A 72,089-nucleotide genomic window follows, 5' to 3' on the forward strand; every position below is an offset into this window, starting at 1 on the left:
GTTTTGGGGAAGGTGGTATGGGCTGCTGGACGTAATCATTGGTCCGGCCATAATAGGTAAGAAAAAGGATAGCCTTTTATCTTAATGTTGCTCTGATACCATAATAAATTTGAATGAGTGAATCATTAGGAATCAAAATTCTCATTGAAAATTATAATGCTAACATACAATATTTATATTATGCTAGGTGTGGTCATCAAGTAAACTTGGTGATTAAGAAATAAAGGACACAACATGTGTCAACATAATAGCCTTGTGATGGATTTGATTAAATGGATGGTGATGATTTGCTGAAGCCTTGATCAAGTGGAGGTGGTCCATCATAAGGAGGTGCAACCCTTCTAGAATGTGCTAACCATGGGAAATTACCATGCCGCCCATGTTATTGTTGTAAGGACCAAATTGCCCTTAAGCAATTTGGCTTTTATTCCGGAAGATAAGCTTTGGAAATCCAAAAGCTCTTAACCCTCCTGACACAAGATTCTTCAAACTCCTTTGGTAAACCAAAGGTCTTCTTCTTCTCCCCTTTACTTATGAATCTGAAAAGCCTCCATTTTCTCTCCATTGTTCTTGAAGCTTTTCTTGTACTGGAACTTTTCTTGGATGAGTTTGATAGTAGAAGTGCCATTTGGAGATGACATAGATTCAAAAACATACGAGGGAGAAGAAAGTAGGTCATGGCTCATTAGATAAGTTAGTTTTTTTTAATCTTTGCATTGCATCATTCATACACAAGATTCCTTGTATAAATTGCCATGTTGAAAACGTGCCTTAGGCTGCAGAATCTTTTTTTATATTTTTGTTTTTATTTGAATTTGATTTTTACGTTATTTTGCCTAGATTTTAGGATGTGGTTAGTATCCCTAAAATTAAGAACAGTACTTAGTGTTTTAGTTACATTGTATCTCTATTTAAAGAGTCATGAAAATGAATGAAAGGTATGTGTTCTCTGCACCATATAGTTTCTGTTTCTTTCATTTACTCTATATGCATAAAAAAAAACCAACAAAATTGTACCAGAGCCATCTTCTTGATGGATCTGTAAACACTTGTTATTCTTCTTTTTATAAACACCAAATCCAGAACTCATTCAAAATGAATTCAGAATCCTTATTCTCTATAATTGCACCACCAACATTTGATGGAACAAACTATCAAATGCGGACCGTTCGAATGGAAGCATATCTTGATGGAAATGATCTATGGGAGGCTGTTGAACAAGAATATGAAGTTCAACCTCTACCAAACAATCCAATTATTGCACAAATCAAGAGTCATAAGGAGAGACGACAAAGAAAATCAAAAGCAAAGGCAAGTCTGTTTGCAACTGTGTCACCTACCATTTTTACCAAAATAATGACCTTAAAGTTAGGCAATGAGATTTGGGATTTTCTAAAGAAAGAATATGAAGGAAGCGAAATGATCAAAGGTATGCAAGTACTGAACTTGATATAAGAGTTCGAAAGGCAAAGGATGAAAGAATCAAAAGCCATCAAAGATTACTTTGATAGACTTATAGAGATTGCTAATAAAGTAAGACTTCTTGTACTAATTTTCATGATTCTAGAATTGTTCAAAAGGTTTCAGTCACAGTCCATGAAAGGTTTGAGCCTCGCTTTCTTCTTTAGAAAATTCTAAAGATTTGTTAAGTATCACCTTGGCAGAATTGTTGAATGCTTTATAGACGCAAGAACAAAGAAGACTTATGAGGGAAGAAGGCTTTATGGAAGGGACTCTACAAGAGAAATGTCTTGGATGGAAATCATTTAACTTGTCTTCACTATAAGAAGACAAATCATCCACAATACAAGTGTTGGTGGAGACCAGATGTCAAATGCAATCAATATGGTTAATTTGGGAACACACTTCCGATGGAACGTTTTCTACGAAGACGGCTTACTCGATTGTGGCTCAAACGAATGGGAGCACTGGAAATTGGGAATGGTTATTCATCTGGAAAATCAATGTCCCTTATAGAATCAAATGTTTTTTATGGCTCTTGGTCCAGGACCGTCTTCTAACACAAGTGGAAAGGTGCCGGAGACATCTCAGCGACTCTGCAACATGTAGTCAGTGCAAACAATTCGATGAATCCTCTTGCCATTTATTTAGAGACTGCCCAATGACAAATACCTTCTGGCGATCTCTCTTCAGCTCCAATAGAACCCAGATCTCTTTCAGTCAGAACTGGACATAATGGCTACAATCAAATTTGCGCAACTCAGATTCAACTGTATAGGGTGCGAATTGGAACACTATCTTCGCTGTTAGCTTATGGAACATCTGGAAATGGAGAAACACAATAATCTTTGGCAAGGAAAGCGATATCCCGAGGAATAAAGTTCAGTTTGTCAGAAATTATATGTCAACTCTTCTTCAGGTGGAGATGGAGAATTACTTTTTGCAGAAGCCACAGAATAAAGAAATTTGGATTACTTGGAAGAAACCCCAACAACACTGGATTAAGATGAACACAGACGGATCCTGCAACCAGGATTCAAATACTATTGGAGCAGGGGGATTAATAAGAGATATCAATGGCTACTGGCTGCTGGGATTTGAACACAACATAGGAAAAGGAGATAGCTTCATGGCAGAGCTCTGGGGAATATACAGTGGCCTCAACATTGCAATTGATCAGGGCTACACGTTCATAAATGTGGAATCCGACTGCAAGGAGGTTGTACAACTAATCAATGGGCGTTTTGAAAGCCAACAGCTCCACCCACATCGAGTCCTCATCCAAGGGATCGTTTCCCTCAAGAACAAGTGTACTATGACTTTCTCCCACATCTATCGGGAAGCTAACAAGTGTGCAGACTGGCTAGCCAAATCAGCCATCACTGCAAGTAGAGGGCTCACAATCTTGATAGACCCTCTGAATGGTCTGCATCAGCTCCTTCGAGAGGATTATAGAGGTGCCGGGGAATCTAGATTCATCCCGGAGACTTCTGTATAATTTCTTTTTTTCGTGTTTTCTTGTAACTTTCATTTTGAACCAAAAAAAAAAAAAAGAAAGAGTCTGCAAAAATCGACAAATTGAAGTCAAAGCTGCCATGAATAACCAATAAGAAGAGGAGAAGTTATTTTAATTCCACTCAATGTTATCCATATGCCCCATAACGACCATGACTACAAAATTATGCACATAACCATGCCTACAAATTTTGCCCCATAACCATATCTATACATATGCCAATGTCAATAAAATGCCTGACCATGAACCACATCAAATAATATAGTTTGTTTTAAATAAAATTTCAGCAGCTATTAAGGCAAGGAGTGTTGAAAACGTGCCTTAGGGTACAAAATCTCTTTTGATATTTCTATTTTTATTTGAATTTGATTTTTACGTTATTCTATCTAGCTTTTAAGATGTGGTTAGTATCCCTAAAATTAAAAAGAGTAATTAGTGTTTTAGTTACATTGTATCTCTATTTAAAGAGTCATAAAAGTGAATAAAAGGTGTGTGTTCTCTAGACCATATAATTTCTATTTCTTTCATTTACTTTATATGCATAAAAAAAACCAACACGACATCTTATGAATATTATACTTCAACATTACGTTTTAAACTTGTGTATCAAAAAGTCCCTCCAACAACAACAAAAAAAAAACATAATATAAGTGATTTTGAAGGAAAATCTACTAAGATCGCAAATACTCAACTGGATATCATGAACAAACTCATTGATTCCATTGACAATTTGGTTGAAGCTATCAAATTATTTAATAGCAGTGAACATAACTATTAGGGCTTGTTTGATTCCTACAATGGGAGATGAATATAATATTTTGTGGAATAATTATTCTTTATTTTAACCGGGATTAAATATTCTTAAGACTAATTTTTTCATTTACAAAATACCATCCATTTTTTTTGTTTTTTTATAATTTTTTAAAATAATATATATTAAATAATTGAATAATTGATGGTAATAATTAAAATTTTAAAAGAAAAAAAATTGCATTTGAGAGTAATGTTATCCTTTGAATAAAAAAAACTATTTATTTCATCTTTTCTTATTCCGTCAACCAAACATAAGAATAATTATGCCTAAAGAATTGTTAGCAATACAAATATGCCAATTTCAACCTTGTCACATGTGGTTTTGAATGCGGGCATGCCAAAGAAATTAATTCTCAATTAATATGGACGGTTAAGTTTATGGATTTACGCACCTATACTTGAAATCTAATCGGAGCGGTTGGCGAAAGACGTAAGGATTGAAGAAAAAAGCCCATTTTGGGTATGCGGATAAGTAAAAGACATGCAAGTAAAGGTAGATAAAAGTGGGAAATTGATACAAGATTAGGCAAAAATGGGTATTTATTGATGCGAATAAAGGTCTGGATATAGGTGCATAAGATACATAATTACAAGGGAAAATTATAAAAATGGGTCAAATGGGAGGCCCATTTACATATTTAACTCATTTACTCAACCTACTACATATCTAGACTGTTTTTGTGTGACTTTCCCATAATACCTCTAACCTTTCCACTTCCCCCTTACGCGAACGGTCTCTCCCTCTTCTCCTTGGTTACGCGAAATGGTTGGCTCCTCCATTAATGATTCCCAGACTTTTGATATTCCTATCTTCTTTTAAATTGTACGAAATCTGCACCATTTCTCCAAATCACAATGTATTTCTCTTCTTCCTCTCATCATCTCTTGATTCTTCATCTTCCTAATGCTAGAAAACGAAGCAATGGTTCTTCATCTTCCTGTTCCTGCTCATTACTTGGTTTCTTTATTCTTGTTACCATCAAAGCAATGGTTATTCTACGTTGTTTTCATTGTTTTTCCCAGTTTATCATATTGTTATTGTCACTTTTAAGGGTGAAAGGCGCGAAAAATGTAAGTATCTACTGTTTTCTCTGCGTTTTCCATGAATTCACTTCGCGTAGTCGATGATTTCGTGAAGATCTGCGATGAGAAAGAGCCTGAAACGTGACGATCTGTTTAGCAAATCGATTATTTCGCGAATTTTGCGAGTAGAAAAGTTCATAATTTCACTCGCAGACCTTGCAAAAGCATCAATTCGCTAAGTAGATCGTCACGTTTCAGACCTTACATACTCCACGAAAGCATCGATTCGCTAAGTAAAATCATCCTCTTCCTTACACATTTACATTTGCATGCTTCGCTAAGCCTCATTTCGCGAAGTCAACTCGTCTTTTTTCCTGCCTAACACGATTAATTTTTTTTAAGGTGATTGAATACACAACATCCCTTTCTGGAAGGCGGCGTATTGGGCTGCAGAGAAGATGACTTTCCTTCCTGTATAAGGAGAAATTTCCCTCAAGATTGTCACATTCACTTTGAAATGATTGGTTAGGAGAGATTGTGTCAATCATGGTGTGCACCATGGGACACGTCCATCCCAAAAGGTCTGGACTTCCATTTCTCATCCCAAAAAGTCTGGACTTCCTCTAGAGGGAGAAATTTCCATCCAGATTAGTTAGGTTCACTTTGAAGTGATTTGTTAGGAGTTTATTGTGGCAATCTTGTTGTAAATTTTGATAATGTTATGATTTTGATGTTATTGTGGCAATCTTGTTGTAAATTTTGATAATGTTATGATTTTAATGTTAGAATCTGTTGTTGTTTGGCATTTTTTGTTATATACCACTTAGCGAATTTTGTTAAAAACACAGCCAGACTTCGCATATGCTAATTAAAATCATCAACTAAACTAAACATTAGCTTCGCAGGCTTCGCATATGCTAGAATATGCGAAGTCAGACGGGAGGGAGATAGCAGCTCCGTAAATATTGAGGATATTATGGGAAAGTCATACAAAAACAGTCTAGACATGTAGTAGGTTGAGTAAATGGGTTAAATATATAAATGGGCCTTCCATTTGACATTTTTTATAATTTTTCCTAATTACAATTGAAATCTCTATATCAACATATAGCTGAACAATTGCAAAATAACAATTCAATAACATGTGCATGAGTAGAATTATAATAATTATAATAAAGGAAATAGAATGAAATATTCAAACGATAAACTCGAGGCCACGATTGGCAATCTCGGTTAGACGTTGAATTGGCGTCGGCTTTGGATCCACGAGCACTTCGAGCGATCGACATAGAGCCGGACTGACTTTGTTTTCAGGTATCTGATTCTCGCAATACTGAATGGCTTGCAGATGGGACTAGTGTTTAACTTTGAGTAGATTTTGGTCGGACTTTGGATGGCTCGTATGCGAACTTTTGGAAACAAAATTGAGTAAAATAAAAGGCTAAATTGAAATTCGGAATGCCATGAACGAATGTTTATAAGAAGTCGATGGCAAAATCAGACTTTAAAAAGTCTAAAACGGAGTTGGAAAAACGTTGGACAGAAACTATAAACTCGACAGAAAATGACTTAAATGAGGTTTGATGTATGGAATTGATAACTTTTGGACTCGGGATTTGACAATTGAACGTAAAGGAATTAAAAATGGGTTGCTGGAGGATTAAATTGAAGTTAAAATGACCTTGAAAAGCTAAATTAAAGTTGTGAATTATGGAGAAAAAAACTTAAAATTCTAGGAAGAATTTGATATAATGTAGGTGTGTTTTTGGATTAATTGGTTGGGGTTTGGAATGAAGGCTTTAAGTTCTATTTATAGTTTTTTGGAATGGTTTGGTGGTTGAATAAGTTGCTCACTTCCCTTAAATTTATCTCATCTTCTTCCCATAATTGAAATTCATCCCTCACTTCCTATTTTTGCTCCACTTTTTTATCATTTCATCCCACTCTTCCTTGATTCATAGCTTAATATGCAATGGATAATGGATAGCCTTTTAGCACATGTGTAAATGAGGTGTCAGACTTCATGGACGAGCCATTGGTTTGGCTGTTAGCTCATTGAGTCGTCCCGGTTGTCCCAACTCAACAAACCACGGATAGCTAGGCTGCTGAAAATTCAATTCACACAGCATGTGGAGTAAGCCACACGACGTGTGGCTTTTTTACATGCTCGCTTTTTGGTTGTTTTGTGTTTCACATGTCGTGTGACTTGGGCCACACGTCGTGTGAATTAACTTTTTTTAGGCAGAAACTTTTCAATCTTTCTCACACGACGTGTGCGCTAATTCTACACGTCTGGTGGAAAGAATTGCCTAGTATATGCAAGACCCATATGGCTCACATAGCGTGTTGATATGTCACACGACGTGTGAATTGAATTTGTTTGAACTTTATTCTAAATTATATTACATGCTTTTTGTTTACGTAAAACTAAAATTTAATATATATATATATATATATATATATATATATATTGAGGCCAAACAAGATTATATATTTTATTCTAACACATGTCAACGTGTGATATCATTTTTCAGGGACTTGATAGCCCATCCAGTCCACCCGGGCCCATAGACAATGGGATGGGCTTGGTTGGGCTTAATCAATGTAAGTTTACAGTTAACCCAACCGGATCCAAGCCCGAAAATATCCATTGATTTATAGACTAGGCTTAGAATCTATTATTAAAGCTCATATCAGTCATATCAGTCAGATCCGACCCAACCCACAACTTATTTATATATACTATTTTGTAATTTAAAATTTAACTATTTCAAAGTTCATGATAATTTTGTTAATTTGAATTTATCATTAGTGAAAATAAAGTTTCAGATTTATGAAAAACAAAATATGCACAGGCCTGAGCTAGAGACATATTTATTACGGGTTAAGATTTTCTAATTCAGCCCAGCTCAGCCCAGAGACATATTTATTACATAGTGGATTGGACTTGGACATGCGTTTTAATTGAAAAGCCGGTATAACCCGGCCCAACCCGACCCAACAAGCAGATGAACAGGTGTAGTTACTAGTAATAGATAGAGGTGGTCCTGGTCACCAGTTTCGATGATAATTCAAGTCCAGCTCATTCAATAATTGAGAATTAAGAGTCAAGTCAAAGTGTTCTAGACGTCTAGTGCTTTTGTTACAAATTAAATTCTTCTACCTAACCAACCCAACACCTGCACAGCCAAAATAAATAATAGTAATAATAATAAAACCTTGACTTGTGCCTAAAAATTGAAGGACTGTTGCTTGTGTATCCTGACATGAGACCCTTTTCACAAAACCAAACCATAATCCATATGTAACAAATATACACACCAAGAAACCCATACCCTTTTTAGGTTTCTTTTATATTCAACTTCAACTCTAAATAAATAAATCCAAGTATTAGTTGAACAAATCAAGACAAAATGCATCTTAAATCTTTCTTTCACATACCAACAATATTTTATACAAACTCATCAATAATAAAAAATTTCCACAAATTAAATGATGAGTATAACAGTCTGAAATCACACGCATGCACAGAAAAATCTTTGTCCTGCACAACCCTTCTCAACATCTATTACTAACATTTCATGCTTTTCTTAATCTGAAGCATCAAAATGAGAATGTAGGTTAAATGATAAAACCTGTTCTTGCCTTCCTCTACCGCTGCCAAACTTCTATTCCTACACTTCTCTAACTTCTCCTCTACTTTGAGGAAGCAACATAAGGATCAATTAACTTTATTTTTAGTTCTATCTCTCCAGACTCCACGTCACAAAGGCGCAACCAAACACTCTGCACCACCTCACCATCTATACAACTAATTGAGCTGTCCCTAGCTAGACAGTTGTCCGTATCCGGGACTACCTTTCTCAAAATGGTCTGCCCTGAAGAAACCTGCAGAATCTGCTTCAATCTAGCAGCAGAAGCTATTGGTTGAAGGCTGAGTTGCGCATGCCCCATTTCGTCATCTGCCTTGAAACGGTCTTTATCGAAAACTTCCTGTTGATACAACTCCAATTATGCGCATAGAAATCCACAACTCGAGAGAACATTAAATCTCCATACCAAAATTACATAATCAACAACCAAAAGTAAAGAATATCCCAGTTACAGTGAGGACCCTACTTCGTTTACTAACTGCCAATGGCATTAACCAATTAAGCTTGGCTTGAACAAAAAGTGTTTCTAGTTACTTAAGCCTCAAGTTTGACCTACAGTAGACCTTAACTGGAACACCTAGAGGGTGCACGACCAACTTTAAATCAATTTACCTAACAAGACTGCCAGTGGCATCACCCAGTAATTTGACTCAATAGGTAAGGATGTCACCGTCTCACTGATTACAATTGGTCTTATTCAAGGATAAGATTTCACAAGGTTGCTAGAAAATATGAAAACTCAATTATTTAATATGACAGACATCCATTACTCTGGACAGTTGAGATAGCAACGTATCAACAGGTTAAACTGTGTGCTTAGCGAAGTTTCCTTGATGATAAACAACCAAAATTCTAAATAAATCCAATTTCGGTATCAAATCACTATATTATGACAGTTAAATGTGTGATTATTATTATGATTCAAAAGTATTAGCAGTATAAAAATCTAAGGAAAATCTAACTTACCAAGCTTAGAGTTGCATTGGGTTCTGTAATGGAGAAACTTAGCTCTTCATTCCAGACAGGATTGAGGCAACTGTTGATAACTTTGGTCTTTAATGTCTGGTACAACAGATACAAGATAAATAACTCAATCAAGTAGGCTATGTTAAAGCATAAGATATAAATTATCTCCAGCAAGAACTCAAACTCACCCTAAGCGTGCCATTTCAAAGATCTATGAAAGAACTACAATTGATTTTAATAAAACTATAGACTCGCTAGTAGTATATTAAATTCAATGGACCAAAAAATGCATAAAAGAACAAATAAATGCATTCTTAATCACTCTTCAAAAAGAAAAACATCACAATTTCCTTTACAAGCAAAAAATCAGAAAGGCCAAAATTACCTGATTCCCCAGCTTGAGCACTACATAAGGATCACTGCTCTTGAAATCCCGAATGACTAATTTTTTCCCTTGCACAACAATCACCTTTAGCAATCCTAAATGCTCTCCCATAGATCACTAGTAAAAGAAAAATGAAAGAATTTCAGAGAAGAGGACAATCACATTAAAGCATGAGCAAAAGGAATACAAAGAAGATAAGACAGATGATCAAAATCGAAAGATGAACAAATTTCATACATAATATAAATTCTATCCAAGTAACCAAACACAGCCACGAAAGCTAAAATTTAATCAGGCACAACAGAACCCTACTCGAGAAATGCATCAAATGAAAACCAAATTACCCGAAGGATGATCAGGAAAACGAGAAATAAGAACATTTACAAAGATATGCAAATTCAATTTGGAAAAAAAGAATATCAACAGAATCACAAGGAAATAGATCAATCAGCAAAAAGAAGATAGACGGAGCGAGAGAGTACCTTGTAGAGAAGGAGAAGAAGTGCAGAGATAGATAGGATGGAAAGATATAGAAGGCCGCGTAGTTTTCAGCACCGGACCAAGCTAATCGGCGGACATTAAAATGAAAAAGGTTTCAAATTTTGAGGTAAAAAGATTTCCCAAAATATGGAAGAACACAAAGTGGACTAGAAAGCATAAAGAAAAGAGTAAGACTATGAGCAGGTCTGGTCAGGTCTTCTTCATCTGGTGGTGGGTTGATCTGCTTTTCATGTTTTTGTCTCCTTCACTACAAAAGTTTGTGGAGAAATTATACTATACGCCCTATCCAGCACATTATCCCTGCACCTGATAACAATTTAATTTCATATCATATGTTAAGATATTACAATTTCTATTTTAGAAAAAAAAAATATTCTTTTTTTAAGAGATTAAGAATTTATATTTTGAAAAGAAAAAATGTATTTTAAGTCTCTCCTAGCGGCAGTGTGGCGTTTTCTTCAACTAGGGTTTGGCTTCGTTAAGGGTTGTCTCTCCGGCTTTGTGAGAGAAGTCTCAGGCAGCGCTATGAGTTCATTTGATTGGGGAGTCGGTAATAAGTTGATACTTGCGATGGAGGAGAACATGGCTCACTTGTCAATCGCAGCGGAAGAAAACGAAGAGCTTGAATTAGATCTACAATAGCCAGCAGCGATTGAGGTGGATGAGGGGTTGATATGGGTTGGTAAGTTTCTAGCGGACAAATCAATGAATTTCCTAGTGATGAAAAACTGAATTGCAACACTAGTTTTGGAGGACCTTAGACCTTCGATAACTATGTGTTGGTCATGAATAAATAGTCTCACGGGACTAACCCAGAGCTGGTGGAACTGGTGTCGATGCCTATTTGGATTCAGATCCATGAACTACTGATTGGTGCAATGACAAAAAGGATTTGTAAATAATTGGGGAACTTCATTGGGGTTTTTCTGGAGTACGATGGCAACAACAATGTGGGGTACGAAGGGAAGATATACAGGTAAGAGTGGCCATAGAAGTGAGAAAACCACTAAAAAGATTCAAGGAGATCATGACAGGGAAAGAGGGCTGGCCAATTGCTCTTTAAGTACGAAAGGCTAGGGGTGTTCTACTACCTGTGTGGTTTACTGGGACATTCAGACAAATACTGTGAGAAGCTTTTTGAAAGTAATGGCGCAATAGTGGCACGGGAGTGGGGGGAGTGCTTAAAGGCTCCAATTCGAAGGGGAAGGGACTTGAGCGGTGCCTGGTGGCTTAGAGATGGCAGTCAGGGAAGATGGGGGAAACTTACGTGTATGGGGATATGAGGAAGGGGGCGTCTAGCTCGGCGTTTTTTTTAGATATATCTAATGTTATGAATGTGGGAGGTGGTCATTATATGGATGGCAGCTGCAAGCAGCCAGATGGGGTTATTTCAGCTTTATCTAGCCCGAGGATGAATATCCAGACAGTGGTGACTCGTAATTGTGATATTGGCACAAAACAGGAGAGTGATGAGGTGATGAGAGATGATAAAGAGATTGAAATGGAGCTTCTAGAAGCACGGAAGCGCCGTAGGGAGGCAAAAAAGCAGGGGAACGGGAAAGGAGCAGCAATAGGCAATGACCAACTTTAGTTCTTTGAGGGATGGGGAGGGTTCGGGAAACAAAGTATCGGCGAGTCCTGTGAATCAGGACCGCCGGGAGTTATGAATCTACTAAGTTAAAACTATCGTGGTTTGGGAACACCGGGCAGTTTGTGTATTGAAAGATGCAATTAATTCCCAAAAATCTGATGTGGTGTTTATAATGGAGACTCTAGTTGATGAAAGTAGGATCACATGCATCCGGCAATAGTTAAAATTTGGAAGTATCATGGTATTCAATAAAAGAGGAATGAGTGGGGGGCTGGCACTTCTATAGAAGATAGGGATTGATATGGAGCTGACCGGTTACTCAGAACATCACATTGATGTTTTGATCACTAACGTTGATACAGTCAGATGGAGGTTTTTAGGCTTTTACAGTTTTACTGATCGTAACAAGAACAAGGAATCATGGGAGCTTTTGAGAGTACTATCAGAAGGTGCATCGATTCCATAGGTGGTGTTGGGTGATTTCAATTGCATCTTACACAGTGAAGAGAATCTAGGTGGAGCTCCTTACCCGAGAGTATTGATGAGAGAGTTCTCTCATGTGGTATTTGATTGTGGTTTGTCTGAAATAAAACTGGAGGGCAGTTAATTTACATGGGAGAGGGGGCGGGTACTGAAGGGTGGGTGTGGGAGAAATTAGATAGGGGCTTTGCCTCGACAGGATGGCTAGATTTATTTACTGAGTATCAACTACAAAATGAGACAGCAAGGTACTTAGACCACATGTCTATCAGACTTCAGCTTATAGGCAGACACGAGTCCAAAGACGAAGAAAGTTTCATGTTGAAGCCGTATGGATTAAGGAACCGGGGTTTGCAGACTCAGTTAAAGCTAACTGGTCGAACACCAATTCGCTGCCACTTACTGGTAAACTGGATGCTTGTGTTTTGATGATGGATTGTTGAGGAACGGAATTCAACGTTAGATTTTAGTCCCATGTAGAGAAATGGAGAAGGGCGATGAAGCTTGCGTGTGATAGGATTGACCAACACTTTATTGCTCAGTACTATTTGGCAAAAAGGAAACTGAATGAGGTGTTGGAACAGGAGCACATATTTTGGAGACAAATAGCAAAAATATTTTGGGTTCATGATGGGGATCGGAACACACAAAAAATTCATACCTGTGTTAAAAATCGGAGGAAGCAGAATCACATTGCTGGGCTTAAATCAAAAACAGGTCAGTTCATTGACAATTTAAATTACATGTTAACTCTTGTTAGAGACTACTTTACCTCAGTCTAGTCTCCATCTATTTCGTTTATGTCAAATACTATGGAAGTTGTTCCGGGTCTGTTTGATACTGAGATGAATAATGAGTTAGTGGCGCCGTTTAATTTTGAAGAGGTCACAAATGCATTGTTCTCCATGCATCCGGATAAATCCTCATGATCGGATGGCCTCAATCTGAGATTCTACCAAGAGTTTTGGAATCATATAGGGCGGGATGTGTTTAACGCTTATACTTAATGGTTGGAAAAAGGCGAGTTCCCTGAAAAATTAAATGAGACTGTCATTGTTCTGATTCCTAAGTGTACTACACTCGATACACTCAATGATTTTCGTCTTATTGCGCTGTGTAACATTCTATATAAATTGATTGCAAAGGTATTAACAAATAGGTTGAAAGGGATTCTCCATGTGATTATTAGTGATACCCAGTCAGCATTTGTCCTGAGGAGATCGATTATGGATATTGTGCAGGTGGCATTTAAGTCAATACATTATATGAATGGATAATTACCTCTATGACCGATAATTTGTATGAATATATATCTTTGTAATTCAATTTCAGCAAGATCTTAAATTTGATTGTAAATAACTATCTAACATTTGTCTTCTCACAAAATTTTCATTGCAAATACATGTTTCACCTAATCGACTCTCACTTTCGAAGCACACTCACGGTTACCTCTTAATCCTTTCTTCCTCTTTCAGTATCTCAATTATAGCTATTTGAAGGATGAAATACCTTGTCAAAATTAGAGATCTTTAAATAAAATAAAAGGTTAGAAAAATAATATTGCACAAATTCTTAGTTATAATGAAATAAGCCAGTATGAGAAAAAACAAATTTTACAAAAGATAAGGAATAACACATCAATTTTACTCATGAAATAATAATTAAAAAAAAAGTAAAAGAGCTTATCAAAATTAATAGGAAGACAATATGCAACATTTTTTTATGAATGAAAAGACGAATGGAAAGTAAAATATAAAAGGTGAAGAAACTTGTATAGGGAGATTAAAGGTCAGGGAGAAGGATTATTCTAGTTCAATTAATTATTAACGATGACGTTTATAAAGTTTGTTGACAGAGATAATGTAAAGTTATCTATTCCCTTTACTCCTAGTATTTATGATATTAATATAGTATTTATGATGACTGAGATAATATAAACTCGTCTATTTTCTTTACTCTTATATTGCCAACTAAACCAAAAGGCCTCTCAAACACTTACTGTATATTCTCTCTGCTTTCAAAGTTATATATATAATATATATAAAATATAGATTTAGATTTAGATATAATTCTCATTACATTAAATTTGGATATAAAATCTCAACAAACTTTCTTCATTTTATATTTTATTTTATTAGTTATATTATTTTATTTTATTTTTCCCTGAATTTTTCTCTTTCTCTTTTGTACTTTTTTTGTTTTTGTTTCTCATTTTTATCTTTTTTTTTTCATTTTCTAATTTTTTTTCTTTTTTTCAGTTTTTATGACCAATATATTTAACCAATTGATTTCATTTTTTATTCATATTTTTTATTTTAACTATTATTTTATATTCATAATTGTTAAAAAAATTAAATTTTCTACTAAACTATAATAATTTTTTCAAAAAATTATAAATAACATGTTAATAATTTTGAATTATAAAACTAAATCAATAATTTTAAATAATTCTATGTAGTATGTATAATTATTTGAATATATAAAATTTCATAATTATACTCTAAATTATTCATTGAGTAAATAAAATTTTATGATTATTGTCGGGATTAAATTATACTTCATTTATTCCCTTATATAAATCATTCTATGATATTTCACACAAATTAAGAAATACAATTAATGTAGAGTCAAATTAATGAATTTACATTGGTTAACTAAAAAAATTCTCTCTAGTGTCATGGTTGAGGAATAGAGCTTGGAATGTTAAAAAACACATGGACCAAGACAAAAAAAATTAATGTTTGGATCGAAAAACTAAACTAAAAATTCTTGAAATACTAGAATGACTTATATTTGTAGAAAAACTAATTTGCTAGAATAACTTATACAAGAGAATGGATATAGTAATTAATATAAATAAATAAATGGGTTCACGGGTTATCTTTCGACACGTGCCATTTATGTTGATTTCACGGAAGAACGAACATTGATTGTGTATAACTGGTCACAAATTAACTATACCCAGACACATTGAGAGCAGAGACGATGGTCCATGAACTAAGAACAAGAGACTAATATTAAGGGAGAGAAAGAGGGGTCGACACGAAAGGAGGAGAGAAATAGTCTTTTCTTTTTTGCTACATAGATTTTCTAATTCACTAATTAGGTTATACTTTTTTAGGTTTAATTATAAATATGTTTATATAGTAAGCATGTGGGTAACCTAAGAACTCATTAACTTTAACCAACTCCACATTGGTTATGAGCGGATTATTTGACACATGCCAAATTTTTAACATCTCCTACTCGCACGTGACAAAACATATTCCATCTCCTTTCTCTCATTCTCATTCATGTTGGTCCCTTAGTTATGTGAGAATTAGTTCCAAAGGGGGGGTAATGGAACTATTAAGGATTTAAAACTTTTACACGCTTAAAAACGTTTCTCACAGTACACAACACAAATCAGAGTGCAAAGATTGAGGTTCAGAGACAATGTTAGTTAACTAGTAACTAAGATTGCTTCTATCCCTGGTTTAGAGAGCAACACTTAGAAGGCTTCCGAACTTTGCACGTTAGAGATGATACTCTAGTTAGTTTAACAGTTCCAAAATAAGGAGCAATCAAGTATATGGAGTAAGAGTTAGAAAATGATACTCAGCAGATTTACCCTAGTTCGGCCTCCTACCTACATCCAGTCCTCAGAATTCGTCTTCCGAGCTTTAATCTACCACTGAGCTCTTTCTGGTAGAGCACAAACCCTTACAATAGTTGTTGAGCCAATTACAGAGTACCTTCCTCTATAATTCTACCGAACAAACAGAGCTTCCGAGCTATTCTAGAGAATTCATAATTTTTGTTTTAATCTAAGAACACTTTGAATGAACTGAAAGAAAAGATTACACAAGAAATATGAAAGTGTGTGTAAAGCAGTTCTTGCTTTTTGCTTTGCTTTTTGGAACTTCAAGAGATAATTACTCAAAGCTTTTGCGTTGAAGATCGTTCTCTTTCGTACACGTTCCAAGGTTGAAAATGCGAGGCCTTTTATAGTTGACACTTGGGGCAGAGATTATTTCGAATTTCAAAATAACCGTTGAGAGGGAAAACGTGCAGCTGTCGTTTTCACTTTCTAGAGGCCAGTGCTAATAGCCAATCATCTTCTATCTTTTGTCCATTGGTTTGTCTGTTGCGCTGTTATACAGAGTCGGTCGGAGTCCGTCTTCTTGTTCTAACCAAATCAGGCAAAGTTTTTAGGTTGACCAAGAGACAGGTCGTCTGTGGTTCTGAAACTTTCCTTATCAGGGATGCACAATTGACAGTTGTGTGCAGGTCAAATTTGTCTCTGTTGATCTTGTCAAGCGTGGCTTAATTCTTGTTTTTCGGAACTCTCTTGATTTAGAGATGGCTAGCGGACTTCTAGATCCTTCTATGATCCGGGCTTAAGCTTTGATTCACAAGCCTTCATTACAATGGGCTTGGATTAAGCCTTAAGGTCTAATTTAATATCGTGAATTACTATATCCAGCCTCAAATTCCCACCTCTAGCCCTGTGAAAGGACGAAAATACCCTTTAACCAAATTTGAAAATTCTCAAATCCTCTCAAACTCTCTTGGATCAAATCCGAACTAATTTATCAACGAAAACATGGATCGGAAGAGGGACGGTAAAGGAAAAGGACTAATGTTATGAAATTCTGTTTGATTTTGTTGATTTTTGGACGTTTTGTTTATTCCAATTTGGATTTTTGGGTGAGTCGGATTCGTTACGTGGGGCGTGAGGCTATCAGGCCTCCACCTCTGGTGCGGCGTATGAATATCACACCGCACCATAGGTGGAGGCGTGATAGCCTCACGCCCCACCACAGGAGACGGCGTGATATTCATACGCCGTCTCTTGTGGTAGGGCGTGATAGCCTCACGCCCTCACCTATGTGAGGGCGTAATGGCCTCACGCCCGTGTGAGAAAAATTCAAATTTTTTTAAATTTAATTTAGTTTTTATTAATTCAATTTTGCCTTCCCGACACGCGGGCGTGTGGCTATCACGCTCCACCTTGCGGTCGAGCGTGTGGCTATCACGTCCCACCGTGCGGTCGGGCGTGTGGTTATCACGCCTGACCACACGGTGAGGTGTGTGGCTATCACGCCCGACCACACGGTGAGGCGTGATAGCCACACGCCCGTGTGACGGAAAGGCAAAAAAATAGCCTTTTCCCACCCAAAACCCATGACATTTTCGTCCTTTCACGGGGCTAGAGGTAGGAATTTGAGGCTGGATATAACAACACCCTTTAATATATCTTTGAACTTTTGCTTAAAATTAATCAATTACTTCAACAAACACATTAGTATAAATAAATCATTTTTTTTATCTTTAATGTGTTATTAATTATGGAGATATGAATTCAATTTAATATTTTTGTCATAATCAAAATCTATGTGGAAATTGTGTTTCAACAATTCATACTCACAAATAGTTTGTGTGGCCAGCATACAAATGAGAGCTCTAGTACTATACACTCGTTGGAGATATATAGTGTCTCGATAGACATGTATCACTTTAAGAAAGATAAAGACTATACTCATAAGTTTTATTTGTTATAAAAGACTTAAAATCTCACTCACATGAGTGTTTTCTCTTAATTTGTCAAATTATGGTAAACGGGAAGATGGGAATGTTCTTGAACAAAGTGAGAGCTTGTTCAATAATAGAAGCCGACTTCCATATGAACTATGAAAGTGGTTCCTTTAAAAAGAAAAATAATAAATATACATGTTTCATATAACTTGTATATAAAGATTACATGTAATCTAAATGGAAAAGTTAAAAACAGCTTAAAACATTCTACCTTTATAGCCGAAAGTAGTCTTTAAACTGAAATTGACTAAAGTTGAATGTTTAGACACATTCAAATTAGTGCTCTTGTATGGTGTTAATGAGGGACATGCGCTTTTTTCGAGAGAAAAGGATAAAGAATTATAACACATGATTACAATGTGCTTAGCAACCATGCTAAGAAAAGGATACAACCTCACATTTTCCTAGCGTGAGACCCAGATTGCAAAACTATGGCTTTTCGAATTTTGTTTAACCTTAGAGGACCATTATCTTGTTCTAAAAGTATGATCTTATGTAACTATCTTGGAAGGAAAGGGCCATGAGATAATTCAGCCTGTAAGATACTGACCAGACAAGCGAGTTAGATTATGATTGACATAATAAAGTAAGAGGTAAAATTTCCATATGCTTACATCTTGAGTTCTATGTTTCATTGTTTGAAGATTTATACATTTATGTGTAATTGTGAAGATAGAAAACAATAGAGATTATAGAAATTATAATAGATGTGATGTGGAATCTCGGATAAAACATACAATGTGTTACAATCCATGTTTTAATCAAAAGACTATATCTCTCCAACGAGGGGTAAATTTCATCGAAGGTGTACAACCTTTACCCTAAATCATACCTTGGTGTACAACCTTCAATTTGTCTCACTAATATGTACGAACTTAGGGGTGGCCTCCTAATATGGTGTACAGCAGGTAAAAATGACCGGTCAATGCTAAGTCCATACATCACCTCATCATTTTGACCTCTTTAAAAGTCAAAACTTGACCCACCACATGTCAATTACTATAATACCCTTATTTGAGTTTTCTTCCTAAAACAACCATTAGAGTATATTATCTTTCTCTCTCTTACTTTTCTCTCTCTTAAACCTTCTTCATAAATCTACCACTGCAACTCTTCAACTCTGCTGAAAACGTGAACTCATGAGCTCTAATTCAATGTTATTGGCTCGGTCAACTGAATCGACTAGTGAAGTTAGCTACCTCGTTCTGGTAACAAATAGGGGACTCATTTTGCAATAATATCAAGGTTCACTTCAACAGAAAAAAATGGTAGGAAAAGTCTCAAAAAAATGGTAGGGGACTGATTTCGCGATAATATTCAGGCCTAAGAGTTCCCTCTGAATTTCAGCTTTACGCATTGGCATCATTGGTGGAATACCCAAACGATCCTTCCAGCATTAACCAAAATTTAGAAATCATTATTGTCCCTTCGACTACTGAATCTTCAAAACAGGAAAATGATTATTTGGGGAAGCCTTAGCTTCCTAATTTTCGTTCACGCAAAACTACTGTAGAAGAAGCAAGAATCTTCTTCAGACCAGTTGCAACATCAACAAAAGAAGTAGTCGAATTGGTAGCTAATTCATCAATTATAGAGTTGGGGAAAGAGGATTGCAAGAAATACGGATGTAAAACCTTGTTTACGAACTCTAGTCTTCTCCTTGAATCCGGAACAAGAAAGGAAGGAACTAAATTCCAGATCTTCTTCTTAGAGAGAGATAGTATTTAGAGAGAGCAATGGAAAGATGGAGAGAGAAGTTGTACAAGGGTATTTTAGGGATTGTATTAGGGATAAGGTTATTTTAGTAATTTTTTAAGGAGTGGGTCCCACTTTTTAAATAAATAGGATGAAAAATGATGAGATGGCATATTGAGCGGTCACTTTTACCTGTTGTACACCATATTGGGAGGTCACCCTTAAGTTCGTACATATTAGTGAGACAAATTAAAGGTTGTACACCAAATTATACACCAAAGTGTAATTTCGGATAAAGGTTGTGTATCATTGATGAAATTTACCCACCAAACGGGCCTTAGCTAAATGAATATAGTAATATAATGTTAATTACATTTTATCAAATTTCAAATTGCTAACAAAATATAGTAAAGAAATCATTAAATTGCAACTTTGATTGTATTACTTAATTCATCACATTACATTCCATAATGTATGGAACATCTTAATGTATAACAAGATTCTAGTTGAATGAGAGAGTGCCTAAAAAGTACAAATTTTAGTTGTAAGAGATACACCTACGAGTAGGTTCGTCTTAAATATTTATGGGGACCTGTGTATAACAAAATCTTAATATAATTTTAGGCTAATAAAAAAATTTTACTTAAAATGTTATCCTTATAACACTTTTTGAAGCAAAATTATCAACCAAGTCTTCATATTGTACTTTCTCCAAAGATTCTCAATCGATATCAATGTCAATCCATTAAATCTTTCTTGTAACATTGTAGATCACAAATAGGAATTGAATAACTTCAATTTTGAAAAGTTTATTTCTGCAGATGCAACAGTCACAGGAATAGTCAACAAAATTATATGTGCAATAATTGTATTATGAAAACAATAAGCTATTTTTAGCTTTTTAAAAGAAAGGTTGCTTAAAAAATTCAAATGTTGGTCTTATCGTTTCCTATCCAATGCTGGTAAAGAGGTTTTATTAAAATCTGTAGCTCAATCCCTTCCTATGTTTTGTGTGAGTACTTTTATGTTACCTAAGTCTTTATGTGATGAGCTACAGAAAATGATGAATTCCTTTTGGTGGGGAACGAATGAGAATGGAGCTAGGAGGATTCACTGGTGTAGTTGGGACAAGTTGTGTGTAGGGAAGGATAAGGGTGGGTTGGGGTTTAGAAATCTCCATGATTTTAATCTTTCTCTCTTAGGGAAACAAGGATGGAAGCTGCTTGAGAACCCTATGTCGCTTGTGAGCCGTTTATTCAAAGCTAAATATTATCCTCACACGTCTTTTTTATCTTCTCAGTTGGGTAATAACCCAAGTTTAGTAGCATGTCATTAAAGATGGAGTAAGGTGGAGAATTGGGCAGGGTGATCAGATTTCCATTTGGAAAGATCCTTGGCTCATTAATGATGAGAAGAGAATGATCGAGTCAACTTGAACGGAAGAGAATTAGCTTACGGTTGTGTTAGATCTCTTTATTCCAGGTACCCGTCATTGGGATAGGGGGAAAGATTGAGCGATGGTTCGACCCAGGGGAAAGAGAGTGTATTCTTAACATGGTGGTGTCGTTCAGCAATAGAGATGACTCGATTCTATGGCATTTTAATTCTAATGGATCATATTCGGTCAAATCAAGATATAGGAGGTTAGCTTCTCTCCACTCGGGTACTGCACAACATTTAGGATGGTAGAAGATTTGGAGGCTGGATATTCCACCTAAAATTCGTTTATTCTTGTGGCGGTTTTGTGCTAGAGTTTTGCCTTTGCGGCTTCGTCTGTCACATAGGCAAATTCCGATCCCAATTGATTGTGTGGTGTGTAAGGCTGACGTTGAGCATGGATGGCATTTGTTCGCGGGATGTGAGTTTGCTAGAGCGTGCTGGTAGAAGGCGGGGCTTACGGGTCCAGGGGTCGAGTGGGAGTAGGTGGAGGATTGGGCTTTGGAAATGGTTAGGACGACTTCCGCAGATTTGGTGGTTAAGATAGTTGCTTTGCTTTGGGCTATTTGGGAAAATAGAAACATGACTCTTTGGAATTCCCAAGGTGAAGACATTGAGGGGGTGGTTCAGCGGGCAAATGTGATGGTGGCGGAATGGCAGGCGACCAATACTAGAGTCGATAGGGAGGAGACATGGAAGTGCGGTTGAGGGTCATTGGCAGAGGCCGCTGGTGGGATTTGCTAAGTGCAACGTGGATGCATCTTTGTTCGCAGACGTGGAGCAATATGGCGCAGGCAGAGATCAGTCGGGTAAGTTTTTGGTTGCTTTAGTAGTGTTGGGGCAGGTGTTATTTCTGTCCCTCTTGCTGAAGCTATTGCAATTAAGAGTGTTTTGGATTGGTGTGAGTCTAAGCACTTTAGTAATGTGATCTTTGAGAGCGGTGCGAAGGTTGTTACGGACAAATTACTTGGTACTGCTTCAGATCGCTCAGAGGTGTGAGTGGTTATTGATGATATCAGACAGATTCTACTTAGACGTCTAGATTATTCTATGACCTTCATCTCGAGATTAGTGAACGGAGGGGCTCATGCTATGGCTAGGCATGCTCGGTCCAATGCTAGTTTCTTTAGTGATTTTTCTATCCCTGATTTCTTGGTTTCTATAGTTTGTAATAGACCTGTTCATGAACCCGTTGGCCCGCCCAGCCCGTCCAGGCCCGTTCTTTATGGGTTGGGTTTGGACATTCATATTTAATGTTTGGCCCGACCCGACCCAAGCCCGACTAAACCCGCACACAAAATGGGTTGGGTTTGGGATTTGTCTCAAAATCCCAACTGAGCCCGGCCCGGCCCGATTATATATATATAATTATATGTATATGGTGATAGATTGAAATAGATAAAAGAAATAGAAAATAACAAAAAAACAAATACAGAATAAATTAATAATACCAATTAATTAATTAGTATAATCAAAATTTTAAAAGTCTGAGAATTTTACAAAACAAAAAAGTTCAGATGCATAATGAAAAAAATGTAATATTAAGTAACAGGAGAGTAGAAGAGTTGTGCAAGGAAAAAAAATAATGAAATTGAGATTGCATTGGATTATAGGTTTACATTATAAACAATTTATTTTATTTAATTTATTTTTTAATATTAATATATTAGATGGGCGGGTTGGGCCGTGCTTGGGAAATACTTTTTATAGTCAAGCCCAGCCCGGCCCGAGCCCGATATAAATATAGTGTGGGCTGGGCTGGGCTGGGCTGGGCTTGGACAAAGTCACTACATGATAAACCCGATTAGTCCCGGCCCAGGCCCGGCCCGGCCCAACCCATGAACATATCTAGTTTGTAATGAATCTTCTTTAATTTCTTAATACCATTTTGTTTGGTTTCAAAAAAAAACAATAACAATCTAAACCTTTCAAAAACATCAAAATGTCAACAGGTCCTATTATATCTCGAGGCAAAAGTTCTCTAAATAACTTTAACTCCACAAATAATTCATTTCCATCAATATCAGATTGCTCATTAAATTTAAGTGCATTTTCCAATTGAATACAAAAAGACTTCAAACTCATATCATTCAATGATTCCAACTTGTGAGAAATAAATTAAAAAAAAAACAAAGATATTTTCATATTCTACCTATTGCTCATGCCTCCTATTAAAAGAATCGATGACTTGATCAACAATGTAAAGAAAGTATTTCACTCTAAATGATTCCTCTGCAGATAGTAGAGTAACTGATGAAGTAGATGGATTCTCATCAAAATGTTTTTTTTCTTCGAATTTCACGCCTTTGAGGAAATATAGGTTCAATGGCAAGTTCTTTAGCACTATCCAAGGCATCACAAAAACCAGTTTCTTTATGCCCCTAAAAAAATGAACCCTTTTATTTTTTTAATAGCCACATCAATAAGCATATCATTTGATTATAAAAGCTTGCTAACCAAATTAATTGCACATAATATTTCATACCAAAGGATTATTGCAATTAAAAACTCAAAATCATCAAGCTCATTAGTTGCTAAAGATTTTGCTTCACTTTTCATTTTAGAATCATTATCATTATATGCTACTTGAAGCTTCTCGTATTTCCAACATTTGAAATCTTATAGTTTTAACACTATCAACACGACTCTTTCAACGAGTAGATGACAATGACTTAAGAGTTAATCTTTTTACATTGTCTTTTAAAAAATTTCATCTCTTAGTAGAACATGCACAAATCGTATATATGTATTGTATAACTCCAAAAAAAAACTCTAACTTTACCACACGTGCACATAATGTCAAGTTTAGAGTATAAAAAGATCTAGAGTTTATGTCCAAAAGTATCTTTTGTACTTCTTGATGTTTTCCTTTCATATTTGATCCATTATCATAATCTTGTCCTCGCACATCAAATATATCAAGATCAAGATTTTTCAATTCATTTTGTAAAACATTAAAAAGTCTTTCGCCTGTTGTATCATTCGTATTCAAAAATCCTAAAAAATGGTCCTCAATGCTAACATGATTTGAAGAGACATTCACATATCTTAATACCAAAGACATTTCCTTTTGATGCCCACATCGGAAGTACAATCAAGTATATCTAAGAAATATTTTGCTTGTTTTATTTTTTTCAAAGATTTCAGTTTTAACTACATAACCAAGTAAAAGTATTACGGTGAATATCATTATTGGTAATATATATAACATGTTCTTGGACAACTGGGTCAAACTCTATCAACATTTCAATTAAGTCCGAAAAATTATCATTACTGCTTAGCAAGAAATTTCACAATTGAAATAATTCTTTGCATGACTTTCTTCCAATGATTTTTTTCTTTGTCCAATTGTTTTTGAGTCGTTTTATCAATAGTTTTGTTCTTTTGAAAACTTAAACGCAAATCATACCAAGTTGCCATATTTTTAACATGATACATTCTTATTTCATGTTCTCTGAGTCGTAAGCTAATATGCCCCTAATCCGCAAAACCTTTATTTGTTAATTGACCTCTACCAATCCCCTTTTTAAATATTTTACAAGAAAAACAAAATATTTTATCAAGCTCTTTCGAATAAACAAGTCAATCTCGTTCACAATTCTCTCCATTTGATAAGGTTCTAGTGTATAAGTTAGCAGTAAATCGCCTATAAAATTTATCTTTAGAATCTTTAACAATGGACAACTTTCTTTTGGGACCCTTTTTCTACTAATAATCAATCATTTTAGAATCAAGACCATCTCAAGCTCTTAGATCATATATATCAAATAAATGAATAGTTTCAGACGAGTTTGTTTGTCTAACATTATCATTCTCAACATAATCAATCTCGAACTAATTAACTGACTCTTGTCTTTTAATAAAAAAATTAACCGACTATTAAAAAAAAAGTAAAATAAAAGGATAAATGTAATATATTACTTGTTTCTAGAATACCTAAGTTTTTGTTTTTAAGTATTAACTTAGAATGTTGACTTAGGTTTTTTTTTCCCAAGTTTTTTTAAAAGTATTTTCCTTATTTCTAAAAAAACAATTTTATACTTTTTAACTTAGGTATTTTTCTTTTTGACTTAGAATACCTAGATTAAAAGGAATAAAATTGTTGTTTTTCAAGTATTAACCAAAAAATATTGCATTTATTACTTTACAAAAACCTTTTTTTAAGAAGACTTGATAAAAAACTTAGTCATAATCGTATAATTCTCTTATTATTATTATTTTGTTATATACGTCAAGTATATATGAACTGTGAGAGACTTGGATAACACAAACCCTTAATCAGAAACAGAAAAAACATGTTTGGTCAAATAGCCAAATATAACTTTTTTATATATATAAATACAATGAGAAAATTAAGAAGAATAAAACCACACATCCATAGAGGTGGAAAAATATGAGTTTTTTTTTTGGAGAAAAAGGAAGGCTCAGAGGCCCGAGAACAAAAAAAGAAGAAACAAAAAAGAAGCAGCCACAAAAGGGATGAGCTACAAAAAGTTTGGTTCAGTGTAACCCGAAGTCATCCTTGAGGAGACCCTGCCAATCCGATCTTCATGAAGAATGTGCTGGAGGCCTGCAGGAGGCGCATCACACTCGTGATGACCCAATGCTAAATTGCCTGCGAAATTTGCCAACCAGTCAGCTGCCTGATTTCCTTCCCTGTAAGTGTGCTGAAATTTTACAACTCAGTCTCTGTCTCTCATTTTCCAGCATTCCCGAATAAGCCAACCAATCGGGTGCCTGATAGTAACATTTTTTTGCATAAGCAGCAGAATTGATGTGGAGTCCATTTCCATTATGACTCGTCTATAACCCCTTTCCCAGGCTAGTTGCAGACCAAAATATAGTCCCCAGGCTTCTGCTAGAAGCGTCGTGCATACTCCAAGGTTCACAAGAAAACCCCCGATCCATGTACCGTTCTTATCTCTTAACAGGCCCCAGCAGAAGCCAGTCCTGGGTTTCCTTTGCTTGCTCCGTCGGAGTTTATTTTTATCCACTCGTTGTCAGACGGGATCCACCTGACCCATCTTTCTAACTTCTGCCCAGCCGATGACGGATTGGTTAGAGAAACAGCAGCACGGTGCACTTCCCTGGCACGCATCAGTATGACGCCCGACGTTAAATTCAGCCCTTCACCATTGTTAAAAACCCTTGCATTCCGTTCCCTCCATAGCCACCATATTCCAACGCTAAAGATAATTTGCCATGAAATTCCCTGGTAGTTTTCAGCAGCTTTAATATTCCTGTCCACCCATAAAATCCTATCAGCCGTGAAGAACTCTTGTCGAATCGTTGCGTCCGGAATCAATTCATGCCAAATTTCACGAGTCCGAGCACAGTCGCGTAGAGCATGGAGAAGAGCTTCAGTCAAACCGCACTCCTAACATCTTCCATCCGTAGTCATGTGCCGTTCAACTCGCTTATCATTTACCAAAACGGCATTTGCTCGAGCCAACCAGATAAACATACGAATCCTCTCCGGAACCTGGACATGCCAAATCTGTTTCCAACAAGAGGTCTCTACCGCAGCAGGAGGGTTAGCATTTCCTCTGAGCAAAATATACGCGGATTTGACGGTGTACATACCATTGTTTGAATTTCTCCAAAACCAATCATCCTTACTATGCTCCTGGAAGATAGAGAGGGAGGCAAGGTCTAAGATAGCAGCATCGGTCAAATAAGGGCTAAGACGTTGCCAATCCCACCCCGTATCTTTAATCCAGAACTCCCGAACTTGCCGATTCCACCAATCTTTCGGAATTGGCTGAGTTGATCGGAGGGAAAGTGCCGACGAACCACACCAAACCTCACTCCAGAACAGGGTTGATCTTCCGTCTTCGATTAAGCGGCTAATCCCTAACTTGAGAGCGTCAGCCCCTTGAACTATCCCTTTCCAAACCAGCGATTGCCCTGTTTTAGCTCTGAAAATGTTAAGACCCTGTCGTAACCCTCCATATTTTGCTGTAACCACTCGAACCCACAGGGAAGAAGTATCAGTGAGGACCCGCCAACTTAGTTTCCCCAACATCGCAACATTAAAAGCATGAGTGTCCCTGATCCCTAGCCCTCCTTCAGCTTTCGTCCTGCAAATTTTCTCCCATTTCAGTAAGTGGGGTTTCCTCCGACTCTCAGACGAACCCCAAAGGAAGTTCCTGTTGCAGACATCCAATTTTTTGCAGGTACTCATAGGTATCAGGGCTGTTTGCATCACATATGTGGGAATTGAAGCCGTTACGGATTGAATAAGGGTAAGTCTTCCTGCAAGAGAAAGACAGTTTGCTTTCCACCCTGCAAGCCTTGACTGAACCCTGTCAACAACATATTTGAAGGTGTCTTTAGAAACTCTTTCGTCTAGGAGGGGCATGCCTAGATAAGTTCCCAGATTTTCTGTTCTCTCAATTCCCAGCACCTCACAGATGCCGCCACTAACTTCACTAGATACATTCTTTGAGAAGAAAACACGGGATTTGCTGAGATTAACTTTTTGCCCCGAGCAAGCACAGAATTGGTGGATTATGTTCTTGATCACCACTGCTTGACTCACTTCAGCTTTACCCATAAGGACTATGTCGTCAGCAAAAAAAAAAAGATGGGATAAACTAGGGCCATTGCGTGACAGTGTAACAGGTTTCCAAGTTTTGCAAAGGATAGCATCATTGATCAGGTGGCTGAACCATTCCAAAGCACATGCATAGCAGAAGCCCCCACACAGTTTAAAACGAGCTCAACCCAGTTTCTATCAAGACCCAGAGCCTGCAAAGTATCCTTCAGAAACTGCCAGCTTATCCGGTCATAAGCCTTCTCTAGATCAAGTTTTAGGATCATGTCTCCCTTCCTACCTTTTCTTCTCTTCATAGAATGGATGGCTTCCTGTACCAAGATGACATTGTCTGATATGCTTCGTCCAGGGATAAAACTGCTATTATTTAGGAACCTCAATTCTTACCAACATTGTGCAAACATTTAAATATAATCTATCAGCTAGATAATGCTATAAAAAAGACCAAATATTTTATACGATTTCAGATTAAATTTGACATCACAAAATTATGATGAAATTAAGTTCAATAAAATAAAATTTCACACTAATTGAGATTGACTTAAACGGCAAATTGAAAAAAAAAGAAATCTACAAGCAAATTATTTGACCAACTTCAAACTGATTAATCACAATTAGCAAAAAAAAATAAAATCAAAATTTGATTCATTTAACAATTCAAAAACTTAAACGCCATTAAAATATTAGAAGCTTAATCAAACATGTTTATAATAGAGTCAATAAAATAAAAAGGGCTTAAAGAAAGCATTTTATGGCTTAAGAACCTAGTTATAAGTTTATTTGGAGGCACATTAACATAAAGAAAAAAGAAAAATTAAACAAATTGGGATAAAAGAGATTAGAAAGCAATGAATCCCTTTGAATATCAAGCATCAATCAGCTAAAGTAAAACAATATTCCCAATGTATAAACTGTACATGACATGGTTAGAGACATGGACTAAACTACACCCAATTAACTATTACATCATTCTCTTCTTCTCCAAGCCAAATTACAGGTAACTTCTAACATTAACTTTTCTAAGTAAACATATGGAAGAAGTGCCTACTGTTACTTTACATCCATTCATATTTGAAGTGGGCCCAGCCGCTTCTGAATTTTATTAGTGTTTTTACAACAACAAATGGTTTTCATCCTGTACCACCTACAACAACTAACCAAAAAGCATCAGATTGTCTTCTTCCTCCACACCAGTAGGCTTCTTGCAAGATATTTACTGCTCATCGTGCCCGTCTTGATGCTGCCTTCTGTACTTTCTTCTGCCAGTTACACTGCATTTCATAAGAATAAACGAAAAATATGAGATATTCCTTAAAACAGATCGAATCACAATGAATAAACTAAATGCAGGCCAAGAAGCAAGTACGAGAGGCTCATTGTCTGATAGTTCAGGATCTCCTGCATCAGGACTTGAATCTTTGTGATTGTCAGTAGTGCCAATAGCATCGGCATCTTCATCCTCTTCAGAATCTGATCCGTCTTCATTAACTTCCTCTTGTGAGGCTTCACCCGATTCATCTTCACCTTCATCTAAATGGGTTGACTCTTCTGCATCATCATCTTTTCTAGCATCATCTGAATGTGATGATGCCTCTTCTGCATCATCTTTCCCAGTAGCATCTGAATGGGATGCCTCTTCCACATCATCTTTTCCAGCATCTTCTGGTACACTTTCGGTGTCCACAAGCTCCTTTCCTTCTAAATTAGACTTCACTTCACCGTCAGATTCCTCTACAGGATCTTGGTTCTCCGGTGTATCTTCCAAGTGTTTTCCTCCAGAAACTGACGCCACTTCTTTATCAGATTCATCCATACTTGTGACATGCTCCCCCACCCTTTCAGCATCTGAATCACCTGCAGAAGAGTGATATCATAATGGGAGAGTCAACATAAATATACAATATCATTTAGTGCGTATGAACTTATAGATGAAAGATCGAGAATAATCAATGTCCAATGAGCTTAAAGCATGATCTGGCAGTTAAATTAACTTGTGCTGAGACCTAATTAATAACACAGTGTGACTAGGAATGCAGCTCCAAAACCTTTTGTCTAAGAGACTGTTTAGGTCCAAAAAGAAAAAAACCACTCAACCTAAAAGCTCAAGTTTATGGCTGATGGCTAGAAGAATAAACTAATGAAACAAAAAAGACATTCACCTGGTTCTGCCTCATTTCCTTCTAATTCCTTGGTCGATTCAGGATTTGATACATCAGAATCCTCTTTGTCCTCAGGTACTTTCTGTACACGCTTAGAGTTTTTCTTCGGTGTTCTTTTCCCTTTAACACTGAAAACGTTCAAGCAGTTTGTTAGTGCCATCAGAGAAATGCAAAGTAAAAGGTAGACTGCATGAATGATGGAAAAAATTCCACTCACATCTTTTCTGGTTTCTGTATCCGACGTATACGGCCGGTACTTCTACTTTTTTGTGCAGGTGACCTGTCAAACCATATAAAACAACCTCTGGTGAGAAAAGAAGAAAAAAGGACACTTTCGCATTGAGAAGCATAGCAGTTAACAGTCTAAAAGATTATACACAAAGTTTGTCAATATTGTAATATAAATCGTCATAAGAACGCGATAATTACCCTGTAGTTGACAGAGGACTCCTCGATTTCTGAAATGATGCAAAAAAAAAAAAAAAAATCACTGCTGTATGCTTTATTTGAAACCAAATTCTTTTTTTTTTAAGGGAAACTAATCTATAGAAAAGGGGAAAAGTTATACCTTCGTCTGTTTGCGACCATTATCAGCAAGCTCCCACCGCTCTTTTTCTAATCGAAGTACTTCTATATCTCCATCATCATATAATATCTACACTAAGTTGCAAATGTAAGAAAACAAAAAGTGCAGAGAGAGAAAAAGGGAGAGAAAACAGAGGGACAGAAAGAGCAGCGTACCACATGTTTCCTTTTAATAGGATCGTAAGATTTAACTGTGCCCTCATAAAACCTGTTGATTTAAGCAAACGATTGTGACGTTATCATAGACATGAACTTCAAATTTTGTTTGAAAATAAGGAAAGCATCTGTATACACATGTTCTCAACTCCACAGTTTGAAATTTACCACTTCCACAACCCCATATTACACTCCAAATAATGTCAAGAACCATGCATAGTTGAGCTAATCAAATAGAGTAATTATACATGTCAATCAATACATCAGGAATAGCAGCAAAGCAATAAATTGGCATCGAGAGCAAGAAATCTTTTAAATGGTCTCAAAAGCACATAGTGAAAATATAAAAATAAAAAGAAAGAAAGCAAGATAAGCATCCCCTCCAAGTTTGAGCCCTAAAAACAATGAAGAGTCAAGAGAATACTCACTTCTTATCCAAGGGCCACCAAACTTTTACCCTGAAACCAATTAATTCTTCAATATCAATTCCACTTTTCTTTGTCTTTGTCGTACACTGAAATAGGAAATGAAGCCATAATCACATGATGCTAGCAAGAAAACTACATAGTAGAGAAAGTAACCCCTGATAAATAATAAAGGAAAACAACTTAGAAGCAATTCTAAAATATTTCGTCTAACATTTGCAAATTCAAAATCTTATGTCTGCTCAATTGAGTTCCTCAAAATCATACTATCAGCACTCTGAGATCAGGAAAATATGACAACAAAAAATTTGCAAATTCAAAATCTTATTCTGCTCCATTGAGTTCCTCAAAAACAAATTACAAGCACTCTGAGGTCAGGAAAATATGACAACAAAAGTTAGGCCAAGGCTTTGACATGTTAATATAAACTGGAACTAGTTTATAAATAGTAAAGGCTCTAATTTTCCTATGGTAGCTTTAAATACCAGTCTGTACAAGTGTTGCAGCAAAATAAAATAATTCTTGGCAAACAAAGTTGAGAAAAACAAGACTATATTGAAGGTATATCAATTGATGCACTCAAGATAGCATCAACACAATGCAAAAGTAGTCATGCACAGCCATGTACAAAGCAAGACAGTGCAATAAGCATGTGAAGATGTTAACCTTCGCCAATCCTGGAACACTTCTCTTGCGCTTCTTCATGCTTCCAGTCAAAGACTTGGAAAGATTACTTGTATCAATCTTATCAGCATCCCCTGATGCAATAGACTGCTGCAGCAGGAGACATAAACAAACCCAATATCATTTAAGTAGTTATGCCGTAAGCAAAATGATCCATAGAAATGCTTACCTCAAGCTTTTTGTCCTCTTCAACTTCATTTTTCTCACGATTATGAAAAATATCAGACCTTTTGCCTTTATGTTTTGATGTGAAGCTTGTATTATTTCGGATGCATGATACCAGCAAATCAGAATCTGTGCTTCCACCCCTTCGCTTTTCGGAAGCTTTTTTTTCTTTTGGATTAGGGCTTGAATCGTCCCCTGAACCACCAAATGGAGTATTTAAATTGCTTGAAGACAATCTAAAAGCACTATGAGAAGATGATCTCCGACGTTTAGGCACTGGAACAGATGCTATATCAGCAGGCTTTCTCTTTTTAACTATCTGATGCTCTGGTTCAGAACTAGTTTTCTCAATTGGATCATGTTTGTGACCATTGCTTGACTCAAACTTGCCAGATAATCCCAGATTATCCAAATTTATTTCCCTAACCATCTTCAAGATATCAACACCACTTTCAGCATTTTTGGATTTAGCTGATGATAACTTCTTTTTAACCTTGCCACTCTTAGTGCCCTGTGCCTTTAACTGTTTCATTATTTCCCCAAGAGGCACATCGTTTCCTTCTTTTTCACTGTCTTTTAGAATCTCATCATCAACAACGTCTGATTTGATCTGATGTAATAACAAAAATTGAACAATAAATTAATAAAAATGCAAGTTACACCAAATATATCATAATACTGCTGCATAGCTAGAAGCAGTTTAAAGGGTTAGGCATACTTTTCCATCAGTCTCCAACTTGAGCATTTCCAATTGAGTTAACACTTTCTCATCAGCCAGCCATGTTTTTCCCTCTGTTGCCTATCAAAAAACACACCAATAGCATGAATACACAGCTATTCAACTATATATATATAATACATTCAACTACAATAGATAAGCAACATGCGAATGAGGCTGAAACTAGAAAATGAAGAAATAAACAAAACTAAAGAAGAGGAAGCATAAAGGCACTGAAACAAAATACTTAGTTCATCCAAATCTATAGTAGATAACTAATAACCTCATGAAACCAATATAGTATAACTGATAGATCCAAGAAAAATTTCAAGTATAAATAACACACCAGAGAATCATCCTCGTCTTTCTTCTCATATGGTTTATAAAGCATTGGAGGTAGGGAAACTGATGAAGCCAAGCTTTGTAAATCATCTTCCCTTTGAGTTAAGCGCTTGATTATTGACAGCCCAAGGTCAGAGATAGCATGTGAACTCTGAGAATACAAATCATAGCAAATATAAAAAACATGTTATAATTTTTTTGTTAACGGTTTTGTAGATATGGTTTTGTACAACCTTCCAAAATTATGTGTAAATTTATGAATGAATACAAACTTGACATATAGTCCACAACCTTTGATTTTGCTGCATCAACTGTATCTTCAGAACATTTAATACTTTGAAAGATCGAACCTACTGCTGATATGCTCTCCTTCTCCTTGTTTATACTAGATTCTGTCTTGATATCTTCATCTTTATGCACCAGAATAGAAAGAACCAGAAGCAATTGCCTAAAATACAGAATAGAAACAGTGTTACCCCCTCCAGTAGATTCCACTTTCTTACAAACGCAATTTAATTTTCTTTATTTTACAAACTACATCATATGATATAAGATCTAGAAAAAATATCCAATTAAAATAAAAGCTGCAATTGATATACCGATATATTAGCTCAAATGCTTTAACATCCTGGCATTCATCTACATTAGGACATGAATGATGAGCAAGGGCATGGACGAAATATGGAAGTATGTCTTCTGGATATGCTGCAGAACTATTTGCATCACTATGTACAGAAAGTTGTCGAGCCTTTGCTTGGTAATGCATTTGAATAATATCAGCAAGATTCTGCTTCTCCTGCCATCGGAAACAAAGTTGACTTTGCTGAGAACACTTAAGAAATTATACCCTCAAAGTAAGCATGATATGCAGTTGGTTTGGTCATGGAACCGTTTGAACCAAAAGCTCGAGCTGATAGTTAAAGGTCCACTTCATATTAATAGCTGACACACCCCCACACGCGAAAGCACACTTGGGCTTGAAGCGTGACAACACAGGTCCATATTACCATGTCCTGCAAATAACTCAACAAATGGAGCTGCCAGGAATCGAACCCTGGACCACTTGGTCACACTGGCTCTGATACCATGTCATGGAACCGTTTGAACCAAAAGCTCGGGCTGATAGTTAAAGGTCCACTTCATATTAATAGCTGACAGCCATTAACAGTAACAAGTCTAATAAGTTTGAACAAAAAAATTCGAACATAGATACCTCTTCAAAATCAAGGGGCTCGGTTCCAGTTAGGTTAAATAAAAAGGCACAAGCATATTTCACATCCAGATGCCGGTCCTTTATATATTGATGAACTTTGCTGAGGAATAGTTTCCTAACTTGGGGGAAAGCAATCTACAAGAAACCAAGAAGAAACGACAGGGGAATCAGAATACTTAATAAAAATGTTACACATTTAGAAGTGACCAGAGGAAAGAATATAAATGAGGTTGGACAGAATTTCCAATGTTACACATTAACTTAGAACTTCACCTCCGATGTCTTTAAGGTTAGGTAGAAGACATCTACAGGTATCTTATGATCCCACTGCTTTGACAGGCGAAGAACTGCCTTTGCAGAAGCAAGCCTCAAATGAGCCTTATCAACTGAACTGTAAGGCAAATTGTACATGAAATGGCAAAGCTCGTGAAAAAGAACAGCTTAAACATCAAATGAATAGCTATATAAGAATGATAAGGAAAAACAAAAAAATACTGCCATCAGACCTCGATTGTATATCTTCTGATATTTCTCCAAACAAAAGCACATTCCTCAATATCTCCAGGAGGCCATTAATCCCAGCACGAAGTTGTACATCTTTAACTGGCAAGTAGCTCTTGACCAGTGTCTTGATCCCATATATCTGCAGGCAAGTAGCAGGCGTAACCCAATATTGGGGTTGTCAAATTATCACTTCACTAACAATATCAACAGAGCTTATATTAAGGAAGTATGTGAGTGCAAGTAATGGAAGTAATGGTGAGATATAGATGAGTAGAAGGGAAGTAAATGGTTTCACTCCTTTTGGAAAATTGATTAATTTCATGTTTATTATTTCGAAAAGATTAAGGAAGAAGACACTTTCCCTAAATAACCAACCTTCAATAAGCAAATTTCACTTCTATCATCCCAGTTTGCACTTGTACTGTCTTCTGCTTTCTGCAACAGTGAAGGAAATTTAACAAAACTACTTATCATCAAATCAGAAGGGGATGCAGCTGCACAAGAGGAACTTGAGGGCATACATTGTTACTTCTAAGAATCTTGCTTCTTACGAACTCCTCAATTTCAGTCTCTCTGGTTTCAAAAACCGCTATTGCTGTCTCTGCTATGCATCCCAGGGATTGTAGTACAGCAGGTAAATGCGTCTTCTCCTCCAGCATGCCTACAAGCCTCTGTAAATCAAGGAAGAGAAAATAAATTCTGAGTACTACTATTATCCTAAACATCATCATTGCCACAAATTCAATTTATCTAATTATGATCATATGCCTACAATAGACATGGACAATATAAAACCTTGTATAAGACAGAAAGAGACTTGAGACCATCATCCTTTGTTATTGCTGCCAAGGCATGTACAGCATACTTAGCCTGTCTTCGACTACCTTCTAAGCAGAGCTTCTCCAATATAAGGTCAATTGAACTGCAAGCAGTAATAAGAGGAGCATCAGTATGTATATAAGATACTGCATACAAATTGACAATAATGTAAAGAACTGCACCTTGAGGCCACTACAAGCTGTTCTCGGATTGTCCCACCGGCCTTTGCCAAAATGTGCAATACACCTTCTTTGATTATCACATTATCATCTTTGAGAAAATTTACTAATTCTTCTTCAGCCCCACCAAGAAGCATTGGACTGAAGCGTGCAAGAAGCTGAGATTACATGCATTAAGTTGAAATTTGTGTAAGAGAAAAAGAAACCTGATTGTTATAATCCAAGGTTATGGTGATGCAGCAAGCTCATTGTAGAGCTACAAACATAAAAGCAAGAACACTCAAGGAAACACATATATAAAGTAAAAAACAGTAAAACCTCCAAATTTGAAGTGAAACAATTACAGCATACCCTCACAAGGACTATTTGTGTAAGAGAAAAAGAAACCTGATTGTTATAATCCAAGGTTATGGTGATGCAGCAAGCTCATTGTAGAGCTACAAATATAAAAGCAAGAACACTCGAGGAAACACATATATAAAGTAAAAAACAGTAAAACCTCCAAATTTGAAGTGAAACAATTACAGCATACCCTCACAAGGACTATAATACCAGGGACCAATGAGCACGCAAGCTGATGCAGAACAATTTTTTATATATATATAATTCACCACAGATGAATAGGGAGAGGGACAGGTCCTTACCACCAAAATATCCATGCAAGATTGAGTAAATTGTGTATTTCCAGCAGTTTTTTGTTGTAAAGCATCCAACAGAATTTCTTTTGCATGCTCCTTGTTGAAAAGTAAATAAGAACACTTCACAGAGAGATTGCTCAGAAAATCATAAAGCATATGCTTCTCACCCAGTATTTTAAGTAAATCCTCCTGCAATTAAAAAAAGAAAAATTAAAAAATTACATTGAGAAAAATTGCCAACAAGAGAAAAGCAACATGCAGTATTATCAGCCTATTATTAATCAAGTAAGAAAAGCCGTTAATCGTTCAATCAGTTATCCCCTAGTTGAATTAAATTTTACTGTTATTTTCAAGTATGAGTTTTTTTAATTGCTCTTCGAAAGACAAAAGAGACACACGCGCGCACACACACAAAAAAAAAAGCCTAGTATCAAGAAAAACACTATCAGATGACACAGATCTTTGGCCCAATTTCTGTTCTCCTATGGGAGCTGCTAGCACCAAGTGAAGATGATGCAACTGAAGCATCTAGACTGTTGAATGTTGTGGGTCACAACACTATAAATGCATGGAATGGTCCAAATGCCTGATGCTAGCATTTCCCTCTTCCTTTTAGTGTTTGATAAGTGATTTTGGATCTGCATTTCTCATCAAAATCAGCAAATTCAGAAAAAAAAAAAAAAAAAAAAAAAAAAAAAAAAGGTTCCACCAATGGAGAAGGTAGGTTGAGAAAGACAACATGCTGAAATTGCTATCAGTATAATCCCCAATAATGCAGCCCAACAAAATTGCTGACCTCCCATAAGAAAGATTCTACTCTCATTTCTGATGCAACAAGATCAATCCCATTCTTACACCTAAAAACAATATTTGAAACACCCAGAGCATCCAGTGCCTAGTAATCAAAACTTAATTATACATATCACTGTTCTCGTTTATTACCTGATTAGCACAGGCTTGGTGGAAACCAGTGTCTGCATCAAGGAGATTTGTCAAAATCTTCCAGATATTGGTGTCTTTCAGTTGATCAAGTATCAGAAAGTTCTCCTCGGCCTTAGCAGGCTCAGCAAATGACCGAGCCATGATCCGGAAACACAACAGAACTTTTTTTTGGATCTCAGGAGCATCTCCATCCTGCACCTAGTGAAGGAAAAAACTATTTCAAGATCCATATTTTTAACTTGATCTCGTAGTCTTCATTGAGTAATCAATCTCTGAAATTTCCGAACCTGTTGCATCTGCCTGAGGGATAGATACTTCTGCATCTCTTGTTGTAACCTGCAATCCAAGAGGAAATCCCCTGAAAATGAGTACACAATCCATCAAATACATAAAATTCAAAGGACGACTATCAAATGTCAGCTGCAGTTGCCTAATGTCAACCAAGCATTTCAGAACACACCTTTGCTTCTGCTCCAGTATTTTTTCAAGAGCTTTCACCTCAACTTTGTCGAATACAGAGAATATTCTGACCCAATGTTTAACTCTATCTTTGACTGAGAACTCAGTTGGGAAGATAGATCCAAAAAGAACAGCTTCAATCGTATCTGATCTGCTGAACCAATTAGCAAGTTAGAAATACGATGGCCAATAATCAGGGTAGACTTTCAAATATTTAAATCGTTATTCAACCATATCAAGCAATCTTCTTATGCAATGAAATGGGAAACCAAGATGTCTTGCCTAAAATCTCTGTCATAAAAGCATCTCAAAATCTTCCCAGGAATCCAATCATATTCACCAAGACTGATTGAGCCATCAAGCGACTTCAAACAATATACTCTGAATATCTCGGCCAGTCTTTCCATGGTATATCTTTTAACAAGTAGCTGTAGAACACAAGACAATAGACATTTCTTGACTATAAACTTAGATAGCAACAAAATAATACAAAATTTGTGGACAACATCTTGAAAGGAAAAAGAATGTATACAGATTTGTCTCGCAGACGCTCCACAACTAGTTTTATAGTCTCAACAGGGATGGACTTCAGGGCATGACAAGCCACATCACAGATCACGTCAACAACTTGTTTTCGAACATTCTCATCGTAGTCCAATAGTCGGTCACAAAGGGCAGCTGGAAAACAGTGACGGAGATCAAAATAAAAATGGGCAAAATATATGATTCAGTAAAATCATTCAAAATACTTACAGATGATTTCAGAAGCCTCAGCTCTGGTAGGATCTGACAAAAGGCAGCTTTTTACACGTTCCAGGACAGACATTCGAACCTCTACTCCTCTATCAGACAACCTTTTCAGAAACTCTGAAAATATGGGTTGAAAAGATTCAGCGACAACAGAGCCTGGCAAAGCAAACAGATCTCCAACCGACCCCACAGCTTTTAAACGAATGTCCAGCTGATCAGTCTGCAAAAGTTGAAACTTATTTCCTGAGAAATTATTTACTAAATTTCCAATTATGACCTATAAGATAGAATGTTATCAAGCTCTAGAAGTCATACCATAGAAACGATATTAAGCTCAGAAGAGTTTAAATTAGATATGCAAACTATATAATTACTCTTCAGTAAAAAAAATGTCAAACAAAACTTCTAAAAGATATTACTCCATATGTTAGAATTGTAAATCTACATGATTAGGCATGCCGAATTAAACGTTGAAGAATTTAAGAATGAAGATCATCACATGACACACAAAACCCGAATATATAAATGTAGGGCACTGAATCAGTGATTACCAATAGTTCCCCTGTGAGGTATGGAACAACTCCTGATAAGGTCTGAGGTGCACAACGGTAAACATCATAAATGACTTCATGATAGTCAATCTCACGATTTGTCGACCTGTTATCTCCTGACATTGATGATACAAGGAACTGTCTTATTCCAGCTTCAAGTTTTCCAGCACATTGCTCTATCACATTCATAGCAAGTCTCCTTGAAGCTGAAGAAATGTCCTGGAATTGCAGGTTTCAAGAAAAGATCAACTTCGCAAGCAAAACATTATCAAAATAAATAATAGGAAATGTAGTTAGTAATCACAAAGTTCCTTAAACCTACAGAAAGAGAATAGATAGAGCACTTACACTTCTATTTCTACCTAATACAGATAATATGATAAGTAAAAGATCCTCCCGAACATCCTCATTTTGTTCTATGAGAACGGCCATTATTGTTTGCATTGATGATAATACACTTTGTTGATGATCATCACTGTACATGTTAAAAATTTCACATATTAACATTTGAAATGGATAATAAAATTCTTATAAAGGGAAAAAAAAGTCTTCAATAATGTGGAGTTGTAACCCTACATGGAGCACTATGAAAAGGAAATAGCTGGAAACTATCATTACAGGTCAATGCATCTTCCCGTGTATTAATTAACAGATAAACATATCAACAGCAATATTCTCCATCAAACAATACTTATCACAAGATTATATGTGCATCTACCAGTACACGTGCCTGAAGAAAGTAAGAAAGCTGAATCTGATTACTATTTTCATTTTCAATCTGGACCTTTCCAGTACTCCCTCAAGTCCCAATCAGAAAGAGATATTTCTGTTATTTACAACACAATTCAACTCCTACAACAACTTCTAGAGAAAATTACATAACTTCAAGTTTTTCAATATAGAAAACAGGAATCAATCTAAAGACCCTAATAACTAGAATTAAAATCTTTATATAAACAAGATGAAGGATAAACTAACAATGTATTATGCTAGAAATAATACAAACAATCTGTTCATTAACTAATTATAACTCAGCTAGGTAAAGGCTCACTGAAGTTTGTTCGTCTAGGTTCATAAGCCAAGCTCAAGTTCAATTTTTAAGGTTATATATTGAGTTAAATAGGTGAAAGTTGGCTAGTTCAAATTTATGAGCCAGGCCATTGATACACTCATAAATGATTTGACTTCGATGCACATTTAATCATTTAGAGAATAATTAAGTGAAGATTCATTAATTCAAAATTACATAATAAAAGATTTTTCTTATTTCCAATTCTATATACTAATGGTGCTTACCTTAAAGTTCCACATTTTTCATATATATTAAAGGCATAAAGTTCATTTTGCCCCCTAAACTATAGGACCAAATTCAATTAGCCCCCCATTCTACACTAATCAACAAATGGGTCCCTAAACTATGCAAAATCCATCAATCAAACCCAAATAAAAACAATGAAATTATAATTGATGAAATTAATGTGTTTAGCTTTATCGAATTAAATTATTCCATATATCCTAAACGTGTTATACCGCAAAATGCATTTATAACTATTTTTTTAATATAATTACTATAAACGTGCTAATCCAAATTGGCCCTTAAAAGCCTTTTTTTTTTTGTAATAAATACTTTTGTGTACTTTTTTAGTACCAATATATATTAAGAAATATAAACTTTTCTATCAATAATTATAAATAATTTATTAATTATAAAAATATCATTATACTTTAGACAAATTTTATCATTATATTATATGAAAAATTATATCACAAAAGCTATAACATATTAAGTTTACTTAAGTAAAATCAGGAATAATACAAAAAACAAAATCTTAATTAATTAATTGTATCAGTAATTTAAAATATAACAATATATAATTTCATTTTGTTTGTTTGTGCTTAACTGATGGATTTTGCATAGTTTAGGGACCCATTTGTTGATTTGTGTAGAATAGGGGGCTAATTAATTTTGGCCCTACAGTTTAGGGGGACAAATGAGCTTTATGCCTATATTAAATTAAAAACCACAAAATGAGGAAGTATATTAAACAGCTCCGAGAACAATTTAAGTCTTTGGACACTGCTCTTGACTGGATTTGACTCATTTAACAGATGAACCAAATATCGATAACATTGCATTCATTTGGGCTTGGCTTGACGAACAAAATACTGAGGCCAAGACTTAATTAGAACTTTTACACGAAAACAAAGACTAAACATGCCAATCCAGACCTTATATACAGCCTTAAGGTTCATGGCTTTGAAATTTTAGCAAGAATAATGAGCTTGGCATGTCAATACAAAGATTTGTAAAAAAAAAAGAAAGTAAAGTAATAAATATACCATCAATTATAACCCTTTAATCAACAGAATCCAAATAAAAGTATGGAACAGAACACACCTTGCAACAGTAAAAAATGTACTGAACATTTTATTGACAAGATCATCACATTCTAGATCCAACATCACAAGACATAACCTATACTTGGCAAGAGTCTCCAATATAACAACTCTCCTTCCAAATGATGGACCACCAGTATCACTTAACCCGCTAAAAGTGCCTACAATCAAGTGAAAACTTTCCTGCAAATAAATAAAGACCAATCAAGAAAAGAAGCAAATTTGATGTGCAATCGGACTACATCAATTAGGTTGATTTGATTAGTTAGCAGGGCCTCGTAAAAGATATGCACCTTTAAAACATCATCGCTGTAAGGGGCTTCAGGCGCAGTAATGCGGGTTATCTCACAAATACATGTCGCAACCAGAAGTTTAACATCCCTATCTTGATGCTTCAGCAACTCTGGCTTCACAATTGCATCTTGAAAAGGCTTCATTGACTCTAAAATTGTAGCAGATGGCGACTGATCTATGTCACAGAGACATGTAGCAGCTTGCTGCAGGCAACAAAAATATTCTTACATTACTTATTAAGTAATCAAGCAAAAACCCCAACTATGCACATCTACACTGGAATACAAAGACAAGGATCAAAGATAAAAGATATTGCAACATTCATTAGTGTTGCTTCTTCGACAGCTCATGAGCAGCAAAACAGCCTTGACATAAAAGGACTCAATATGACTACAAATTCCTTATATAAATCATTACTCGGGGTATGTAGAGCTACAGGAGAAGGTAACAGAATTAGATGGAAAAAGAATATATATTTACATATTTATAATGTCAAAAGCCAAAGTCTGATAGGACAACTATGTAGCAAAAATCAGATGAACGACATACAGAAAAGTCCCAACAGTTAAAGCTTTAAAGAAGAAAAAACTATGTTTGTTATCTTGGTAAGCTTGTAGGATTTATCATTAGTTAAAGGATAAAAATGATATTACAACCATCTGACTTCAAATCCAACCATGACGAGTCTCACATCACGATCAAGGTATGTCACTGAATTTAGCATTCAAGTCCAACGTGACAACTGACTTTAGATTTCTGCAAATAAATTTATGAATATCATTTCAACAAAGTTATTGGAGACGCATTCCAGTCAGAATCTTGCCAGAAATCTAATGCGGCAACCAGTCAAAGGCTTTTACTTCAAGGCAAGCAGCAAAATGCTTTCGCTTTTTCCTCTTTTCCTTTCACTAAAGGCATTGATCAGATTACGGCCTCCATTGACTACCCAAACAAAATCTTAAATTTGGAAAAGTTTGTGTAATAAATTAAAGTTTGGATCCATTGCTGAGGAAAACACTTAGTTGTGTGGCCATATGTAAAATTTACCATGATCAGCGGCAACTACAAGCTTATACTAGCCACCTAGTTATTAACACTGTAGGAAAATATTGCATGATTGCATCTGGTATTTGCTAAGAGGACGCGTTGTTTATTTAGAGGGGATATTGACACATTTATGATAAAAAATATAAACTATTCTCCATTTTAGGTTTGTTTTGAAATTAATTGAATTTGAGAGTAGTTTTTGTCAAATTACATGTACATACGCCAACCATACCAGCGTTGTGCATAAATTTGATTAAATTTAATTTATTGGGTTGTCATCCGCCTGTTATACAAGCGGATGACATGTTGTCCTCCAGCAAATAATTTTTTATTTTTTTATTTTTTATCAATATAAAAGATTTATCATGCATTTATAATATATATATATATATTCTTATATTATAAAAATAATTTTAAATATTTTATATTTTAACATAAAACTCGGCTAATAGAGCGTTATTTATGTTATCTGCATTCAAAATTTGTATTTTAGCATAAAGTTTTTTTGTTACAGATTGTCAGAGAAAGCAGTGTGCCTGACAGTCAGACAGAGGCTACTTTGAGCATCTTACAAAAATCTTTGGAATCGCCATTATGACTGATGGACTAAACTAAAAATATCACCAACCAGTTCAAGATAAAGGGCTTATAGTTTCACTATAACCAAATCATATATATATATATATATATATATATATATATAAATTGCTTCGAACGGTTAAAAATATAAATATATATATCAACAGTTAAAAATAACACTTCGTTAACCTAGTTTATGTCGAGTGAAAATCGGAGAACGAGAGGAGCGAGACCCGAACATCGCATCCAGGTCGGCACCTCCAGGACCACATCAAACCAAACGAGCCCAAAATATATTAATATATTATTAAAAAAGAAGAGAGTTACAACTGAAAAGAAAACAAAAATAAAACAACCCGATCAGGGCAAAAAGGATCTAACAAAATCTATAATTTGGATGACCACAGATGTCATCCAAAACGAAAGATTGACATTGAGCAGGGACGGAATCCCACCAAAGTAGACTAGCAGAAGAAACACTGAGGAAGCAAGACAATCCGCCCCTCTATTTCCTTCGTGGAATATGTGAGACACTCGGAACTCCATTTTTGAGCAATACATAAGACAACGCCGCCATTGAGGCTGAATATCAATAGGGACTTCAGAGGAACAGGAAGAAAAAAGTCGAACAACATAAGTGGAGTCCACTTCCAACCAAAGATGATGCCACCCGAGCTCCCAAGCTTTTAACACCGCATATCTTGCCGCGCGAAGCTCAGCGACATAGGCGAAAGAATCTGCAATCGGAAAAGCAAAAGCGCCTTTAACAAAACCACGGTACGGAACAGGCCTTCCGATCCTGCTGCTCCAGGAGAAACGAGAGCAGCCCCGTCCGACGTCCGTATTACATTTAAACCCAACCTCCTAGCGGAAAGTTCCATACGACTTCAATGCGACGAGGCGCACGCTGAACCCTCCCTTGAAAACCAAGATGTGATAACACACTCCAATCGACTAATGAGTTAAGCATGCATCTCGAGCTATCCAAATCCGATTTGTGAACCATATGACAAAGACGACGAAGAACAAGAGAAAGATTAATTGAAATATCGTTGTGTAAAACATCGTTTCGTATCCACCAGATCAGCCAAACGGCACTGAAAATCGCACAATTCCAGAGGGCAGACAGCTGCCAACTAAAATTCTGCAGACGAGCAGCCTCAAAAAACTGCCGAATAGAAACGGAGCAGTCCAGACGAGACCCAAATAAATCTGAAACAGCCCCCAAATATGAGTTGCGAAGGAGCAACGCAGAAAAAGATGGTCCTCCACCCAACAATTTGTCATCCGTCTGTATAACAGGCAGATGTCAAATTTAAAACAAAAAACAAATTTCTATGCGACGCCAGTATGACCAGCGAATGGTTATATATTTGGCCAAAACTCCCCTAAAATTGTAATTAATTTCAAAATAAATCCAAAATGGGAAAAAGTTTATATTTTTTCCATAAATGGGTCAATATCCCTATTTATAGCTCTTCCTTTCATTGCATAATACTCAGTTTCTGGCAACAAATGCACAGTGATTATATGGAAAAGATAGATTATTTGACAAGAATTGGAAATTTTAACGTCCGGCACAAAAATAACTTCTCTAAGCCTCGACTACTAAGAACCAAATGAACTATATTCGTTAATTGTATAAAATTAATAACTATTTTAACCATTTAATTTCAAACAGATAGACATCCATAATGCAAGCCCATCCCAGGACCCAATAGAACAGGCCCTATATTTCCTATCAACCGGAAAACTGACCAAGTAGCAGCAACTTATGTGATAAATGATGTCTTAGGCTCAACACTGTATTTGTGGCCTCCCCTAACCTCGCACAAAGAAGGAAACAAAAAAGTTGATAGAAAGCTCAAAACTTGGAATCTTTCACTTGACGTCTGGAATGCATCTTGCTTATTAGGTAAATCTGCTCCAACAAGCATCATCATTTAATTTCTCCAAGACTAAAAGTCCATTGACCATCGACACCAAGCAAAAAAATTTAAGATGACAAGGCTGCATAACGGGTATCACAACCAGTAACATGTAACCTCAGAATCACCCTTCTGTTGCAATAAGCCAGAGTGCACAACTTGGTCAAAAACTTCTTAGCATTACTGTCCAAAAAAAACACCAAAACTTGCCAAGTACTAACTTGAAAGGCCAGTCAGGAGCAGAACTCAGTTATAACACTTTCAAGTCAGAAGCACCATGAAACCATCATCAATTTATCACTTTCTGATACTACATCAGGACCCATAAAAAAAAAAATTCTAAATTGCTCTAAGGCGCAATAGAAATATTCAGGAGCTATGGTGGCCATGTCCGGCTGTTGTTCACTCCCAAGGGAAGTTTCTTATGCGTTACTCTTGATTCAAGCAGAAACCCTTAAGATTACTATCCAAGGCTCAATTCTTCACCCCACGCAATTTAACATTTCAAATCAGAGTTGAAGAGTCAGCCAAAACTTTTATAAATTCACTTGGCTCAGTTTTCCACCTCTCCTTCACCCACAAATTAAGAAGTGGATAATAAACCCTAATTCTATAAAATTTCGTCTAACATTATTATGCACCCTCTAAAAGAGACAGAGTTTAGTAGAACTCTCTTCTTCCTATAAAATTCAAAGTGAAGTACTGGAATCCCATTCTTCAGAAACACCAAAAAAGAAAAAGAAAATACTGAAATCAAATGAAAAAATATATACACATATCATTCTTCGAACTCAGGTTCAAACGAGCCCTAAGCAACTGCTTCAGTGACTCTAATTAATACAATTACTATACGACAGAACAAAAAACACAACAATTTATGATTTGCTCCATTTTGTTCCAAAGCTTTCTTGGGAAACAAGCAGAAAGCAGAACGAATCACTCCACTTATCCCTAAATTGACAAAATTCAAAGAATTACTTAAGAATTCTGGAAAATGCTTACCTTAAGAAGCTTAATAAGAGCATCCTTAGAAGGAGGAGGTGTCTCGAGCTTCGATCCCACCTCCTTAAGCTGCTCTTCAAGCTTGAGGGCCATTAGAAACCGTGGTCTTGTTACAGGTTCAGACCAAAGAAACCAACATCAGCAAGCACGTCGACTTTGCTCCCTCCTCGTTCCTGCTTCAATATCGATAGGGTCGAAGAGAAGAAAAGAGAAGGTAAGATGGAAGTTGGGTTTGTTATTTCTCTGTTTTTGGTTTTGGATTTAGTTTGTAAAACAGGGTGAGGGTGGAGGGCGAGGGTGGGGCGATTGGGTTTCGAGTTTCGAACAGCAATGAGAAATGAACTCCAAATGCAAGTGAAATCACGCTAAATACTCTCTTATGTTCTTCTCTTACTTGTGTATCTCACGTGGGATAGGAGAGCGTGACTTCAGATTTGAGTTTCGTTTTGCTATCATGCCCCTAACTTTTTTTCTTATTTATTATTTTGCCCTTGAATTTTTCCTCTTTTTATCTTCCTTATTTGGCGCTCTATCCCCTTCTTCATTCCATCTATATATGTTGCATACTATTATACTTTTGACCGTTGTCTTTTTAAAATTTTAACCCTTAAACTATTATAATTTTGTACTAATATTTAGTCTTCATGCTTCGGTTATTGTTAAAATCTACTTACTCATTAATATCATCACCAATGTCATTAAAAAAAACATTAAGATCGGGTTAATTCGGTTAAACTAAATTTGATAAGTAAATCGGTTTGGAGTAGCACAAAGTATCATATCATCCAAAATCATAAAAGTTTGTGCACTCAATCGGTGATCCGTAAACATGAAGACTTCGGATTTAATTTTTTTTTTCCAATCTTTAAGAGCATCTTTACTAGTCTAAGGTAGGGGTGGGCAAAAAAACTCGGTCAAACCGGTAATCCGAACCGAAAAAAGTGGTTAACCGAACCGGTGGTTTTCTTTAATGGTTAAAAAATATATAGGTGATGGTTTCGGTTTTGGGTTAGAGTTTCAAAAACCGTGGTTAACGGTTAACCGACCCGTTTAATAAATATAAATTTTTTAAAAAATTTAATATATAATTATATAACATGTATTATATAACATAGTCTCAACTTTCTCTTCACCACCTGAGTTCCTGTCTTCTCTTCTGTTGGAGGATGTGGTGGGGGTTAGCTTTCCTAGGCTAATCCCGGGTTAGTTTTCTTTGTTTTTGTTGTCTTTTCTTTCCCTTTCCTACCAAAAAAAAAATAACATATATTAATATAAATATATAACATATATTATACTTAAATGTAAACTTGATGGATTAATGTTGTAATAAGTACTTTGATGAAATATTATTTACATTTCTTAATGTTTTAAATGTAAACTTGATGGATTTTTTTAGTTCGGTATTTATGTTTGAATTCTTAACTTTTATATGAATTCGTTTCGTTTGAATTTTTGAAATTGTGTGTATTTTAATATTGTTTAAAAATTTAGGTTTGGGTAAAAATTATGGTTAACCATTGATTTTTGGTTAATTGGTGAGAATTGGTTAAAAATCGTTAACCGAAAAACCTAACCAAAATTAATGGTTAACCGATTGATATCACTTTCCTACTACTTCCCGCCGTCCAAGACGGTTAAGTTGAGAAATGATATCACTTCCTTTAGGCAACTTGAATACGAGGCCCTTCACTCATCTTGGGCTAGGTTCCGAAAGTTGCTCCGAAATTGCCCACATCATGACATCCCCAAGCACGATCTTGTAAGTACATTCTATCATGGTCTAACTCCTACTAATCGTGCAACCGTGGACTCCGCCGCAGGTCGGGATTTGTTTAGAAAATCGGCAAGCGAGGCTTATGAACTCATCAATGAGCTAGCTAGAAAAAGTGTCCAATGGCAAGAAGATCGGCTTGCCGGACCCTCACGACATCAAACATTTATCGTGGAAGACGAGGCTCCCAAGATTTCCATGGTAGAAATAAATAAGAAGCTAGACGCCTTAATAGCGCAATTGAGCCTCAAAAATACAGCACAAGTCCTGATGTGCTCGCATTGCGGTGGTGACCATCATGGTCAAGAGTGCCACGTCGGTAGCCCTTTTGCCGGCGATGCCGAGAGCGTAAGTTATGTAGGGGGACAACCAATGTACAATTCTAATTATAACTCCTATCATAACCCAAATGCTTATCACCACCGTAATAATAATAACAACGGATGGAGGCCTCAACACCAACACCCGAATTTGTCATATGGCAACAATCAAAATGTGTTGAAGCCCCCATCCGGATTTAATAATAAATACAAGGAGCAAGGTTTGTATCAATCCCCCAACGCCCAATGAGGACAAACTTCTCAACCTCCTAGCAACACGCAAGACTCTGCGGTAATTAATCTCTTTAAGGAAATATCTTCCCATCTTGCTGACAATGAGGCTTTTTGTAGGGATTTGGGGCATCAAGTGTCCCAATTGAATCGCCAACAATATGAGAGACAACACGGGTCTCTCCCAACTAACACCGAACAAAACCTAAGGCCTAAAAATCGGGAGTCCGCGCAAGTAATTACACTCCGTAATGGTAAGGGTTTGGAACCACCGGTTCCAAAGGCGATTCCAACCACTCCAAAGGTAAGTAACGAACCGGAAGCGGTAAGCAACCCCGGTTCGGACCCGAAAAACATGACTTCCTCGGATAATAATAAAGATGTTAGTGATCCAATTGGGACTTATGTACCGAAGCTCCCATTTCCACAAAGACTAAAAAAGGAAAAATTGGATCACCAATATGGCAAGTTTTTGGAAATTTTTAAGAAGCTTCACATTAATATCCCGTTTGTGGAGGCATTGGAACAAATGCCCACCTATGCAAAGTTTCTTAAAGAAATCCTCGCCAAAAAGAGGAAGTTAGAACAAAATGAAACGGTAGCGCTAATGGAGGAATGCTCCGCGATTATAATGAATAAACTCCCGCCTAAACTCAAAGATTTAGGAAGTTTTTTCATCCTATGCACAATTGATAATGTTGAGTTTAGTAGAGCTTTATGTGATTTAGGTGCTAGTATCAATTTAATACCTTTGTCCGTTTTTAGGAAGTTCGGTTTGGGAGAGCCAAAGCCTACCAACATGACGCTTCAATTGGCCGATAGATCAATTGCCCGGCCAAAAGGAGTTGTGGATGATGTCTTAGTGAAAGTGGACAAGTTCATTTTCCCCGCCGATTTTGTAGTGCTCGACATGGCGGAAGACGATTCGGTACCAATCCTCCTAGGAAGACCATTTCTTGCAACGGGTAGGACTCTCATCGATGTCCACGAGGGTAAGCTTATACTACGGTTGCAAGACAAAGAGGTAGAATTTAACTTATACAACTCCATGAAATTCCCTTCTCATACCATGGAGGATTGTAATTTTTTAAATTCCATGGACTCTATTGATCTGTTTGTTGAGAATTTGTGTGATAGGCCTTCCATGGAAGCCTCTTTGGATTCAAATAAAAGTGAGCACATGGATGAGGAGCCATTGAATAAACCGTTTGAATACTCTTCCGAGATAGAACAATGTTTGTTGGCAAGGAACCGGTTCGAGGGTTTGGACTAGGATAACAAAGCGAAGCCAAAGTCGTCTCTCGAAGAGCCCCCGACTTTGGAACTTAAACCCTTGCCTCCTAATTTGAAATATGTATTTTTACAACCTCCTAGTTTCTTACTCGTTGTCATATCTTCTCTCTTGATAGAGAAAATGGAGGACGCGTTGATTGCGGTGTTACAAAAACACAAAGGCGCATTTGGATGGACCATTCACGACATTAAAGGGATTAGCCCCACCATTTGCACACACCGCATCTTTATGGAGGATGAAGTCAAACCCTCCGTGCAACCGCAACGACGACTTAACCCGAACATGAAAGAGGTAGTAAAGGCCGAGGTAATCAAACTCCTCGACACAGGTATAATCTTTCCTATCTCCGATAGTCAATGGGTTAGTCCGGTCCAATGCGTTCCCAAAAAGGGGGGCACAGCGGTAACGGAAAATGATCAAGGGGAATTAATCCCACAAGAAAAGTAACGGGGTGGCGGGTATGTATCGACTATAGAAAACTTAATGAAGCCAACCGAAAATATCATTTTCCCTTGCCGTTCATTGACCAAATGTTGGAGAGAATGGCGGGACACAAATTCTTTTGTACCCTCGACGGTCTATCCGGTTATATGCAAATCCCCGTTGATCCTTTGGATCAAGAAAAAACAACATTCACTTGTCCTTATGGGACGTTTGCATATAGGCGGATGCCGTTTGGGCTTTGTAATGCCCCTGCCACCTTTCAAAGTTGCATGACGGCTATATTCTCCGAAATGATTGAGGACTTCATGGAAGTCTTCATGGATGATTTTTCGATTTTTGGGTCGTCCTTTGAAAATTGCTTAAACAATCTTGATAAGGTCCTTCAACAATGCGAGGACACTAATCTCACTCTTAGTTAGGAAAAGTGTCAATTTATGGTACAAGATTGTATAGTGTTAGGACACAAGGTGTCCGGGGAGGGAATCGCGGTCGATCCGGCCAAGATTGAGGTGATTGAAAAATTGCCTCCACCAATCAATGTAAAAGGGATCCGGAGTTTCTTGGGTCATGCGGGTTTCTATAGGAGATTCATTAAGGATTTTTCTAAAATAGAAACCCCCTTGACCCAACTTCTCCTAAAGGATATGGAATTTAATTTTTCTTCCGAGTGTTTAATTGTATTTAATACGCTTAAAGAGAAACTAATTAATGTGCCCATCATGGTGAAACCCAATTGGGATCTCCCCTTTGAACTAATGTGCGATGCTAGTGATTTGGCAGTCGGTGCTTGTTTGGGCCAACGGGTGGATAAACTTTTTCGCCCAATTTTCTATGCGAGCAAAACTCTCAACGAGGCCCAACAAAACTATTCAATCACGGAGAAAGAGATGCTTGCTGTAGTTTTTGCTTTTGATAAATTTAGATCCTATCTTGTGTTATCAAAAATTATCGTATACACTGACCACGCAGCTCTTAAGTACTTAATGACCAAGCAAGATGCCAAAGCTCGGTTGATACGATGGATTCTCCTCCTCCAAGAATTCGACATTGAAATAAAAGATAAAAAAGGAGTGGAGAATGTCGTGGCCGACCACCTTTCCCGTTTGCAAAACGAGAAAGCCGAATCTCCGGAACTTGTGGAGATCAAGGAGACCTTTCCCGATGAGACACTTTACGCGGTAACCCTTCTACCTTGGTATGCTGACATGGCAAACTACAAGGCCGGTAATGTTCTTCCTCCGCACCTTACCTACGAACAACGTAAGAAGTTCTTTCACGATGCTAAGAATTATTTTTGGGAAGAACCTTTTTTGTTCAAATCTTGTGCTGACAATATTATTCGTAGGTGCATACCGGAGGAAGAGGTAAACCATGTATTACACATGTGTCACACCCAAGAGCCGGGGGGCCATTTTGGCCTAAGTCAAACTATTGCAAAAGTCTTGCAATGCGGCTTTTATTGGCCCACCATGTCCAAAGATTCCTAAGACTTCGTCAAGTCATGTGACGCTTGTCAACGAAGCGGGAACATCTCCCGTAGAAATGAAATGCTCCAACAAGGAATCCTAGTTATTGAACTCTTCGATGTTTGGGGGATAGACTTCATGGGACCTTTCCCTAAGTCGCATAATAACGCCTACATTTTAGTGGCCGTTGACTATGTCTCTAAATAGGTGGAAGCCGTTGCCTTGCCCTCAAACGATTCTAAGGTGGTGGGAAAATTCATTAAGAAAAACATTTTTACTCAGTTTGGGACCCCTCGGGCTATTATTAGTGATGGGGGTTCCCACTTTTGCAACCGTCAATTTGATCAACTCTTACATAAATACGGGGTTGCACACCGAGTATCCACACCCTACCACCCGCAGACTAGTGGGCAAGTTGAGGTTTCTAACTGAGAGTTAAAACACATTTTGGAAAAAACGGTTAGCACCTCTAGGAAAGATTGGAGCCTAAAGCTCGATGACGCTCTTTGGGCCTACCGCACGACATTTAAAACGCCCATCGGAATGTCACCTTATCGATTGGTTTTCGGGAAATCATGCCACTTACCGGTGGAATTAGAGCATAAGGCATATTGGGCTCTTAAATTTCTAAATTTTGATGTGCAGGTTATAGGGGAACATCGTCTCCTTCAACTCAATGTCCTCGATGAACTTCGTCTAGGTTCCTACGAAAATGCAAAACTTTACAAGGAGCGTATGAAAAAATGGCACGACAAACACGTGCAAATTCGAGAGTTCAACAAGGGGGACCAAGTTCTCTTATACAACTCCCGTCTTTGTTTGTTCCCTGAAAAATTGAAAATCGGTGGTCGGGGCCATACACGATCGTCAATGCACACCCATCCGGAGCGGTAGAAATCCAAAATCCCGACAACATAATCCAACGGGTAAACGGCCACCGATTGAAAATATACCGAGGCGGATCTTTCCCACAACATGGCGAAACCACACATCTCCGGACTCCATAAGCACGCACGCACGAAAGTCGAGCTACTACGACTATAAACGTAGCACCGGTTTGCATTTTCCAAACCTTTTGTCTATATGTATCATATATGTTTTTCAAATTATTTTTATTTTTCTTCGTGTGTATTTTCATCTTCTTTCAAGTTTTTTTTTCGTGTTTTCGTTTTCTTTCGGTTTTAAACAAAACACATAAAAACGCATATATAATGAATAAAAAATCACAAAACCCACAAAACGAAAAACAAATCCCATTTTTAATCCAAACATCTACGCGGAGCGTACACACCAGTACGCCTCGTGTAGATGAGCTTCTGGACACTTCCTGGTGCTACAAAGCACGTTGCGCGGCGCATATTACAGGCTACGCCCCGCGTAACCCCCCTTTTTGCCAGCAATAAGGGCCTGGATTTCGGTATATGCGGAGCGCTCATTTGGGCACGCCCCACGTGTCCGAGCCGCTGCCCGTAATTACCCGTTTATACACTTCTTACGCGGAGCGTCCCCTTGGGTACGCCTCGCGTAAGACCAGACCTGCAAGGTCCTTATTTCTCTTTAATTCCATCTTTATTTTTCCTTTTGTTTTTGTTTTCATTTCTTTTTCGACGTCTTTGGAATACACGTCATTTTAATCACGCGGAGGGTCGTGCAACCCCGCACTTACAGTTTGTTTTCACTAACAAAAACAAAAATAAAAATAAAATAAACACAAATAATTGAACTAATTTATTGGCTCATAAATTACCTGACACACTACCTTCTACGGACAATAATCAAAAGTTCCGTTATTTGTCGTCAAAGGTAAATACGTCGAAACACAAAGGATCGGTTTAATTAAGAAATTTAAGTCTTAATTTCGAAGTTATGGAATTTATGCAAAGCCAAGATTCGTACTAAACAAAAGCATTGAGTCCTAACCCACAAGTTATCTCTATAATGAAATTTAAAAAGGCAATAAAAACGGGATTTTTGAAAATTTACGAGAATTTGAAAGTACACAATTTAACCCGAAATTCATGTGAGGTATTTTTGAGCCTAAAAGAGTTCGTACGAGAACTCTACTTCTTTCACAATATTTCGAGAGCTTTGACTTCACTCAACTCATAGAATTTGCATCTAATACCGGGTTAAGTACACTTATTTTGGTAAGAAGGGTAATAGATGATAAAACGGACCCACTTAGGCTAATTCCTTTCTTAAATTCTCTTTTTTCTCGTTTTCATAAACCTTTAGGAAGCCCCCCCCCCCCCCCCCCCCCGAGCCTATTAACCGACTTCTTTGCTAACACCTTTTTAACATTTAACCCTTTTTCCTCTTGTTCAAATACCAATGAAATCAACTGCATCGGAATTACCCGAAACAAACCAAGGCCTTAACAAGTAAGCACAATAAGTCTTTGAAATTGTTTTTGTGCCGCTCTCAAATAAAAAGAAAAAGAAAAAAATAGATGAAGAGCAAAAAGGCATTCTCAAGCTCCACCCGAGCAATTTCAAGTTATATTTTACAAGCTTGCTAAAGCCAAAATGAAAAAGCGATGCGATCATCAAAATGGCATTTGGACTCGAGTTTCTAAAAAATTAACCGCTAAAAAGCCACCCACATTACAACCCCCCTCCGGGTCCATTTTTAATATTGCCTAAACCATAATATAGGTAGAAAAACCCGGATGAACATGCAAACTCAAGGTGACTTTGAGTAAGTGCAAAGAAGAGCGCAAAAACACCGACCCACCAAAGCTTGAGCGTAAGAGTGAAATCCCTTGGTGAGGTACAATCGGGTTCTCAAAAGATAATCAATCCCCGTTAATATTGCCTACTAAGTTTGATTATGGAGGTTTCGACTAAGTTTTGGTCACTCATTCGCTTGCATAAGTACTTGTCGAAAACTTTTTGTAAAACTTTAGCTTCGAAATCACGCACTTGGTAAAACCAACCGGAAGTTTGTTTCTTAATTGTCTCAATCCCTTGTTTTTCGATTTCTTTTACTTGAGGACAAGTAAAACTTTAAAGTCCGAGGAGGTTGATAGGGGCATTTTACCCCTATCTTTTAGCGTGATTTACGGTTTAATTATGGACTAAATAAGTGAGTTTAATTACAAAAATAATGTGTTTTTAATAAAATAACAAAATAAAGATAAATTTTATGCTTTTGGTTAATTTCCTTTGTTTTTGATTAATTTCAGAAAAATAAACGTCAAGCTAACTCGACTCTCGAGAATTATACTTCGCAGGTATGAGTTAAGGAGTAAAATTCACCGACACACGCGGGGCGCAGAAGCAACCACGCGGGGCGTAGAACAATGCCCTCTCAATCACGATAGTCAGACTGCATGGTCCCACTAAGTCAACAGACACCACACGGGGCGTCTCCACTTATACACAGGGCGTACATGAGCAATTCTTCAATCTAAAGTTTCAGGAGCTCATGTACGTGGGGCGTCTTCCAAGCCACGCGAGGCGTCAAAGGCATGATTCAAGCTATTGAACCCCAGAGGCTCAACCACGCAGGGCGTACTCCAATCTACGCGGGGCGTGGTTGAGACAACAAGTCTGAATCTGGTCCACACGCAGGAAATTATCAACGGAATGGGCAGACACGCGGGGTGTCTTCCTGTCCACGCGGGGCGTGGTTTAGACAACAAGTCTGAATCTGGTCCACATGTAGGAAATTATCAACGGAATGGGCAAACACGCGGGGCGTCTTCCTGTCCACGCGGGGCATGCCATGGGGAAACTGCAAAAATAATGTGAATTCCTACTTGTAACTTGTGTATTTACGATTCTACCCCCGAGCTTGATGTATAAATAAGAGTGATTAGCACTCATTTCCTCATTCAATTTTTTATGTACTAAAGTTCCTTACACCTTGAGAGCTTGTATAATCCTCCCGTTACTCCGCCGAAGTTCCGCTACATCCGTATTCACCAAGCTTGAGAGTTCCACCTCCAAGTCCTAAGAGACGACTTTGAGTCTGGTTAGCTAGTCCTAAGGGTCGATTCTTCTTCCCTTTCTACTTGTTAATTAGCTTGTACTCTTTCTATGTACTAGGCTTGGTTGTATTCCGTATTTTCGTAATCCATATTTATAATACATGATTTACAATTTCGTTTTCACTATACGTGTTATTGTTTATTGCTTGCTTTGATACTTATAATTGACTATTGTGTAGGTCGTTTATGAGCTCCAAAATCTATTAGGAATCACATAGGTGTTGCCTTACCAGAGTTGACAATCCGGAAACCGTAGGAATTGACGAGCCACGGAACTTACGGGCCCTAGTTTCTGATCCTAAGAATTAGAGTCGCTTTAAGGGGAAATCACGACCCTAGAACCTCACAGAGTTGTTCGGTCTATAAATAGTCGTCTTTATAAAAGTAAATTATTAATCGTATATGTTTCGTATTGTTTGTCATATGTTATAACTTATCATTATATGTGTCACTCTAAAAGGGCTTGAAATACATGAAAATTGTCTCACCTTAGTTTAGGAATAGTTTATAGTTGTCACCAAACTCAAGTCAAAAGTATTTACCGCTTAGATAATGTGTAAAACCGAGTAATTTAATACTTGTAGTTATAAATCCCGTGGATTCGATACCCGGTCTTAACCGGATTATTACTTGATACGACGGGGTACACTTGCCCCTACGTAGTAGCGTCTAGTAGAGTTAAAGCACTTAGAAAGATCATATCCATAGCCATAGCCATAGCACACACTTATCATCATATTATTATCACTCTACCGGATACTCATCAATGGACAAGCGGCAAGAGTAATACATTAGCTCCAATATCTCAAACTTTTATTGTTTGCAAGATGTGATGTGCAAACCAAGAAATGGAAAGTTTCAATAAAATAATTTGAAAATAGTTTTTTATTTGAAGATGTGATGGTTGGACACCTTCCAATTTTTTTTTTTTTGGTAACAACTGAAAGGAAAACAAACAAAGCAGGAAAAAAGGGCTACGCTAGGTAGCGATCAAACGGAGGAGATAAACTCCTATGAAATCAGCATGCAGCAGCTCGGTAACCTTGGCCGGGGCTTGAAGCAAGGTGTGCACCCCAACCGGAAAATTAAAAGCTTCAGCAGCAAGCATGTCAGCGTAACGGTTTCGCTCTCTGTAAATGTGGGTCAGGCGAGCATCCTCAAACTGCTCCATCAAAACTTGGATATTACGGATAAGCGCCCTCAAGGGATGGTGGACGGGACACACCTTCAGAACAAAGTTCACCACTTCCGCACAGTCCAATTCAATCTCAATCAAACGACAACCGTGATCCTTGGCTAACTTCAGCCCTGAGATGATACCCCAAAGCTCGGCCTCGAATGAGGACCCTCTCCCAATGTTATGGGCGAAACCAATCACCCACCTGCCATTATCGTCCCTAACCAGCCCCCCTGCAGCTATTAAATTCGCCTCACTTCTACAGGACCCATTTCCAATAGTTTTGAGGAGGTTTAACCCAACAAAGCCATTCTTCCACTCTAGGCGCTCTGTCCCTGCTATCCATGATATTTTCCCAGCAGCGCTCGACCTCCCTCACGCGGTGTTGGATGATCCGTCCTCTATCCAACGGTGGAACAAAGTCCGTTTGGAAGAGGAATTTATTTCGCCAGTCCCAAAGGGCAGCAGAGGTGGTCAGGAATGTTTGCCGCCAGCCCCTGATACCAAACGATCCATCTGGGCGATCGAGGCAACCAGAGAACCAGTTGTCTTCACCCATGCTAAAGAAGGCTTGCCAATGAGGGGCGGGAATGATCATCTTCCAAGTATCAGAACTATACGGACAATCTCGGAGGATGTGTCTCAAACTCTCAGCGCTATTCCGACAGCGGGGGCAGGTATCAGAGTCCGACAAATGTCGCCGGAGGCGTTCCCTGTTCGTGAGAAGTCTGTCATGGATGCACAACCAGACAAACATCCTGTTTCTGTTCGGCGCTTTTAGTTTCCACAGGTTCATGAACTTAGGACTCACCATGCCCCGGTTTTCATTCTCAATAATGAAGATATAAGCCGATTTGCACGAGAAGTTGCCATTCGTAGCATTTCTCCACCTTGGCATATTTCCAATATTAGAATTTCGGGAGGAGATAATAACGTGTAGCCTGAGGAGGATGCTTTCGTCAAAGTATTGCTCAAGAATGTCCCATTTCCACCCCGAGTTATCATCCATAAAGTCAGCAACCTTCCAATGAGTGATGTCCTCCTACACAGGCCTAGTTACATGGTCCCTAAGCTTAATATCATCCAGCCAGATATCATCCCAAAACGAAATAGATCTCCCATTCCCAATACTCCACGAAAGCCTAGACATAAATTCATCAAAAATTCTGTGCAGGCTACGCAGGAGAAAGGAGATATTCTTCTTAGTTTTAGCTTGGCCTCCAAAAATGATATCCTGCTTGTATTTTGAGTTCAAGGCCGAAACCCAAAGTGACCTTGGCTCCTTCCAGATTCGTCAGAGAAGCTTCCAATTATTAGAGATGCTCTAAGCTTCCATTTTTTAAAAATAAAACTGAATTTAGAAAAGGTAATAAAAATCATTGTTTTTATAGTATAATTATGTAACTATTAATGTGATATATTTATATTATAAGTATCAAATGTAGCAAATCCAACTATTATTGGTAAGATTCTTAAATAATTTACCATTTTATTTTATTTAACTTTTTTTTTTATTTTTGACACTTTTTAGCTCTTTTTTATTTTCTATTTACAAAAAGGTTAGTCGTGTGGCTATTGTCTAAGGAAGATTATATCCATATGTCCGGTCTAAGATAATAGTTGTACTCTTATTATTAAGAGAAGAACGAGTATTGTTTTTTTGAACAAAAATAGATCCATCTAATTGTATATTTATGCATTTTGGGAAATTGGAACCTGAATAGTATAAGTTTTATATCTTTAAAAATATTTTTCTAATAAAATGAGATTTAAAGTTGTAGATCTAACTATTTAGATGTACGGGGTACGTCATTTTTAATACTTGTATGATCATGATAAAAGTTATCTGCCTCTGTTTTTTAAAAATTTGTCTTATTTATTGATCATGAGACCCTCAACTGTACCACGATGAGGAAGGTTATACAAGCTTTTTGCAATGATCCTCTTATCTTTAGACAACATGTATATTTTTATTCACATCTACATTCGTTCATCTTTTTTCATTTGTTGATTTGTTCCTACTAACAATTTTTCTCTTATATTTTTCTTGTCAAAATATTTAGGGTAAATAATTATAAAGTCCTTATGTTTTTGCTTAACATACTAGTAGGTTCATTCTATTATTATAAGGTCCTTAAGTTTTATTTTAATCAACTCTTTAGTCCTTCCATGTGTTTTTGTAGATGAAAGTCCAAATTATCCCTAGTTATTTACATAAAAAAAACTTATTTTTTAATTTCAAATTTAATCGAAATAGTTTTAATAAAGTTTATGAAGTATATATATACCGGAATTTATGTAATTGTGTATACTAATCATTAAAAATGTATTTTTATTCTCTTAAATTTTTATTTTTTTTAATATAATGTCTTTAAACTAGCATTAAATATTAATAATTTTTTAAAAAAATCATTTTTTTTTCATTTATAAAATTTATTAGAGATAAATAAAGATTACTTTTTACAATTTATATAGTTTTGCTCTTATTTTGATAATTTTTGAAATATTTTTCATTCATTTTTTTAGTCCAATAAAATTTAGGCTACTAAATTAAATTTCTATAATTATATAAAATTTAATAAATTAATTACTCAATATTGTAGAGTTTATGCAGAGAAAAAAATATTGTAGACACTATGTAGGAAAAAAGGAGAAAAAAAACATAAAATAGGAAAAATAGATGTTTTATTATTAAAATATAGAATAAATGGTAATTTTGGTATTTTGAAATTTATTTGGTATAGTTTGACCATTGACTCAAACATAAGGACTAAGGAGTTGATGAAACTAAAAATTGAGGGACTATATAATTATTTCTAAAAACAGAGGGACTAACTAGTGTATTAAGTAAAAACTCAGAGACTTTATAATTATTTACCCAAATATTTATTGAAAAATATAATAATTTAAAGCATAAAATATCATATTATCCAAAACCAATAAAAATGTATCCACTCAATCGGTGATTCTTAAACCTGGACATTGGTTGAAGCGGGTTTAGTCTTTAAGGTTCTATTTTTTAAAAATAAAATCAAAATTATAAAATGGTAATAAAGAACATTATTTTTAGTATTATTATATAACTATTAAATGTGATATATTTATACTATAAGCATTAAATGGAGAAAACTGAAACTATTAATGGTAAGATTGTAAGATAATTTACCATATTATTTTGTTTAACTTTTTATTTTTGACATTTTTTAACGTTTCATTTTCTATTTATGTCTAGAAAGGTTAGTCGTATGGCTATTATTTGAGGAAGATGATATTCATATGGGTGTTATTTTCTGAACATAAGTAGATCCGTCTAAAAAACTCATTTTTGTGTGATTTTATGTTTTTAAGCTCATCCATCATACTTTATATGTATATGCATGCATTTGGGGGCTTTTAGAGCCTGAATAGTATAAGTTTTATATCTTTACAAATACTTTTCACATAAAATGGGGTTTAGAGTTGTAGATCTGACTATTTTAGGTCTACGGGATAAGGAATTTTTTATAGTTGTACATTGATGATAAAAGTCATCAACCTCTATTGAACATAAGACTCTTCAACTGTAAACCGTTGAATAAGGGTCATACAATCTTTTTGCAATGATCATATGTTCTTTAGGTAAAATGTATATTATTATTCAAATCTACATTTTTTCATTTGTTGATTTGTTTATAGTAACAATTTTTCTCTATTCTCCTTTTGAAAATATGTATCCCCTCCCCATTTTGAGAAATATAATAATTTAACGCATAAAATATCATATTATCCTCAACCAATAAAAATCTATCCACTCAATCGGTGATTCGTAAATGTGAATACTAGTTGAAGCAGGTTTAATCTTTAACTTTCCATTTTTTTAAAATAAAAACCGAAAATATAAAATGGTAATAAAGAACATTTAGCATTATAATTATTTTTAGTATTATAATTATGTAACTATTAAATGTGATATATTTATATTATAAGCATCAAATGGAGCAACTTGAAATTATCAATGGTAGGATTGTGATATATTTTACTGTGTTATTTTGTTCAAATTTTTATTTTTGACATTTTTAGCGCTTTTTCATTTTCTCTTTATGTCCAGAAAGGTTAGTCGAATGGCTATTGTTTGAAGAAGATGATATCCATATGCTTAAGATGATAGTTGTACTCTTATTATTAATAGAAGTACGAGTATTATTCTAATGAGAAGTAGATCCGTCTAAAAACTCGTTTCCATCCAATTTTATATTTTTAAGCTCATTCATTACACTTTATATGTATATTCAAGCATTTTGGGTCCATTAGAGCCTGAATAATATAAGTTTTAGATCTTTACAAATAACTTTCACACAAAATGATTATTTTAGAGTTGTAGATCTAACTACTTTAGGTGTACGAGGTATGCCATCTTTTATAGTTGTACATTGATGATAAAAGCCATCCGCCTCTATTTTTAAATTTTTTATCTTATTTATTGATCAAGGAACCCTTCAATTATACGACGATGAAGAAGGTTCATACAATATTTTTGCAATAATCCTATAATCTTTAGGCAAAATGTATATTTTTATTCAATCTACATTCATTCATGGATATATCTCTGACATTTTATTTTTGATATTCTTTAACGTTTCATTTTCTATTTATGTCTAGAAAGGTTAGTCATATGACTATTATTTGAGGAAGACGATATCCATATGGCTAAGATGATATGTGTACTCTTATTGTTAATAGAAGTATGAGTATTATTTTCTGAACAAAAGTAGATCCATCTAAAAAACTGATTTTCGTCTGATTTTATGTTTTTAAGCTCATCCATTACACTTTATATGTATATCCATGCATTTTGAGGCCATGGGAGCCTGAATAGTATAAGTTTTATATCTTTACAATAATTTTCACATAAAATGAGGTTTAGAGTTATAGATTTGACTATTTTAGGTGTATGAGGTACGAATTTTTTTTATAGTTGTACGTTGATGATAAAAGCCATCTACCATTATTTTTAAAAATTATGTCTTATTTATTGACCAGGAGACCCTTCAATTGTATGACGATGAAGAAGGGTCATACAACCTTTTTGCAATGATCCTCTAATCTTTAGGAAAAATGTATATTTTTATTCGAATCTTCATTCATTTTTTTCATTTATTGATTTGTTTATACTAACAAATTTTTTCTTATATTCTCATTGTGAAAATATGTATCTTGATGAGGCCATCTCCTCAATGAGCCCAAGCCAAGGCTGAGAAATGGCTCACACAACGTGTAACATAAGCTGCACATCTTGTGCGCATGGTGTTAGAGGAAAGAAGGGTTGGGGATTGAACCACACAACATGTAAATGGCCACACAGCGTGTCAATGGCTTGTTGAATTCCTGGAACGTTAACACAAATTCACACAGTGTGTGGCTTTCCTCACACATCATGTGACCATTTTGGAGAGGCCACCGAGGAAGACCTGTGAGACCATGGGAGCTACTTGAGCTTATTAGCCACATGGCGTGTCAGATAGACCACACGCCGTGTGGGATTGCTTCATCGCCAAAGAGAAAAACCTGTCATAATCATGCTTCCTTCTATTTACTATTTTAACCAAGGTTGTAAAAAATGTTAGACGCTAGTTGGGCGGACAGGGCCCTCGAGGATTAATCAGATTTGTATTTTTATATTTTTATTTATTAATCAACAAATTGTTATATAAATTCAATTAAAATATGTATTATACTATCTAAAAATAATAATATAAAATTATTTAATATAGAAAAACACGTATATTTGTAATATATCTTTACAAATGAGCAAATATCAATATTTCAACAACAATATCATTGAAACAACTCAAAAGTGAATTATAATAAAGAAAAAAATAAATTCATAATAAAAAAATGTTTTTGTTCATCGTCACTTAGGCGGTGTCTAGGCGGAGCCCAATCGGTTAAAAATTACTCAGGGACCACAAAAACGCCTAGAGGGACTAATTAGAGAAAATCGCAGCTGATTCTCGATTTCGAGGTCCTAGGTGGTCCAGGACGCCTTGTTTTTGAACAGTGGTTTTAACCCTCTGTAATTTGGCCATTAAGGCTTATTTACTGTTGTGCCATTTATCCCTTTAACCCCCACCATATCCCTATTTGGTTAGTTATGGGTTATAGCCATGTAATGTCTTTTATCTTTGATTTAGGGGAGGTATTTAAAATCAAACTTTGTAAGCATGGCTAACTTTTATCAATAAAAATACAAATTCTCTTTGAGAGCAAGGTTTTTATGTCTATATCTTAGGATTAACTCCTACTAGTTGAGCTGGTGAAGAACTTCTTTCATTGATTTAAGATCAAAATCAACACTATCGTCACGAATCTGTATCAGTTGGTATCAGATCCAATCGTTTTCCTAACCCGAGACTTCTTTTGGCAATGGTTCAACTGAGGCTACCGTAAGAATCAATGAAATCCATAGACAAAAGATTTGAAGATGTCCAAGCTAACATAAGGGAGCTTAGAAAGATACTAATGGAACAAAACCAGACTCACAACGAACAAATGAGGGAGATGACAATCACCATGGAAAGATTCAATCTATAAGTGTAGGGTATGATCCAACAACCCGTCAGAGGTCCTAACCGGAGGCATGAGGAGATTCTAATACCCTAACGACAAAGGCAACCCACACCACCATGTTCACCACCACCAATGAGGAATATAGCACCATAACAACCACATCAAGCAGACCCTAGAGCTCATGAGGTAAGGAGACCGAACTATGTTCTTGTTCATAATAAAGATATAGATAGTGATGATTTTGATAATGTTGGGTATGCTAGATATGGTATGAATGTTGAAAATTTTGGGAATGTTGGTAATAGACATGTGGATATTATTGGGGGAACCCGTATTTTGATGATGAATATGTTAGGGGAGGATATGTCGGAAACTTCAATTGGGATGATGCCTTCAAGCTTAAAATCGACTTGCCTTCATTCGGGGTGAGTTGGATATAGAGGGGTTTTTGGATTAGTTGTCCAAGGTAGAGAGATTTTGTGAATATGTCGGTATTCCGGATGAGCAAAAAGTTAGATTAGGAACTTACTGATTTAAAGGGGGAGATTAGGTTTGGTGGGATCAAGTGATAGAAGAAAGAATAAAGGGAAGGGAGCCGATTAGATATTGGCTTCAGATGAAAGCGATGTTGAGGGAGCGGTTTCTACCACCAGACTATGAACAATATATTTATAGCTCGTATGATGGATGCTCACGAGGTGCTAAGAATGTCTACGAGTATACCTTAGAATTCTTGCGACTTTCGGCAAGCGCAAACTTGTTAGAAACTAAAAGTCAAAAGACTTCTATGTATCTTGAGGGGTTATGATACAACATCCAAGATATAATTAGTACGCAAATGGTAATTCAGGTGTAAGACTCTCGTAATCTAGTTCTCAAGGCCGATTCACAATAGAGTATAAGAACCCAGGATAGTTATCGGAGGTTCAGGGGTGATGGTCCATTTGTGGGAAGAAAAGCTTCGATGACGGTTGATAAGGGCAAGCAAGTTGTTAGCACTGGTGGAGTGAAAGCTCCCATTACGGGAAAAGCACCGATGGCGTACGTGAGACCTTATAAAGGAGCACCACCGCCTCCTAAGGGCAACAACTCCTACACCAAACCGACACCATTCAAGTGTTTCCATTGTAACGAGCCAAGTCACCGCTCAAACGAATGTCCTAAAAGGAGGAGTGCCAATGTAGTGGAGCAGTATAAGGATGATTATAAAGAGGATGATGATGTGTTTTGTGAACTTATTGGTGATGAGGATGATGGGGAGCATGATGATACTCATGTTATTCATGTTGTTAGATGATTGTTGGTCTTCAACTAAGTTGAGGAGGATCAATAACACCAATTATTTCGTACTCGTTGTTTAGTATAAGGGAAGAAGTGTAACATCATCAGTGATAGTGGAAGCCAATAAAACATTATTAGTGATGTTGCGAAGTTCGGTTTGATTATGGAAGCACATCCTAGTCCCTATAGTGTGGGATGGATCAAAAGCGTCAATGAGTTATGGGTAGATCAACGGTGCAAAGTGCCAATTGTCATCAAAGAATATTAAGACGAGGTTTATTGCGATGTGGTGGATATGAATGCTTGCCACCTACTCTTACGGAGGCTGTGGCAATTTGATCGGGATGCCACCCATACCAAAAGGAATAATACCAATAGGTTTATGAAGGATGGGGTGAGGTATGTGCTTACACCCATGATGGGAAAACCCATGTCAAAGAAGAAAGCGACATTAATTGTTTGCGCTACTCACAAGTCATTCATCAATGAATGTGAGGAGAGTAAAATGGTTTATGTGGTTATTGTAAATGCAAATGGAGAGTCGGAGGAAGAGAAAGAAAGGGAGATACCAGAAGTGGTGAACCTATGCTTGAAGAGTACAAAGACTTGTTTCCCAAGGAGTTACCCTATGAACTACCACCATTACGGGACATCCAACAGGATATTAACTTGGTACCCGAAGCTAGCTTACAATTAGATCTTTCAAGCAAATGTCTAAGGAGTTTGCGGATCATTTTATCACTTTTATTCCTAAGAGTAAGACAATACAAGATCTTAACTATTTAGTGCAAGAGCCTAGTGAATCTTTAAAGGAGTAGGTTAAACGTTTTCGGAGAGTGGCAATTCAGATCAAACATCTGAATTTTAATAGGGTGGTGGAAGTTATGGCAAGTAATTACCGAAGCAAAGATTTGTCCAAGGAGCTTACCACTCAAAGACCAAAGAACTTTCCTGACTTGATGTAGAGAGCCCGTGATTTTGTTAAATGGGATGGTCACAAGTTGAATCCATTGCTCAAAGAGAGGATGAGTTCGGTTCATCAACACAAAGAATCCAAAGGCGATAGGATCAAAGAGGATAATAAACGGTCTAAAGAACACCCAGATCAAAATTATACTCCTCTAAACGCTCCTCGAAAAGAAATACTCTACTCGGTGGAAACAAACAGGCATCATATTCAGTATCCTCCAAAGCTGAAAACTTCTGACTGAAGATATAACAGCCTGTATTGTGAATTTCATAAACGTGAAGGGCATGATATGGAAGATTGTAGACAGTTGGCTACGAAGCTGAATACAATGGCAGAAGCGAGAAAGTTGAACAAATTTTTGAAGAATGTCATCAAGTCAAAAGATTCAAAAGGAAAGCAACATGAAGAAAGGGCTCCTTATTGAGTCATTAATGTGATTGCTGGAGGACCCAAGGATGATCGTTCACCAAAGCGAAGAAGAATTCATAAGGACCAAGAGAGAATTGCGGAATCAAAATTCGAATTCTCTTTTTGGCAATTTTACAAGACATGCACATAACGATGCCTTAGTCATTGAAATTTTGTTGGAAGAATTGAAAGTTCGAAGGGTATTCATAGATACCGGAAGCTCTGTCAACGTTGTTACTCGTAAAAGCCTACGAAGCACTATGTCTTGATCATAGACCTGACCATGGGTCGGGCTGGGTCGGGCCAGGCGGGCTTTTCTATAAAAGTCCTCAGCCCAACCCACTAGTAATTTAGGTGGGTTCAGGCTTAAAAATCAAATCCCAAGCCCAACCCATGTACACCCATCTAAGCATACATACATAATTTTTTAATTATAAAAAATAATTTTTAATACTTAAAAATAAATATTTAATATATAAATCTATAAAATTTATTAATTAATATTAATAGGCAGGCCAGGCTGGGTCGGCCCATGCTATTTTTATTAATCCCAAGCCCACCCAAAAAATAGGCGAGCTTTAGCGGACCTGGGCCGGACTGGGCCTAACAACAATTATCATTGTCCAAGCCCGACCCAAGGGACACAGGCCTGGGCGGGCCAGGCGGCTACCCGGGCCCATGGACATGTCTACTTGATCATAACAGGCTTGTTCCAACTCTATCACCACTGGTAGGGACATCGAGACATTCGGTACCCCTCCCGGGCAGTGCATAGATGGTCGTTTCTAAAACGGATGGTCCGGCTAAATGGCATTCAAAGGTTGAATTTTTGGTGATTGATTATGTACTACCATATAATGTTATAATGGGATGTCCTCTATTGGCTGAATCGGTAGGTGCTTTGTGAAATCATCATTTAGCATAGTGGATTCCAATAAAAGTAGGGCAGTTGCCTAGGGAAATCAAGTAGTAGCTCAGGAAACTTATCTGGCTTCTTTGAACATGAAGCCAATGCAGGATCCTGTGGAAGAAGAAACAGAGCGAGCTGAACCAGTGGGGGTGCTGGAGACTATATGGTTGGCTGAAAGAAAGTCTGTCAAAATTACTTTGGAAATATCAGAGCAACCGAAAGCAGATATTGTTTCAACCCTAAAGGCAAACGCCCAAGCCTTTACTTGGACCCCATGGATATCATGGGAATATCTCTAGATATTATGATGCACTCTTTGAACATTTAAAAGGATGTTCATCCTATTAAACAGAAGCTAAGAAATCATGGTTTGGAGAAGCAAAAAATCATTAAGGCCGAAGTTAAAAAGATGTTAGACTGTCATCATATCAAGGAAGTAATCCACGCGAAGTGGATAGCCAATATAGTCTTGGTGAAAAATGGCATATGTGTGTGGACTTTACTGACCTCAACAAAGCATGTCCCAAAGATTCTTATCCACTACCATGCATCGATATGTTTATTGATTCAACAGCAAGCTTTGCCATTTATTCCCTTTTGGATGCAACAACCGGATATCATCAGATCCCAATGGATCCTGAAGATCCTCAAAATACGTGTTTTAGAATAGACAAAGGAATATACGGATACAATGGTATACCCTTCAGTCTGGAAAATGTGGGAACCATTTACCAAAGACTGGTAAACAAGATATTTAGAGACATCATTGAGGATAAAGTTGAAGTATATGTTGATTGTATGATCGTCAAGAGCAAATCAGTAGAATAACATGCAGCAAACTTAGCCACAATCTTTTCTATATTACAAGAGCACAATCTCAAATTTTATATTCTTAACATTTCTAATATATTTTCTCTCTTTATTCTTAGAAGCCTTTGACATTCTTCTCAACAACATTTTTAACGACAAACCTTCTTTTATAGTACATGCAACTTTCCTCCAAGCTATTTCTTTTATTTTTTTCACAGATCCACTACACTTTTTTTCTCTCGTATATACACTTGTAAGAGGTCTAGCATTATTAAGCTGGCCCATCATATCAAGAAACTAAAACAACTTATAACCCTGCAAACTAGACGATGTCGATGTTTCCTCCTTATTAACAGAAAGATTACTACAATCAACCATTTCCATTCGACTAACCATACAAGGAAAACCGCAGAAAGCAAAAAAAAACAACAAAAAAATGAAAGATACGAAAATACCTAAAATTTGAAAAAATCGAATATGATAAAAAGAAAATTAAAGAAATATGTAGAAAGCAACAATAAAATAAGGCAAAAATGCCAAACACTATACTAGATAAAAGACGTAGTAAAAAAACATGTAAAAGAATAAATGATGAAAAAAGATATAAAGAAAAATGGTAAAAAAATAATAGAACTTTAAACATAAAGAATTTGTGAAAATAAAAAGGTTACATGCCGAAATTCAACATCTAAAAGTGATAAGTTACACAAATTCTCATATTTTAATACATCGATCGATATTAATCTTTCATGGAATTTTTTTTATTACTTTATAAGAGCAGCTCTAGTGGAGCTTACTTTCTTGTTACTTTTAACAAATTTATTGTAAACAACAACATCTTAGTGGTAAGTAACAAACTTTGTTACTTACCACTTCCACATCATCTAAAATAACATCTTCTAGTTACATACCGCTAGAATGCCTTATTACTTCAAATTTTGGTAGACCCTTCTTATCATAAAATACTCTATTAACTTAATTAATATACAATTAATAATATTTTAACCAACAATATAATTATTTCAATACTAATTATTAATACTATAAAAATATTTATTCAATATAATAATTAATTTAATACATACTATTATTTCAATAAAATTAAATAAATAAATTAAAATCATGTGGAACAAGTTGAGATAAAAAAAAATTGCTTATTATTTGAGATAAAAAATAATTACAGATAAATATAATGTTGAGATACTTTGAAAAAAAAATACAATGTTAGTTTTTTTTTAATAAATACAATGTTAGTTTTATTTGTAATGTTGTGTTATATAAAAAAAACAAAAACAAAAATAGTTACCGTTTAAGATATGGATAATGGACTTAAAAAAACAGAAATATTAATAGTACATTATAAAAAAAATATTAAATTAAATGAAAATATTAAAAATAAGGTAAAACTCACTGTCTTTTGATGAATCTTGGAATTGAAGGATAGAGTTGCACATCACGCGCCTATTGTAGGCCAATTAGCTTCTTGCATAGTGTTCAAACACTACCCTTGCCTTCTTCCATGTTTATTTCCGGAGAGATAAAAAGCTTGTTACCAATATTGGTAACAAGCTTTCTAATGCTTGTTTGTAACCAATCTATGTGAAGTAACAAAGTAGTCATATCCATTAGAGTTGCTTTTAGAGCATCCACAATGGTTGGTAACAACCATTGTGACTTTGGTTAGGATAGTAACAAGGTTAAGCAACATCCCACTAGAGAAGAGTAGTTTTTCAAAATTTTATGGAGTCAAAAATAAATTATGAATTAATAATAGGTATCAAAATTGTAATTTACTAAGACTGAAAGAGTAAATACCATATTACTTTTAGACATACAAAACATCACCACTTGCTAAACTTTGTGCGTGTACCACACCTAGCTCTAGCAATGGGATGTGATTTTCAATTGCTTAGAATTTGGATTTTAAGGAAAAACAAAAAGTTTGTTACTAAATTCTATAACAAACTAATATATGTTGTAACCACTCTAGTGGTTTGTTGTTACTCCATATAGGATAGTAACAACAAAATAATGACCACCAGAGTTGGTCTTAGAGAGTTTGTAACTAATATTGGTTTGTTACCAATATTAGTAACAAACTTTTTATCTCCTAGAAATTAGCAAAATGAAGAAAAAAGCAGCATCTGAAGATCACACGAGATGACAGATGGTCTGCATCTAGCGCGTGTATTACACGCGCCAGATGAGGCACATCTGACGCCTCAAATGGATGAAACACCATTTCTGTTTTTGGCTTCAATTCCAAAATCCCAAAATGGACAATAATGAATGTTTTTTTTGCTAATTATAATTTTTTTTATTTCAAAATGTTTTCTACTAACTATAATTTTTTTATCCACTTTTTATTTTTTGTTGAAAAAATTATCAACTTTCTGTAACGGTAACTATTTTTTTATATTACAGTTTTTATCTCAAATAACTCAAATAAAAGACTAATATTGTATTTTATTTCATTTTTTTTCAAATGTAACTATTTTTATCAATAATTTTTATTTATTTAAGTTTATTCAAATAATATTTATTTAAATTTATTGAAATAATTATAAATACACTATGTATAAATATTTTTTAAGTTTATTGAAATAATATTATTAAATTAATTGTTTTGTTGTATAAATAATTTTTATGTATGTTAATTGAATTAATTATTTTGTTGGGTAAAAAATTATTAATTGTATGTTGTTTTTGAAAATATTATTATTAATTGTATGTTAATTGAATGAATGTACTATAATGTATTATAACAAGTGAGTCATATTAAAATTGAAAGCAACAACCATTTCCTTCTAGTGATGTATTATTTAAGGATGTTAATTTTGATTAGATGGAAGTGGTAAATAACAAAGATTATGGGCTCATACGTTTTACTTACTGTTTAGAGATTCCATGCTTTTGTAAAAGGATACTTTTTAGGTGTAAAAAGTGAATAGAAACTGACTAACTAAACACCTAAAACTCTATCTTTTAAAATAAAAAATTAAATCGAAATATGAAAAGAAGCAACCAAACAGTCTATTACTACGTACGAGTAATATGGATGCTCTAATTACTATGTACCTTTTAAATATTTTCTCCCCCGTGGGTAGAGATGGCAACAGGTAGGGTTCCCGTGGGTAGTGCCAATCTCAAACCCTTACTCGCTTATTTTTGAATTACTCGTACTCGTCTCATTACCTTAATGGGTATACTTTTTGCATATCATACCCGTCCCATTTAATTTGCGGATACCCGTACCTTTTAAAAATCAATAAATAAAACGAAAAATATTACAAATTTCACAAAATACAAATTTAATAAATCATTCATCTAAAAATTGAACAGATTTATGGATCAGGGAGAAATTGGACATGGTATTTAGATCTGATACGTGGTGTAACTGATTCCCTCACTATGAAGTGACGAACATGATTGCTGCTTACTCGGATCATTCTCCTCTTCTGCTTGATACGTGTGGTTAGGTTAACAGGAGACAAAGACGCAGATTCTGTTTTGATAGAGCGTGGGCAAAAGAGTCGGATTTTGACAGGTTGGTGTTGGGAGTCTGGCAGCAGACCTCGAACACGATGATTATCTCTAGACTGGACTTATGTTGCGCAGCAATGGAAAAGTGGGGCCGACATTTTAATGCACGATTCAGCAGGAAAATTAGCCGATGCAAAAATATTATGGAGCGTACACGAGATCTCAATGACCATGCTGCAGTCAATCAGTATCTAGAGGCACATCGTTGTCTTAATGTGTTACTAGAACAAGAAGAAAGCTATCGGTACCAATGGGCAAAAACTTTTTAGCTTGGAGAAGGGGATCTGAACTCTAAATTCTTCCATGCATGTGCCACTGCTAGAAGACAAGTGAACTGGATTTCAAGCTTGGTTGATGATGCGAATAATGAAGTATCAGATGAACATGGAATGGGGGAAATTGTGAAAGGTTATTTTCAGCAGCTTTTTCAAGGAGAAGGGGAAGTAGATTATGCTGCTACAAATATGGTACCTGTGAAGATCTCATCTGCAATGAATGAGAGTCTAACTCAACCTTTCACACTGGAAGAATTCACCTTAGTTGTCAATCAAATGCACCCTGATGATGGCCTTAATCCAAGATTTTATCAACATTATTGGCACTTAATTGGAGGAGATATTTTCCAGGTCTGCTCTAATTGGCTTAGTAAAGGGGAGTTCCCTACAAACTTGAATGACACTATTAATACCCTTGTCCCTAAATGTGATAACCCCAAAAGAATGCATGATTTAAGGTCA

General features: G+C 36.1%; 2 protein-coding genes across 5 annotated transcripts; both read right to left on the minus strand.

Moving 5' to 3' along the window:
* Positions 1 to 8,219: 8,219 nt before the first annotated feature.
* Positions 8,220 to 10,578, minus strand: LOC136205222 (protein C2-DOMAIN ABA-RELATED 11). Its single transcript, XM_065995725.1, has 4 exons — positions 10,300 to 10,578; positions 9,818 to 9,934; positions 9,433 to 9,528; positions 8,220 to 8,806 (listed from the first exon to the last, which is right to left on the minus strand). The coding sequence occupies exons 2-4, from the start codon at positions 9,926 to 9,928 to the stop codon at positions 8,510 to 8,512; spliced, it is 504 nt and encodes a 167-aa protein (XP_065851797.1). The 5' UTR covers positions 9,929 to 9,934; positions 10,300 to 10,578; the 3' UTR covers positions 8,220 to 8,509.
* A 17,914-nt stretch (positions 10,579 to 28,492) lies between these two features.
* LOC136205127 (sister chromatid cohesion protein PDS5 homolog A) lies at positions 28,493 to 46,530 on the minus strand. 4 transcript variants are annotated; one of them, XM_065995612.1, is made up of 33 exons: positions 46,191 to 46,530; positions 41,634 to 41,837; positions 41,342 to 41,523; positions 39,292 to 39,418; positions 38,944 to 39,162; positions 38,396 to 38,612; positions 38,175 to 38,320; positions 37,925 to 38,070; positions 37,644 to 37,793; positions 37,471 to 37,519; positions 37,184 to 37,375; positions 36,248 to 36,430; positions 35,607 to 35,761; positions 35,401 to 35,527; positions 35,127 to 35,276; positions 34,981 to 35,040; positions 34,608 to 34,744; positions 34,375 to 34,492; positions 34,102 to 34,236; positions 33,488 to 33,684; positions 33,180 to 33,336; positions 32,893 to 33,039; positions 32,547 to 32,627; positions 31,833 to 32,438; positions 31,646 to 31,750; positions 30,983 to 31,068; positions 30,555 to 30,606; positions 30,382 to 30,468; positions 30,243 to 30,271; positions 30,031 to 30,093; positions 29,814 to 29,941; positions 29,021 to 29,508; positions 28,493 to 28,925 (listed from the first exon to the last, which is right to left on the minus strand). In XM_065995612.1, the coding sequence occupies exons 1-33, from the start codon at positions 46,281 to 46,283 to the stop codon at positions 28,875 to 28,877; spliced, it is 5,067 nt and encodes a 1,688-aa protein (XP_065851684.1). In that variant the 5' UTR covers positions 46,284 to 46,530; the 3' UTR covers positions 28,493 to 28,874. The 4 variants fall into 4 exon arrangements, with proteins under 4 accessions (XP_065851684.1, XP_065851683.1, XP_065851682.1 ...); XM_065995611.1 differs by having other exon boundaries at positions 31,646 to 31,753; XM_065995610.1 differs by having other exon boundaries at positions 37,184 to 37,381.
* Between the last annotated feature and the right edge of the window lie 25,559 nt (positions 46,531 to 72,089).

This window comes from Euphorbia lathyris, chromosome 9 (assembly GCF_963576675.1).
Source record: "Euphorbia lathyris chromosome 9, ddEupLath1.1, whole genome shotgun sequence".
NCBI classification, from domain to species: Eukaryota; Viridiplantae; Streptophyta; class Magnoliopsida; order Malpighiales; family Euphorbiaceae; genus Euphorbia; species Euphorbia lathyris.

Excerpts from the sequence above, each read along its gene's own strand:
- LOC136205222 (XM_065995725.1), bottom strand. The coding sequence starts at position 9,928 with ATGGGAGAGCATTTAGGATTGCTAAAGGTGATTGTTGTGCAAGGGAAA. Across the intron at positions 9,529-9,817 it reads TGCTCAAGCTGGGGAATCAG|ACATTAAAGACCAAAGTTAT; the intron begins GTAATTTTGGCC and ends CTGTTGTACCAG. Across the intron at positions 8,807-9,432 it reads CCAATGCAACTCTAAGCTTG|GAAGTTTTCGATAAAGACCG; the intron begins GTAAGTTAGATT and ends TTGTATCAACAG.
- LOC136205127 (XM_065995609.1), bottom strand. The coding sequence starts at position 46,283 with ATGGCCCTCAAGCTTGAAGAGCAGCTTAAGGAGGTGGGATCGAAGCTC. Across the intron at positions 41,838-46,190 it reads CTCTTATTAAGCTTCTTAAG|CAAGCTGCTACATGTCTCTG; the intron begins GTAAGCATTTTC and ends TGTTGCCTGCAG. Across the intron at positions 29,509-29,813 it reads AGGAAATGAGGCAGAACCAG|GTGATTCAGATGCTGAAAGG; the intron begins GTGAATGTCTTT and ends ACTCTTCTGCAG.